Below are 72,089 nucleotides of genomic sequence, written 5' to 3'. Positions count from 1 at the left end.
TTTGTATTATCTATTCCTATTTTTTGTCTGTATCCTAGATATTTATAGGCATCTGTTTTTTCCATCGCTTCTATGGAGTAGCTGTGGTTATCCAATATGTAATCTTCTTGTTTAGCGTGTTTTCCCTTGACTATGCTATTTTTCTTACATTTGTCTGTTCCAAAAGCCACGTTTACATCATTGCTGAATACTTCTGTTATCTTTAGTAATTGGTTGAGTTGTTGATTGGTTGCTGCCAGTAGTTTTAGATCATCCATGTATAGCAAATGTGTGATTTTGTGTGGGTATGTTCCAGTAATATTATATCCATAATTTCTATTAATTAGCATGTTGGATAGTGTGTTCAGAGCAAGTCAGAACCAGAAAGGACTTAATGAGTCTCCTTGGTATATTCCACACTTAATCTGTATTGGCTGTGATGTGATATTATTTGAATATTAAGTGTGGTTTTCCAATTTTTCGTTACTATGTTTAGGAACTGTATCAATTTAGGATCTACTTTGTATATTTCCAATATCTGTAGCGACCATGAGTGGGGTACACTATCAAAAGCTTTTTGGTAATCAATGTATGCATAGTGTAGCGACCTTTGTTTAGTTTTAGCTTGATATGTCACCTCTGTATCTATTATCAGTTGCTCTTTACATCCTCGTGCTCCTTTGCAGCAGCCTTTTTGTTCTTCATTTTTAATTTTGTTCTGTGTTGTATGTGTCATTAATTTCTGTGTAATGACTGAAGTTAATATTTTGTAGATTGTTGGTAGGCATGTTATGGGGCGATACTTTGCTGGGTTTACTGTGTCTGCTTGATCTTTAGTTTTCAGATAAGTTATTCCTTGTGTAAGTGTATCAGGGACTGTGTATGGATCTGCAATGTAATTGCTAAATAATTTAGTTAGATGTGGATGTGTCAAGGGGAACTTCTTTAGCCAGAAATTTGCTATTTCATCATTTCCAGGGGCTTTCCAATTGTGCATAGAATTAATTGCTCGGGTGACTTCATGTTGCAGAATTATCACTTCAGGCATTTGTGGAATCATCTTGTATGTGTCTGTTTCTGCTTGTATCCACCATGGATGTCTGTTATGTTGTACCGGGTTTGACCATATGTTGCTCCAAAAGTGTTCCATGTCTGTTATATTTGGTGGATTGTCTATTTTAATGTGTGTGTTATCTATTGTCTGGTAAAATTTCTTTTGGTTTGTGTTGAATGTTTGGTTTTGTTTCCTTTTATTTTCACTTTTTTTGTATCTTCTAAGTCGTTTGGCCAATGCTTGTAATTTCTGCTTCTTTTCATCTAATTGCTCTATCGCTTCTTGTTGTGAGATTTTACCTAACCTTTTTCGTTTTTTGTCTGATATTTCATTTCTCATAAATTGCGTTAGCTGTCCGATGTCTTTTCTCAGTTTTTCTATTCTGATCTGTAGCCTGTGTTGCCTTGCTGGTTTTGTGGGTTTCTTCTGTGTGTTGGTTGGTTCTGATCTCTGCCTAGTGTGTATATATATATATAGTAGTGAGTGCTCCTACATAAACCAGTAGTTGTATTTCTTCCATAGGTGTATTTTCATTTATTTTGTTGGGTATGATGGTGTTGATAGTTACTATTGTTGTTTCAACTTGTGGGTTATTTGGCGGTCTATGCAAGAATGGTCTAATGTCTGTATTTGTGTCATTGTATTCTATATATGTCAACTGAAATTTTTCTTCTCTATCTAACATGTGTGCCACTTCATGTTCTATTTGTGCTTGTTCTGGTGGCTGTCTTAAACAATCAGAGGAAAACGAAATCTTAATTGATGTGTGTTGTTCTTTGTTTGTTTGCTCTGGGATGTTTGAGTCCATTACTGTATTTTCTTCTTCTGCTGATTGCACATCATTTTGTTCCAGTATTTGTTGTACTTGTTGTTTGATGTTTTCTAATTCTGACTGGGGTATCCTGTTATTTTTGACTATTACACGGATCTGATCAGCTAGTCCATCTGTTAAAAATTTTAATTCTGGGTATCTGGTAATAAATGTTGTGTATACTTGTGATCTGTATCCAGTTGTGTTGGTTCCTAAGTTTGTTGCTTGGTAGTAACAGAACATGAGGTGTCGGTTAACTTCATCTGACCATTTCATCCTTTGCCTTTGTTTTCCTTCTAGAGTGGTTGCAGGAAGCATATCCTGCAAAACACCTCTATTTGGATTTAAATCATTTGTCGTGTGGCTAGCAGTGTCGTTACCATTGTGGACGGGCATAGGGTTCAAGCGTCGTCCCTGACCATGACAGTGCTTGTCCGAGGCTTCATTAGTTCTATCCTGAACCAACTAATCACACTAAAAGGGGGGTTAGCCCTATTAGTGGTTTGTTCTTTTCGTCGCCTTTTACGACTGGCAGAACATACCGGAGGCCTATTCTTTTCCCGGGCCTCCACGGGATTTATTATTATTATTATTATTATCAGTATCATTATCATAATTATTGTTTTTAATATTATTGTTAGTAATATTATTGTGGAGTCGTCTGAAACGCGAGGTCGCATGTTGAAGTTGGTACTCCACGACGGAACCACAAGCTACAGACAATCGCTGCCAAACGTAGAAACGAATGAGAGACGTCGACGAAGACACACCCTCAAGATGTTCCGTACTCTGCCTTACTGCCTCACTCTTTGAGATACCACTTTCATAAATATTCTGAAGGCTGCCCCAACGTAGTTCAGATCGAGGAGAGAGCTAGTGTCGTTAATCAGAACAGTGTATTAAAGCTTTTAGTTTAATGTAAGGTGATATTTCACTGTCATTCAGTGCAAGAACTTTCTGTTAATCACTATATTCTGCAATAGTAGTAAATGTATATTTTCCCTCATATAGAAAGAAAGTCCTCCAAAAGTGTTCTGTATTAAAGTGCTTTACCGGAACTGATCTAATGTTCACTATATGTTGTACCATACATTGGACCTCCTCCAGACGTATAACTACTAACCTGTTGTCTAGTTGTCTAGACTTGTTACGACATATAAAAATTATTATTATCATTATTTCTGTTTTTATGCTGAGACATGACTTTGTAACTAATCGAAACATATAACAACTTTTTAAAAAAATGTTAAAAACGTGACCTCTTATACGAACAGTGAGAGTAGGTCTACAGGAAGTACCAAAGTAAATAAATAAAAAAATAAACATACTGATAAGTGGACCATACAGCTAAATTCTTTGTAAGTATGTCTGGATTTTGTAATCTCTGAAATAACGTCACATACCCTCTCTATAGGTGAAGTTTCGTTTCGTTTTCTATTCCCGTTGTGGATGTTTTATTTTTTTTGTTAGTGTAAATTTTTTAAATATAATAATTATGTTCTTCCGTCAGTGATAAGCACGCTAAACTTGACACATTCATGTGTCGTGCAATTGCTTTAAGAACTATAGTAGCAGCAAATTTTCACAACTTTGGAAACGTCATAATTTACACGGGATAAAATCGAAATATGGTATTACCATTGTCAATATTTCACTCAGAAACATTCTGTCCGCATACTGGGACTTTCAGGGTGTAAATGAGGAGAATGCTGGTTGTTTCTGTCGTTTCCGTCTATTTTTGGAGAAGATCAATCTTACAAAATTGTTAAGGCTTTCGTGGCCACTTGTTGACAAACTCTCTATTGGCTTCTCTCTCTGGTTCTTCGGCCGACGTTCATCTAATGATTTTACTGACGTTTCGCCAGCACGAGTGGCTGGCATTGTCAAAACTTCACCCTCCGTTGCCGGCGGTAAACTGGAGCCGAGCTCGTGGCCGCAGTCTGTATGTACCTGGCGCGCCAACGTCCGAGGGCTTCTCCACGGTCATTTCCGGTGCGGTTCTCCTCTTGCTACCTGCGACGGTCGTTCGCTGCAGTACGGGAAGCCAGGAGCCGTTTACCTTAAGACTTTCCTCTTTCCTGTTGAAACTTTCGCGTGTTTTTGTATTTCTACAGCTTCTCTGAACAAGCGCGTGTGATAGTGCTTCTCTACAGCCAGAACTTCCGTGTCGGCGAATTTTATTACGTGGTCGGTCTCACTCAGTGCGTGCTCTGCCACGGCCGATTTCTCCACCTGTCCCAACCTGCAATGTCGCTTATGCTCTTTGATCCCTGAGGAGCAATGGGTACTCCACAAATTATATTAGAAGTGTAACAGAGCCAAACACTCGGCGAAGTAAGGAATCAGAAAAAGAAATGTCAGGTCGGCCTTTCCGCCAAACATTCCCAGAGTGACGGACAGAATCGGCCGTATATTGCGCAGACATGGAGTAAAGGCGATTTTCACACCGAGAAGGAAGATCAAAGAGTGTCTTAGATCGGCGAAGGAGAAAAGAGACCCACTTGCAATGTTGGGAATATACCGTATACCATACACTTGCGGAAAAGTTTATGTCGTAATGACTGGGCGATCAATTAACACCAGGATCAAAGAGCATAAGCGACATTGCAGGTTGGGGCAGGCGGAGGAACCGGCTGTGGTAGAGCACGCACTGAGTGAGACCGACCACGTAATAAAATTCGCCGACACGGAAGTTCTGGCTGTAGAGAAGCACTATCACACGCGCTTGTTCAGAGATGCTGTAGAAATACAAAAACACGCGCACAGTTTCAACAAGAAAGAGGAAAGCCTTAAGGTAAACGGATCCTGGCTTCCCGTACTGCAGCGAATAACCGTCGCAGGTAGTAAGGGGAGAACCGCACCGGAAATAACCGTGGAGAAGCCCTCGGACGTTGGCGCGCCAGGTAAATATAGTCTGCGGCCGCGAGCTCGGCTCCAGTTCACCACCGGCAATGGAGGGCGAAGCTTTGACAATGCCAGCCACTCGTGCTGGCGGAACGTCAGTAGAATCATTAGTTGAACGTCGGCCGAAGCATGCGCGACAGAAGCCAATAGGCAGTTTGTCAAGATCAGTCTTCCCTTTATTAGCTTCTTATTGGAACATTTTTACCTCTCTGCCTTGCCTTACTGAACTGTCTTGGACTCGCGAACATGTAGGATTTGTTGTTTGCAGCAGGTGCGGCGCATGGGCGCAACTAACTGGTTGGAATGTTTTCTGTAACCAGGAAGCGAGCGCATGCTTCTGATTATCAAGACCCTTCGTTTTCAATCTGCATTATTCTCCACAAGTTGTCTAAAAAGGTGAGAACTGAAAAATAAATTAGTAAATTGTTCTTTGGAGGCGGTCGTGGTTCCACGACTCTCCTCTTGGCCTCGCGCCTTGCATGTTTACTAAATAGCAAAAAGATGGAAAAACACATACACGCAACGCGCGCGCCCGCTCACACACACACACACACACACACACACACATACACAGAGAGAGAGAGATAGAAACAATGTCATTTTAAAAGGGCGAGAAGGACAAGTCCTCTAAAACAGTGAATTGTGCCCACTATATTTGTAGCCGAACTATCATAAAAGAACGATGAACAGCCTACTAATTGCTTTTTTTCATTGGAATTAAGTTCTAAACTCTACGAGACTGATGGGGACCCAGATCCAAGAGAGAAGGTTTTCTGCCGTTCGCGTGTGTTTTATGGGAATATATATCAACGTTGTACCTCCAGTAGGACGATACAGCTCCAGAAAATCTGAATTTCGATGTGTCTCATCAGAAGATGGACGGGAATCTAACGCTTTGCTCTTTTCAATTTGGGACTGCCGCGAAGCCTCCTCATATTTTCCGCTTGGCGGGTAGTTTTTCATGACACGCAACGGGAGCCTTCATCTCCATCGCGCTGCGCCTCCCCCCCACCCCCTTCCCCTGGGAAACCATAAATCTTCCTCAGATTCTCTCCGTCTTGCGGCTGAGGCCTACGCAACACCTCGTCCTGCGGATTCCACCTGTCCCAGTACAGAAACTGAGACCTGCCGTGCCGAGAAAACACGGTGTTCAAGTGCCGCGATTTGCAATAAACGACATATTGTGACTTTCGAATGTAGGCATCGACGTCTGTGACGTACAGGATGTGTACCCTTTCTTCTTGATAGCCCTTGTGCTGTAGCAAAATACTTTTCATTGGCAGGTCACGTTTCCTCTGTTCTCCTTCCCTTATTACATATTACAGATAAGCTTAAATTTTTTTTACAGGCTGTGTTTATTGTGTTATTTAATTGTTTTATATTAATCTTTTTATGTAAAGCATTGCTGTAGATGTACAATGAGTAACCTGCTAGGCGTCGCAGGTGAAGTTGTCTGCTCCCTGCCAAGTAGCCGAAATGGCTTCAAAGAGCAGCGAATGAGAAGCAGCTCGCCATCATAGCTGAGACCGGTGGTTTTGATCGAAAATATCCTTACTATTTACTGTAAGTAGGCTGTTTAGGTTTCTATGTTGGAAACGCCACGTAGCGCTCTGTATGAAAATCACTGACTGTGCTGTGTGCAGTCTGTGGCTGGTTGGACTCATTGTTGGAAAATTCGCTTGTGTAGTGTTGGGCAGTTGGATGTGAACAGCGCGTAGCGTTGGACAGTTGGAGGTGAGCCGCCAGCAGTGGTGGATGTGGAGAGAGAGATGCCAGAGTTTTGAGAGGTTGCTATAAGCGAACGATCTGGACGTGTGTCCCCCAGAAAAAGGAAATCTGTAAAGATGGGGGCCATGAATTGACTTTAGAACTTTATTAAGGTAAATACATTGTTCTCTATCAAAATCTTTCATTTGCTAACTATGCCTATCAGTAGTTAGTCCTTCAGTAGTTAGAATCTTTTATTTAGCAGGCACTATTGGCGCTTGCTGTATTACAGTACTTCGAATAACGAAGATTTTTGTGAAGTAAGTGATTCATGAAAGGTATAGGTTATTGTTAGTCAGGACTATTCTTTTGTAGGTATTATTGAAAGTCAGACTGAGTTGCGCTAAAAAAATACTGTGTGTCAGTTTAGTGATGATCAGAATAAGTAAAGAGAGAAATGTCTGAGTACATTCAGTTTTGCTCAGCTATTTGAAAATCAAATAACGTAAGAGCTTTTTCCAGCACTGTCATTCATAATTTTTCTAAGGGGACGTTTCATTACAAAGGACGAAAAGTGCCATTTTTTCATTTAGTGGTCCAGTAATGGGTTCTGTGTTGATTTAATACACCGAAGTGACAAAAGCACATATACAGATGGCGGTAGTACCGCGTACACAAGATATAGAAGCCAGGGCAATGCATTGACGGATGTGTCATTTTTACTCAGGTGATTCAAGTGGGAAGGTTTGCGACACGGTTATGGCGGCACGATGGGAATTAACAGACATTGAGCACGGATGCACGGGACATTCCATTTTGTAAATCGTTAGGGAATTCAATATTCCAAGATCCACAGTGTCAAGAGTGTGCCGAGAATGCCCACATTTCAGGCAGTAACTCTCGCCACAGACAACGCAGTGGCCGGCAGCCTTCACCTAACGACCGAGGGCAGCGATGTTTATGTAGATTTGTCAGTGCTGACAGCCAAGCAGCACTGCGCGAAATAACCGCATAAATCAATGCGGGATCTACGACGAACGTATCCTTTAGGACAGTGCGGCGAAATTTTGCGTTAATGGGCAATGGCAGCAGACGAGACAAGCGAGTGCCTTTGCTAACAGCACGACTCACCTACATCCCCTCTCCTGGGCTCGTGACCATATCGGTTGGACCCTAGACGAATGGAAAGCTGTGGTTCGGTCAGTTGGTAAGAGCTGGTGGTACGGTTCGAGCGTGTCGCAGACTCCCACGAAACCATGGACCCAAATTGTCAACAGGACACTGTGTAAGCTGGAAGTGGCTCCTTAATGGTTTGGACTGTGTTTACACGGTGCAACTGAAGCGGTCATTGACTGGAAAGGCTATTTTCAGTTATTGGAGACCACTTGCAGCCATTCATGAATTTCATGTTCCCAAATAAAGATGGAATTTTTATGGATGACACAGCGCCATGTCACCAGGCCACAATTGTTCGCGATTGGTTTGAAGAACATTACGGACATTTCGAGCGAATAATCTGGCCACTCAGATCACCGGACATGAATCCCATCGAACATTTATGGGACATAATCCAGAGGTCAGTTCGTGCACAAAATCCTGCAACGGCAACACTTTCGCAATTACAGACGGCTATAGGGGCAGCATAGATCAATATTTCTGCACAGGACTTCCAACGACTTCTGCTGCATTACGCCGAACGAAAGGTCCCACACGATATTAGAAAGTATCAAATGTCTTTTGTCACCTCAGCCTAGCGTGGCTTTTATTGCATTTCAATCGCTGTATCTGGATTATTGTCTGTGAGTAGCTTCCTATAATTAACTGGTTAGAGGAGGATCGATCAGAAGTAAATGGAAATAGCGGTAAGTCAGATATTCATCTGGAGATAACTGATATTCGTGACGTCGTTGCTAATGACTGATGATCTTGTCCATGGATAGTTTTGGGAGTCCATGTTTAGATAATACCGAGATGGGTTAATTTTATTCAGTAACTGAAGTGTGATTGTGGAACGCAGATGATTCTGAAAGGAGGAGGCAATACTGAATATGTCGTTAAATTTTAGGATACCAGAACATAGGCCGATATATAACTCCGATTGTTTGGAAGGTGTAGGTACACTGAGTGCGAGCTGAGGTCTCAAAATTCCACCAAACAGGGAAAGGATACTTTATAAAATTTCACTAATGCTACTGGTGATATTTGATGCAGTATCCTTTCCCTATTTGGAGGAATTTTCAATGGTACTTTTAGTGAATTCCAACCTATTTTTTACGAGTCCTGTGACAGAAGGCATCCTTGAGAGAATTTATGAATATTGTCCGTTAATCGAACAGCATAACATTTTTTCAACGCTATGGGGAGTGTACTTTCTTCAGCAGTAACAGTGAGATTTTAAATAGTCAGCTAGCCAACGCCTGAAGAAGTAAATTTTTTGCTGATGTATTCAACTTTAGTGTAAAAGTGGCGGTGGCACCAGATTTTTATTTTGAGTAGCCGAGATCTATAAGGAGGTTTGGGAATAAAGATTTGGTAATAATAAGATTTTTGACACTTTCATAAAGTTATTGTTTCTGCAAGCTGCATATGAAAAAAGTAAGAAGTCAATAAAAGGCTAAAAAAAAAAAAGATTTAAAAAAGAACAGAAATTGGAAACCAAAAGAAAATTTGAGTTTTGAGTTCCCATTTATTTCTACGTTAAAAGGGAATTACCGATTGAATGGTGAGTAATCACCTAATAAAAATCATCGCAAAAAATACTTCAAGGAAGATTGGATCTAACCTTGAGTTATTAAAGAGTCAGCTTCCGTTGTCGAATTGATAAAGTGTGAAGTGATCTCAAAAATACTGATATTACTTTGAAAGGAAAAGATTATTGATAATTATCATTTTGCTAAATTACTTGAATTTTGAAAGAGAAATTATTCATACCGTTACCCTCAGCACTTAGTGACTGGTTAGCGACCTTTCGTAATATATCTGAATCAGATGTTGTCATGAAGTATCTCTGGTGTTGTCAGGAGTTTGAGAATAGCAGAAGACAGTCAAGTGATGTACCGTTTAAGTATCAGAATCGCAGAGCCGTAAAGCTGAAACTTGTATGAAAGAACATATTTACTGACAGTCTTAATGTAATTACGTGAACAGACCCTAATTATTTCATCAGCGAGTTTATAGCTTTGCAGAGATATTCGAAATGAATCTTGCGCCATTGCACGTAATTAGACTTACATGGGCGTAAGTTTGGTAAATGACGTTTGGTGAAAGCAACGTCTAAAGAAATTATGCCTCAGTTAAAGACTATTTTAGGATACGAATTAGCAAAGGCTGTAACTTATTATTTAACTTTAAATTTTGTCTTGAATTCAAACAAGGGACTGACTTAGCGAAAATAGAGATCTAATAGATTAGACAAGGGTTCCTATACTGGTTTGACGGTTATCAGATGAGTTACTGTTTGTCCTAGACAATTAATCCTTTTAACCTGTTGAACGGTAAAGAGAAAGAATTAAAGTCAGTAACTACTGTAGTACTGACAAGCATACCTAGTATGTTTATCTGCTTATGTTTACAAGTTCTTAAAGCAATTATAATCTTTATACCGTCACTCACACCGTATTTATATCGGTGTACTGCACTGATCAGAAAGTATCAACTGCTTTTATTTTTATTTTTTGGAACTCCTGAGCACCGAATTTTGAAGTCTTATGAGCTATTCTTTACGGAGTCAGTATAGCGACATACACAACAGCTCATTATCTAGATCAAACAACCATGTTTACATGTTGAAGAATGGTTGCCACACTACATTGGGTTGCATTATGGTCTTAGCGTTGTGAGTTCTTTCCTGTTCACGTTGTTTACATGTTACATGATGAGTGTTCGTTTTCACGCGACTTCTAGTTGTATTAGTTGACATGAGTGTTTATTCAGATTGCACACCTGGACCTCTAATGCCTTGATAATACCCCACACAGTGTTCTGGTATATTCCTTGAGATCCACATTCGCAATTAACCATCTAATCACAAAGGTACTAACTGGAAAGTTACACATTGTATGGTATACCATGACACATGTGTTCTGGTGGTTTTTCTGTCGTAAGTCGTACTACCCGTTCTCTTCCCTTGCTTAAGCACTACATGACATATAGAGGAACGCGCCTTTGGTTATTCTATTCTAATCAGTGTCTTTCTAATACACTACGTATGTATCGCAGTACTTTTCTTTAGACTTACTTCATAGCTTATGGTTTGGTATACCACATAACGAAGCGCCTGCTTTACCAGCAGACTTACCACTTTCATGATAACGTCGGTTTTGCCTTTTCCGTATATTTCAATGCTTACTGTTTAGTGGGAATTCGTTACGGTATGTTACATTAGATTCATAATTTGGTTCAGTCTGCCCCGATAGCTGAATGGTCTGCGTGCTATCTGTAATAAAAAAAAAACTGAGTCAAGGAATCAACGATCAACTTGAACGGATGTCTTGTGACGTCCACCCAGACCAAACGCAACGGACTATATCGAACAAAATGAAAAAAAAATTGTCAGCATGACGAGCTGCCGTCCTAAGGGGCCCTGGTTCGATTCCCGAATGGGTCGGAGATTTTCTCCGCTCAGGGACTGGGTGTTTTGTTGTCCTCATCATCATTTCAACCCCATCCAGCGCGCACGTCGCCCAACGTGGCATCGAATGTAATAAGACCAGCACCAAGGCGGCCGGACCTGCACCTTAAGGGGCCTCCCGGCCAATGACGCAAAACGCTCATTTCCATTTCCATAGTTTGGTTCACTAGAAATGTTTTATTATTAAATAAGTTGAATCTTATGAGTTTGTCATCGATAAATTGCACTGATGTATGTTTATATTATCCTTTTATTAGTTATCGCTAGTATATGGAATATGATGATACAGACCGTTATCGGGTTGACCTCTAGTAAGTGGTATATGTTTCACTAGTATATGACAGCATGTAATCAACTGTTTTACAAGCAGTCTGTACTCGTCAGTATATGACTATATTGTTTTACTCAAGTCGTTTCACGGGCATTTCATTAGCATTATATAGTAATTATCTATGCATAAAATGACATATTAACTTCCGTTTAGTAGATTCCTTTTTACGATTATGTGACATATATACTTTGCTCACTAAGTTAATGCAGTGTGTAACTGTTCTTTTATTTCATTTATTAATTTATTTGTAACTCTATGTAATTTCCTGTATTGGTTGGTATTGTTATATTATTACATATTACCGCTGTATATAAGAATTGCACCACCCCCGTTTTTTGGTTATCTATTTCATACTGGTAACATTGTTGTTTGTACACAGGGCCTGAAGATGGTGTAGTAAATCGCCGAAATTAGTAGCGAAATAAAATAAGTTTGGAAATTAGACGGCTGAAAGGTGTTTAATTTGACATCCTCTCACAAATCGGTTACTTCAAGGGCAGCTCAGAGCCAGACGTGCATCCCACTGACCCCAAACCACCGCCCTTTGCGTCTTTCGCTGTGACAAGCGAGAGTTCATTGGAGGACAGGGTTAAGGTCTGTTGTGTTTTCTGATGAAACCCGGTTCTACCTCGGTGCTAGCGATGGCCGTATGTTGGTTAGGAAGCCAGTTGACGGCCTGCAAACAAGTTGTCTACGAGCGAGGCACATTGGACCTTCACCTGGAGTTATGGTCTGGGGTGCGATTTCGTTTGTCAGAAGGAGCATGCTCATGATTATCCCTCGCGTTCTGACTGCAAATCTGTATGTCAGTCTGGTAATTCGTCCTGCTGAGCTGCCATTCATGAACAGCATTATGGGGAATGTTTTCCAACAGGATAACACTCGCTGTTGTCACCCAACATGCTCTACAGAGTGCCTACATGTCCCCTTAGCCTGTTTGATCACCAGTTCCTCACCGGTCGAGCACATATGGGACATCATTGGACGACAACTCCAGCGTCGTCTACAAACAGCGCTAATCGTCTCTGTATTGACCGACAAAGTGTAACAGCCATCGAACTCTATTCAACAAACTGACATCCATTACCTGTGCAAGACAATGCGTGCGTATCTGAGGTCATCAGTCCCCTAGAACTTAGAATTACTTAAACCTAACTAACGTAAGGGCTTCACAAGCATCTATGCCCGCGGAAGTATTCGAACCTACGACCGTAGCGGTCGCGCCGTTCCAGACTGAAGCGCCTAGAACCGCTCGGCCACACCGGCAGGTTCAGCCCACATTTGAAAAGGCTTACCTCGCGTTGTCATTATCCTGTCAATCACTTAAATATGGTACCTAGACAAATGTATTCCCGAAATTTCATTAGTGTACATTAATTATTTTTCGGTGTTGCGATTTTTTTCCCTCAGTGTATTTGTTATTGCAGTGGACTACGATGGAATGAAATAGCTTCTTCCCCATAGAAGCTTCTGATTATACAATGAAGGCTTGCACCACCGGATGTCTCAGCTGTTAGTGAGTTTTCGGGTAGGCTGGTCGTGGTGCATGAACGTTACGTCGGAAGGTGCTCTGGACGTCTTCAGAGGTGCTCCTGATCCCGCTGAGTCTGTCCGCGATCTTGTAACGCGGAAGCTAAATGTAGTGGAAATTCGTACACTGCATAATTTAGTTACTGGAGAAATTAATGCAGAGCTTCGTAACGTCTTTTTATCAGCATTGGAAGTGCTTTACGTCCGGTGTTGGACAGAACAAAGCATTTCAGAATACGAAGAACGCCACCAAGTTCAAAAATTGCTCTAAGCACTATGGGACTTAACATCTGAGGTCATCAGTTCCCTAGACTTACAACTACTTAAACCTAACTAACCTAAGGACATCACACACATCCACGCCCGAGGCAGGATTCGAACCTGCGACCGTAGCAGCAGTGCGGTTCCGGCCTGAAGCGCCTAGAACCGCTCGGTCACAACGGCCGGCCGCCACCAAGTGACACGGTGCAGCGGTAAGGCACTGTACTCGTAAATAGGAGGACGGCGGTAGAAACCTCGGGCCGGCCATTCAAATTTACGTTTTCCGTGACTCCCCAAACCACCTAATGGAAATCCTGGGGTGGTTCCTCTAAATGGGCACTGCCAGTTTCGTCATCCACCCTTCCCCAACGGCACACATCGAAGAAATCCAGATGTAGTTATTTGTAATGTGCTCTTTGTTACAAGACAGACAGTAATTCGTTGGACGCTCAGTGGACAGTGAGCGCAACGTGTGGTGGAGGATGATGCCCGTCCTAACGCCAGCCGGAAATGGTCGCGCGTCTGACGAAGATAATGATGGGCAGAAAATATCCTGAATTCCAAAAAAGGAAACGAATATTTGATTCATGCTCTCACACGCAGTTCTTTAAAATCGAGAGACGTGACTAGGCACTGTTCTTATTCGAAAGTGCATTCCAGAAGATAGGAATGGGTTGATGTGAAAAGAGCCTAAAATGATCTGTTAGGTCACTGAATGCTGGAACAATAACCTCTCACCAAGGGTAGCGAGTGCTCGACCCGCCAGGTTAGCTGAGAGCGCTAATGCGCTGCTTCCTGGACTCGGGTAGGCGCGCTGCCCCGGATCGAATCCGCCCGCCGGATTAAAGACGAGGGCCGGTGTGCCGGCGAGCCTGGATGTGGTTTTTAGGCGGTTTTCCCCATCCCTCTAGGTGAATACCGGGCTGGTCCCCACGTCCCGTCTCAGTTACACGAGTCACAGACATTTGAAACACATCCGCACTTTTCCGTGATTTACACTGGACGCAGACAGATGGGGTACTCTGATTCTGTCCCGGGGGGTACGGGGTGGCGGCAGGAAGGGCATTCGGTCACCCCTTCACATTAACATGCCAAATCCGATTTAACCACGTCAACCCCGTGCAAAATGAGGGACAAAGGCGCAAGCGATAGATAGAAGGGTCGCCAGTGCTCGCCATGATTTCCCACATCGAGCACAGTTTGGTTTCCACAAGTCCCGTGGTTATCGGTGGTAGGACTGATGATATTTTTTGAAAATATCTGGAATCCGATATATCGATATTTAAAAAAAATGATTGTCGTCTCTCGGTATATCAGACAAAAGTACAGACCTGACCTGCCTATAAGAGGATCGGCTGCATATTGTAAATATACTACCGGTTTTAGAATTGTGTATTTAAGTATTGATCTACGTTAGTATTAGATACTTTGTACATCTACAAGCTAGCAGCCTGCCTATCCCCCTTAGAGCAAGAATGGAAAGGAAAACAACGCACGTTCGCGCTTGGCACTTTGCTAAAACTGGTAACTGCATGTAAGAGTCACAATAAAAGATGTCCGATGGGTCCGTCGTTAGGTTTCCTCACATATCGGATTTGTCCGGAACACTTAACGTCGACTTCCCTTTTTTTTCTTTTTTTTTTTTTTTTTTGACCTAGCACTTGTATTATGAAAACTGCGTACTGAAGCTAAGCGTTGCAATTTCTGTTGGCAGTGCCAAGCACCGATTACGTCACCCATTTTCCTTCACAAGTTTCCGCCAACCGCAAAGACCAGTCTTGTCTTTTAGATTTTTTCATCATTTTTAGCAACTGTTTTTGAGGAATGTCGATTTGAAGAAACAGCACTCTAGCTGCGTTAAAAATTGTTTTTTAATGCATCTGGTGTGCTATAAACCTTGTTAATCCATTTACACCGCCACCCACAACTGCAATCGCACTTCTTCTCTGACACATACTTTCTTCATATGCTCAAAAGAGAAAGATCGGACATTTTGAAAGCTCAAAAATAGTTACTCCATCGCACAATGAAAGTAAAATTCCCTTGTACCACAACTTCAAAAGAACAACTTCAAATATTTACCAAAAATTATGAACTAAATATAATATAAAATAAAAATAGCGGCTCTAGATATTGCTGTTCTGATATCGATATATCGGTGGAGGAAATAACGCCTATATAATTCTATATTTATGAAAAATTTCGATATAATGACATATCGATATTTTACCAAGGCCCTAATCGTTGGTAGTGGTGGTGGTATATGTATAGGGCGTTCAGCAGCGATGTCGTCAGCGTCCTTATTAAATTAACTGGAGACGAAAATGAAGTCCCAAAGGGTAAAACGCATATGCTGTATTAAAATGTGTGTATAAGTGTTACACGTCGCCGAATAACCAACTGGACCCGTTTCTACCAAATTTGGTACACTCATCACTTACTGTCTGGAAAGACTCGATGAGGAGTAAAACAGATGGGTGGGGGTGAAAAAGCGGTGTAACCGACGATGCGCGAATACCCATTCTTTAGTCATCCAGTATTTGAGAATGTGAGCACTTACTGACTTACAACAAACTTTACATATAATTTCAAACCTTAACAAACTTTTTCTCGTTGACAGACCCACAAAATGATAAAAGGAGAAAAGTTTATTACTTACTACTTTTATGCTGATCATGTAGCAAAACTGCCAAATGAAGCATGACTTCTTAATGTATTAGTTCTCCACTACTAAATCTATTCGCGACAAACGTCGCTGACAATATTCGCACGTACTACTGAATGTACAAGCAAATTTTTGTCACTGTAGGACACATACGTCAGAAGATGACGTCAAATACCGAGATTACCTCTTTGCTACTAACTCTACTCGCATTTCGCAGACAGTGTCCACACATAATGCTGAATATACCTACAAAAATGTATTATTTCACGACACATAGCTATGACGTCAAATACGGAGATTCGAAAGAAACTGTGTCATCATGTATGATGTTTTAATTTATGCCGCTCAAAGCAGTTAGAAAAATATAGCATTGTACTACACATAGTTCAGGAGATATGTCGTCATAAACATTGAGTAAGTTGGAAACGAAACTACACGGCGAAATTCGCTAGAAAGACAGGAGATATACGTACAAAAATGTATATGAAATATGTTAAATATATGTGAGATGTATCTGGCATGTATGAAGGCGGCAGAACAACTGGTAAAGAGCTCATCCTAAACGGTGGAATGATTTCAACCAAATCTGGTACACACATCAGTTACGATGTGAAAAGAAATATTGTGAGAGTAAGTACCACCAGCCTCCTGTTGAGGTGAGGGTGATATCGTGGTAAGTAAAGGGGGAGGAGGAGAAGATGGGCAGACAGAGGGAAGGAGGAGATTGATACAAATAGCGATCAGGAGGAGATGGACATAGAGAGGGTGAAAAGCAGATGGACGGGAAGACACGAGGGGAAATGGCGAGAGAGGGGGGGGGGGGGGGGGGGCAGGAGGAGACAGGAGGAGATGGACAAAAAGGGGGATGGAGGAAGAGATCGACAAAGGGGAGAGGACCAGACTGACAGAGAGAAGGGGAGGAGCAGACAGACAGAGAAGTAAGAGGAGATGGCCAGAGGGGTTGGAGGAGGATAGGAACTGATAGAAGACTGGAATAAATACGTACCCGGATAATGCCGGGTACTCAGCAAACACGAATGTAATCCTCAGCCACCTGCTACACTCTCTCTCACTCACACACTTCCACACGAAAGACAAAATACGTATATTCCTAGTCACTTTGCGATCCCATTTTAGCATTTTAAAAAACAATAATTGCAGTCTTGGTGAACTGTTTGATACATCAGTATTTCAGTGATTCCATACTGACCTATGAAAATGTGTCACAAAGAGTGTGTAGCTGTAGTTCATAGACTACTGTCTGTTGCTGACAATTCTACAAAATTGTATGGCGAATGTTCTCATAAATGAGGCGCAAGTCGTGCTTATGAGAGAGAGAGAGAGGCTGACTGACCCTCTCTCAAGCCATACAGATAATTTCCGCAAATCGGTTCCACATCGAAAATAGAGACAAAGTGTGTCAGAGAATGTGACCAAACAGAGCAAAAGGACACAACACTATAATTGAGCAAACTGCTGTCTCATGACACGAAACTCATCCTCCAACTCTGAAGGTCTCAATGGCTACGTGTCTGTTGTATGTGTCAGGCATTTAACATCACACGTTCTTAATTTCATCGGCGCCGAGGAAGAGTTGCACACACAACGGTTCGTTCAACGGAAATCCAAATACTGCGCAAGATGAGTCTAGCAGCAAGAAAAGCAAAACTGACAAAGGGAAATTTGTTTACAATCAATATAAATTTAAATGTTAGGGAGTCTTTCCTGAAGGTATCTGTCTGAACTGAACACGGAGGGGAAACGTTGACTATAAACAGCAGACAACAAGAACGGAATTGAAGCTGCTGAAATGTGGTGCTACAGAAGGTTAGATGAGAAGGTCAAATAGCGAATGACCTGGTACTGTGTCGAATTGGGGAAATGGAAATATATGGCACAACCTAACCAAAAGTAGGGACAGTCGATAGGACAAATACTGAGCCAACATCAAGGAATTGTCAGTTTTTTACATAATAGAGGGAAGTGTGGAGCTGGGGTAAGAATCGCACAGTTCAAAAGCGTGAAGGCTGCAGTAGACAGAGATGGAGAGACATGCATGGAATGGGGTAGCCACAACAAATACAGTTTGAGCCTGAGAAATACGCAGTTTGATATATCTGTGATAATCCATTCACTTAAACACATATTTAGAGCCAAAATGGAAAGCTTTACGAAAGGCTAGAAACAGCAACGTTTCGTGTGACATTTATTTTTCTCTTTATTTGATTTCTTGTGCTTTCAGTTTATTCAAAACATCAGCAGACGATTTAAGAAATGGATTATCACTGAGTTTTGGAGACTCAGTATATACAGTTCAGTACTGTGCTAAATTTTTCAGACTACGGAGAGATCACAACCTTAATTGAAAAACACGTTGCCTAGCAGCAATTAAGCGTCATAATTCAGCTATATTTGTAGTATGCATGATTGCTGTTATAGGTGATTTAAAAATGAAGAAACTATTCTGGATATTTCCACTCGTTAATGAGGTAAGGAATTATTTTCTGCTTAAACTCAGTGTACAGGGATACTATTTGCAGAACACACACACACACACACACACACACACACACACACACACACACACACACACTCACGCACGCAAACACATACACATACAGACAGGGTAGTCGGAAATTACCGTTACAAACTTATAGGACATGTAGAGGGTAGTGAGTACATAACATTTTGAATAGGAACCCATGTCCGGAAACGTATCGTTTCCGTTTTACGACGGTTTGAATGCAGATGATTATTTCATCCACACCCATGTGAGGAATGTACTTAGGCGTGACCCAGCACAATTGTTGCAAACAATTTGAAAAGAATACTGACTCGTGCCGTTATTACTTAAGCAGTTGCATTAAAACTTACACCTTATGGTTTACATTAGTCGACAACAAAGAACCCAGCATCTACGGCACCAGCTGCAACGTACCGATGCTCGATGAGGCGACCAACATTGTTACACACATTGTACCTCCAAAGCATGTTCTGGTACACTCTCTCCATCCCACCTGGTGTCTCTTCGGTGTCTTGTGCAGCGGCCAGAACTCGTGCCAGCAGATCTTCCTCTGTCTCTACAGGTGTCTCATAAATTACGCTCTTCATACGAGCCCACAAGAAATAGTCCATAGGGGTTAAATCCGGCGATCGTGGCGACCACGCGGTTGGACCACCACGGCCTATCCATCTTTCACCATACTGTCTGTTGAGATGTCTCCGGACAGCTAGTGAAAAGTGAGGTGGTGCTCCATCATGCTGAAACCACATTTCCTGACGGACATTCAATGGCACAGCTTCCAAGTACGGGTCCATTACGCGTCCCAGGAAGACTTAGTGGGACCCGTGAGCTTGGATGGAAGCAGGTATGGTCCAATCACATGACCGTCCAGAATACCTGCCCACACGCTAATTCCAAACCTGTCTTGAAATCTCTGAACATGCGTGGCATGAGGGTTTTCGTCCGCCCAGACATGGCTATTTCGAGCATTCAGAACACAATCCCTTGTGAACCTACATTCATCTGTGAAGAGAACTCGACGTGGGAACAGGGGCGTGTCGATGCAACGGTGCAGGAACCATGTGCAGAAGGCGACGCGTTGTGGAAAGTCTGCTGGACCCATAGCGTGTACCCTTTGTAAGTGGTACGGATGTAATTGTTGCTCATGCTGGACGTCCAAGACGGTACTGCGCCTAACAGCCATTGCACGCGCAATTGTTCGCCATCTCGTTGACGGGCTATCTTCATTACGACGCAGTACACCTCCTTCAAATTCGGGAGTGCGGCGTCGCCCTAGCGCACCACAGTCCTGCCTCCTCACGGTGAAGGTACCCGTTTCTCGTTGCCGTTGTGTAACTTGGGCAAACAGTTTGTGTGATGGAGTGTAACGGTGTGGAAAACGTTCGTGATACAGCCGACTAGCAGCTCTTCCGTTACCTCCAGCTTCGCCATACACAAGGAGCATGTCTGTGTATTCCGCAAACGTGTACTGCACCATGTTTCCTCTATCGGTGTTGCACAGGTATTGACTCGGTCTCACAGCAAAGTGGACAATAAGTGACATCTGGGGATCGTTTGACGTAGTACACGTCATCGTGACTACCCTGTTGCATTCCAGGACAGAGAACTCTGATATGTTTCTCTTTCCGTAAGCAGACATTGACGAGGTACACATCTGAATTGAAACTGTCGTAGAACGGAAACGATACGATTCCGGACATAGGTTCCTGTTCAAAATTTCTGTACTCACTACCCTCTACATGTCCCAGAAGTTTGTAACGGGAATTTCCGACCACCCTTAAAGTACTTTTTTCTTTTTTTTTTTCTTTTTTTTAATCGGGGCGGGCTGGCAGCAGCATATGCGCTGCTCCTCAGCCGAAAGACATAGAACAAACAATAGAAGACAGTTAAAAATATACAAAGGAGAGAATATGGTGAAAATAGATATAAAAAGGGGGGGAACATCATGGAAGGCAATAGACAAAAAAGGGGCGACTGTAAAATGGAGATAAAAACCGTAAAAAAGTAGCGCCCGCAAAAAACCACACACTGAGACAATTAAAAGAACACAAGGCACAGTATGACCGGAGCATAAAAGTATCGACGGATGGCGTAGCACATAACAACACACTGACAGCGAACCTCAAGGCAGCACACAATTAAAATCACACCTCTTGAAGCACAGGAGAAACAGCACTAAACACAACACTGACGTGGCACACCGACGATGATCAAAACGGAGAATCTGCCAGGCGCAAGGAGATGAGGGAGACGGGAAGAAGGGAAGGAGGGAGGGGCAGGGAGGGGGGAGATGGGCGGGGATGCGCTGAAGAGGGCCAGGGAGGGAGGGATGTGGGAAGGAAAGAGACAAGGATGGGGTGCACGGTCTCGGGGGGGGGGGGGGGGGGAGGGGGGGGGGAAGGACCCTTACAGTATATACATATTGGATGTTCATTTTAATTACAGACGCATCTGATCAGAAAAAGTTATAATTCCAATTTCTTTGTCTTGGAGTGGGAATCCAACGATGCCATGCTCGACCCGCCAGCCCCCTCACCCCGCCACTCCATCCCTTCCCGTGCTTAGGTGGCGGGTGTAACTTTGAAATCTTCAATGGGAACCTGCGTTTTTTTATTAAACATTACGATTTTACGGCAAAATCTACATACGTTTAGTCTGAAGCATTTTCTTCGTTTCGCCACAGATGGCGCTGTAAGTGGAGGAGTTGAAATGGAACACAATCGTAATTTACGACATGTTACTCAATGGTCCTTGAATGTCCAATGGCATGTGACCCCACCTCCATGCTGCGAGAATAAGAAAGACCAGTATTTCATAACCTCTAATTGGAAAACCGATTCGCAAAGCTGTATTCCTCCGACATATCGAGCAGGGGACTACTAGAGCGCCACTGTGGTGGCCCTGTAGAGAACTGCTACGTATCGTAGCAGGCAGTACACAGTGACCAGAGCTCACGTATCGTGCAGGCGTAGAACACATAGCGACTCTAAAACATTACAATACCTGCTCAGTGTTTATTGCCTGCTCAGCTCTCTATCATTTGGAGAAGAGACGCGCAAGTTGAGGATGAATTTTGAAAATACATAAGAAACAATTACGAAGAATGGAGGAGAAGTGTTGAAGCCACTGTTGCTTCGTATGCCGAGCATTTTCCAGAGCAAGCTCGCTCTCGTTCGTTCTTTTACAACGTTGTAAGCGCCTTAATGTCTGATGGCAACGTACAGACCGGCAAAAGGTAACGAAGTAAACATGTTACAGGAGAATCTAATGAAATGGCTGTACTAGCGACAAAGCGCCCGGAAATTACACCGCGATTCCGATATGTCCGAAGATACTATTGTCGCAATACTGCATCGTCGTAAGTATCATCCACACGACGTGTCACTGTCATCAGAAACTTCATGGCGCCGATTTCCATAACCGGGTAGTGTTTTGTGAATGGGCACGTCGACAAATGCAAGCTACCCTCACGTTCCTTGCCGAAGTACTATTTTCCGATGAGTCTACATTCACAAATCAGGGCACCATTACCGGCATAACATGCATTCAAAAAATGGTTCAAATGGGTCTGAGCACTATGGGACTTAACTTCTGAGGTCATCAGTCCCCTAGAACTTAGAACTACTTAAACCTAACTAACCTAAGGACATCACACACATCCATGCCCGAGGCAGGATTCGAACCTGCGACCGTAGCGGTCGCGCGGGTCCAGACTGAAGCGCCTAGAACCGCCATAACATGCCTTAGTGAAGCATAGATAGGGCCCACTAGTTACGGCAAGTTGACCATTGGTCGGTTAATGTGTGGTGTGGCATCATGGGGTACAAACGTATTGGTATTTATCGACGGCACGTTGAATGGACGGAAATATCGAGCGTTTTTGGAACAGAAACTATCGGTACTAATGCAGGATATTGCCCTGCACGTTCGACAACCTATGCGGCTTCAGAATGACGGTTGCCAGCGCATTGTGCAATTGAAACTCAGGAGGTATTAAACGAGTTTACACTGTGTAACGGAACATATTAAAGGCTTTACTTTAATGAAGTATGTGATACCCTCCAAATTCAACCACTTTAACGAGTATTTATGATTATAGAAGAGTTATTGTGTATGTTAACAATGATTGCACAACATGTCTCCATAAACAGTCAACCCATTAAATTATACTGAATAACTGACCCACACAAAAGTTAATATCACTTGATCACTGATACAGCAAATGTCATCATGTAAAAACACTAAGTTTATCTTAAATAATTAATATGAAGTACGAAAAATAGTGGCCAACTTAGGTATTTTGGATCTCCTTAAATAAAAATCACTCAGTGAAACCTATTTGTTCACTAGGAGCGGTTTCACTCAGTATTCACGAAATCAATCCTGTTTTAGACGAAAACCAATGTAATTCTTAATAATTCATGTTAATTACTTATTTATGCAAATTAGAGAAGTCAATTGACAAACTTCTAAAAAATGGCCTTTTAGTAACAAAGAATTATTCTGTCAAGTCAACAAATCTGTCTGTCATTTTCATAACATGTTAAATTATGTCACTCGATGCAAATTAATAACTTATCTGCACAAATTATGATAACAGATGTACATGTGACTTATAAACGATATCTCTTTTTAGTAGTTCTTTGACAATGTTATAAATACAAGCAGCAAGAAGGGTCGAGGAGGCAGTCGGAATGTCACTTTGGTAGAGTGTGTTTGTGTGTTATTGTTTGAGGTGGATAAACAATGCAAAGAACATGCAACGGAAATACTACTTTGTCTTGTGTCATGGTCTTTGGTGGACAGTGGAATTAAGATGGCCACCTGAGTAATAAATATTTGAGGTTTACATATTTGTTGGTTTCGCTCATTCTTTATCATCAAAAGCACATAAAAAACACGGGACCTCATGTTTTTAACCCTAGACAACCAGATTTAGAGCCAGCATCAGCATCGAGACACAGCAGCGATCCAGCAAGCAGCAGCGATTAATACAACGCATTTTAATGGCGCAAACCAAACATCAAGTGCTAACAAGCTCCGTAAACGGGAGTGAAATAGTGCAATTACAGCAATTAGCAATATCAACGACTAGGCGACCATTACAAAAGTGGGGGCTCAGCCGGGATCTTTAAGTGCATCGATGATAATAGTGCAGCGATAAGTTTCGTAAGTGCTTATCATTCCAAAAAAGTTTATTTGTGCAGTGTGGCAACAGTGAAAATATGTCAAAAATAAATAAATAAATAAAGTGTGTTTGTGCGACTACGCCGCTCGGAAGATTAACATCTGGATTATGTCAATGGAATTCATCAATCAAGACTTCAGCTTCGATAAAACCGAATAGAAGTGAAGAAAGCCAACAGGAACACCGATCACGACATAGCTACATATAGCAAGGTATATTGTTCTTGTTGTCATTTAAAATACACTCCTGGAAATTGAAATAAGAACACCGTGAATTCTTTGTCCCAGGAAGGGGAAACTTTATTGACACATTCCTGGGGTCAGATACACCACATGATCACACTGACACAACCACAGGCACATAGACACAGGCAACAGAGCATGCACAATGTCGGCACTAGTACAGTGTATATCCACCTTTCGCAGCAATGCAGGCTGCTATTCTCCCATGGAGACGATCGTAGAGATGCTGGATGTAGTCCTGTGGAACGGCTTGCCATGCCATTTCCACCTGGCGCCTCAGTTGGACCAGCGTTCGTGCTGGACGTGCAGACCGCGTGAGACGACGCTTCATCCAGTCCCAACATGCTCAATGGGGGACAGATCCGGAGATCTTGCTGGCCAGGGTAGTTGACTTACACCTTCTAGAGCACGTTGGGTGGCACGGGATACATGCGGACGTGCATTGTCCTGTTGGAACAGCAAGTTCCCTTGCCGGTCTAGGAATGGTAGAACGGTGGGTTCGATGACGGTTTGGATGTACCGTGCACTATTCAGTGTCCCCTCGACGATCACCAGTGGTGTACGGCCAGTGTAGGAGATCGCTCCTCACACCATGATGCCGGGTGTTGGCCCTGTGTGCCTCGGTCGTATGCAGTCCTGATTGTGGCGCTCACCTGCACGGCGCCAAACACGCATACGACCATCATTGGCACCAAGGCAGAAGCAACTCTCATCGCTGAAGACGACACGTCTCCATTCGTCCCTACATTCACGCCTGCCGCGACACCACTGGAGGCGGGCTGCACGATGTTGGGGCGTGAGCGGAAGACGGCCTAACGGTGTGTGGGACCGTAGCCCAGCTTCATGGAGACGGTTGCGAATGGTCCTCGCCGATACCCCAGGAGCAACAGTGTCCCTAATTTGCTGGGAAGTGGCGGTGCGGTCCCCTACGGCACTGCGTAGGATCCTACGGTCTTGGCGTGCATCCGTGCGTCGCTGCGGTCCGGTCCCAGGTCGACGGGCACGTGCACCTTCCGCCGACCACTGGCGACAACATCGATGTACTGTGGAGACCTCACGCCCCACGTGTTGAGCAATTCGGCGGTACGTCCACCCGGCCTCCCGCATGCCCACTATACGCCCTCGCTCAAAGTCCGTCAACTGCACATACGGTTCACGTCCACGCTGTCGCGGCATGCTACCAGTGTTAAAGACTGCGATGGAGCTCCGTATGCCACGGCAAACTGGCTGACACTGACGGCGGCGGCGCACAAATGCTGCGCAGCTAGCGCCATTCGACGGCCAACACCGCGGTTCCTGGTGTGTCCGCTGTGCCGTGCGTGTGATCATTGCTTGTACAGCCCTCTCGCAGTGTCCGGAGCAAGTATGGTGGGTCTGACACACCGGTGTCAATGTGTTCTTTTTTCCATTTCCAGGAGTGTAATTATTAGTTAACATGTCTCTACCTGAGAGTGATGAGATCATAGGAAATGTAAAAATTGAACCAGGGGATGGTGAACAACTAAACTTAACAGAGTGGCTAGCAGGGTTTGCAACTCAAATAAGCTCGCAACTTAAACAGTCAATTGAACAAGTAAGTTTGGATTTTAAACAATCAAGTGAACAAGTAAGTTTGAAACTCACAGATAGACTTGATAAGTTAAGTTTGGATTTTGATCTATTAAGTACTCATCTCAATGAGAAGTGTGAGGAAATTAAAACTACCCTCAGTAAGGACACTAGAGAACAGTTGATACACTTCAGAAAAGAACTTCAAGTTAAAGTTGAAAGTTTAAATGAAAACATACAAGCTAACACAGACAGCATTGCTGTCATCTACAACAGAGAAGATACTGAAGTTGAAAGATTAGATCAGAGAATAGACAAAACTTCAGAAAACCTTAAACAAGAATACAACCTGTATACCACTAATGTAGATACAAAAGTAGAAAATATACACACTAAATGTACACAATTGGAGGACGCATTGATGTCCAAACAAACGATTTACAATCAAAATACAATGTATGGGCACATCCAAGTGAAATGCTTTCCTGGTGAAAATCTGCACCCTATTGACTTTATTCACCAATGTAAGGATATGTTTGTTGTAGGAATGTCAGATAACATAAAAATTAAGTTAGTAAAACGGTTCCTAGAAGGGGAGGCCCTATCCTGGGCAAATGAGAATAATGATTCTTGGAATACTTTTGAAGAGTTTGAAGCTAAATTTATTTGCAAATTTTGGTCACAATCCATACAAGCCAGATTAAAGTCAGAATTTCTAAATGGACCAGTGTATAGAGGGAAAGTAGGGGGAATGCAAAAATTTTGCAGAGATCAATTGAAAAAACTTGCTCACTTGAATAACTCTTTTGATATTATGACACAAATTGATGTTTTAAAAAGAAGGTTACCAGAGAGACTGCAGTGGGAATTGGTCCATGGACCAGACAATTCAATGGAAGAGTTCCTGAAATTTGTAGATAGATTAGATAGGGCCTTGGAAAGAGAAAATAACCAAAGATTTGGCTCTGACAACAACCAGTATGGGGGGTGGAACAGGAATGTAAATAGAGATTATTATGGGAGGAGAGACTTTGAAAATTCTGGAAATAATGCTCCAAATAGGGGAGATAGGAGATATGAAAATGATTTCAGAAACAATGCACAGGAGGGAGGATGGAGGAGAGATAACAGGAATGATAGAAATAGGTATTGGGGAAGAGAACAAGAAAGAAGGGGGTTTGTTGAAACTAGTGAACAAAACGACAACTACAAACGGACAGACCGAGGGAACCAGCCGGGAAACGGTGGACAGTCCCACTAGATGTCCGTAGTTTTGGGGCTAGACAATATTATGATAGGACAACATATAATCGAAACTGGAAAAGGAGAGGATACAATGTAAAGAGTAAATACCATGAAAATACTGATGTTGTTAGAATGAACAAATTAGAATTTAATAAAAGGTTTTGGGATACTATGAGTAAAAGTGATACAGTTAATAAAAACAGGGTTCAAGCACAGGTAGTTAGTGAAAGTGCAGAAGTTGAAGGTATTGCAGAGTTCCATAGTTGGGCTGAAAAAGATACTGGTGTTAATAAAAAGTCAGACACACCACAAATAGAATCAATTTTGGGGGGTTTATTTGATAAGAAGGGGGATGCCGAAGTGTTTAATGGAGCCAAAGACTCAATTGCTGAGATTCAGATACATAGGGGGGAAACTGAAGATGGGGTTGTTGTGGAGGAGGAGGAGGAAGAAGTAATAGAGGGACATTTAAATAATGATCCTAAATCAAGTGATGTTATTGATGAGAGTGTGGAGGAAGAAATAAAAGTATTTGTAGAATTGAAAAGTGATTATGTAGTAAAGGTAAGTGATGTGACAAACATGGGTAATAATGAGGTTAATTTAAGTGAAATGCAGACTAGGGAATGTGTATCTGAGGACAAGCTATTGCCTATTGGGAACTATGAAACACTAATCTATGAGAATGGTAATAATAATAATAATAATAATAAAGAAAATATAAAGGGATGGAATGTAAATGTGTGTTTTCAAGAAAAAGTGGAAAAGTTTTTAGAAGTTTTGTGGAACAACTATGGAAACTGTGTAAACAAAGATGCCTTTTGGAAAGAATTAGCAAAGGTAAGTGCAACCTTGTATCCTACATGGTGGACAAGAATCCGTAGTGGACTTTATAAAAAATGGGGTGAAAACAGTAGTTTGTTAAGTGACAACACAGTGTTAAGAGGAACAGATGAAAACAAGGGTTTATGTTTAAATGTCAATGCTTTGCAAACAGAGAGGGATGTGTCTAAGTGTAGGAAAGAGACATTAGACTTAGGAACTAAAGAAATTGAAAATGATCTATTGTTTGTAAATACTGAAATAGACAATGATGTTGAGCTAGGTTGTCCATATGTTAAAGTAAACATTTACATTGGTCCATTTGAAATAAAAGAAAGCCCACATCCTAATGCGTATAGACTTATCTTTCCCAGATCAAGAAGGTTATTTGGATTAAGAAACATCACTGAATTGAAACCATATAAACATGATTAAGCACATTTCCCTGTTTGAATACAGTTACTTACCCATTTTCCGTAAAGCATTTTATCAGCAAAGAATTTTACTGGGTGTGTCAAATAGCAACTACCACTCATCCTACAGACCCTGGAAAAGTTCCAGATCTCTGAGGCAATGTTTTTATATTGTCACTATTGAATATTAAATTTGGAGACACCTTCTTTACTTGCAAGGGGCAAGTTTAACCATGCACCCAAAGAGGTGACAAACATTTATTACTTTCTGTTTGTATTGTTGAATATGGGACATACTTGCACCAAATATAAAAGACAATGTAAAAATTGTTGTGCAAGACCCATCATTTTGTTACTATTGTTTTCTTAGGCATAAGATTTGTGTACAATTTTCGACAGCTAATCAGATGTTCACCAAGTTTGATGTTTGTGTTATGTTGTGACCAGTTTAAGTGTCCAATTTTAGTATTAATATGTTCTTGTACTATCTTGACTGTGTCTAAATGGGAGACAAGTTTTTTTAATATTTTCTTTTTTTTAAATGCATATTATATTCATACATGTGACTTCTCTAGTGTTTGTGTTTATATATCATGTCCATACTTATAATTATGTTCTTTGTTTTCATTTCCTTTATGTGGCTCAAAATGAGCAGACAGCTGCAATATTTTTCCTATGGACATCTGAACTGTCCATCTATGTAATATATTTATGTTCCTTCTCTTATCTTGATTATTCTGTGACTCAATGAGAGCTGACTTTGAAATGATTTACATATTTTTTTTTTATATCTTAAGATCGCATGTGATATATTTGTGTCTGTTTTTGATCATTTTCCATGTGGCTCACTGGGAACAAAGATTAACAGTTTTTTTTTTTACTTTCATATATTACTAAATATTTTTATTATGCTGTCATACTGAGGGCCATAACACAAAGTGCATTTGAAACAACACAACTAAAATATTTGCAGGAAACAGTCATTGTATACATACACATTATGCATAGTAAAACAAAACAAAAATTTATTAAAATAGTACTTTTCCAAATTTTAACCATTTGACACATTTGTCCTAGTCGGCTAATATCATTAACATTCTGTAAATGATATTACCCGAGGGGGGTATTGTAACGGAACATATTAAAGGCTTTACTTTAATGAAGTATGTGATACCCTCCAAATTCAACCACTTTAACGAGTATTTATGATTATAGAAGAGTTATTGTGTATGTTAACAATGATTGCACAACATGTCTCCATAAACAGTCAACCCATTAAATTATACTGAATAACTGACCCACACAAAAGTTAATATCACTTGATCACTGATACAGCAAATGTCATCATGTAAAAACACTAAGTTTATCTTAAATAATTAATATGAAGTACGAAAAATAGTGGCCAACTTAGGTATTTTGGATCTCCTTAAATAAAAATCACTCAGTGAAACCTATTTGTTCACTAGGAGCGGTTTCACTCAGTATTCACGAAATCAATCCTGTTTTAGACGAAAACCAATGTAATTCTTAATAATTCATGTTAATTACTTATTTATGCAAATTAGAGAAGTCAATTGACAAACTTCTAAAAAATGGTCTTTTTGTAACAAAGAATTATTCTGTCAAGTCAACAAATCTGTCTGTCATTTTCATAACATGTTAAATTATGTCACTCGATGCAAATTAATAACTTATCTGCACAAATTATGATAACAGATGTACATGTGACTTATAAACGATATCTCTTTTTAGTAGTTCTTTGACAATGTTATAAATACAAGCAGCAAGAAGGGTCGAGGAGGCAGTCGGAATGTCACTTTGGTAGAGTGTGTTTGTGTGTTATTGTTTGAGGTGGATAAACAATGCAAAGAACATGAAATGGAAATACTACTTTGTCTTGTGTCATGGTCTTTGGTGGACAGTGGAATTAAGATGGCCACCTGAGTAATAAATATTTGAGGTTTACATATTTGTCGGTTTCGCTCATTCTTTATCATCAAAAGCACATAAAAAACACGGGACCTCATGTTTTTAACCCTAGACAACCAGATTTAGAGCCAGCATCAGCATCGAGACACAGCAGCGATCCAGCAAGCAGCAGTGATTACTACAACGCATTTTAATGGCGCCAACCAAACATCAAGTGCTAACAAGATCCGTAAACGGGAGTGAAATAGTGCGATTACAGCAATTAGCAATATCAACGACTAGGCGACCATTACAACTGGTCGGTGGATCAGCAGAGGTAGCCTATTAATTAGCCGCTAGGTCACTGGACTTGACGTCGGCGGATTTCTTTCTGTAGGGATATTTAAAAAAAAAAAAAAAAAAAAAAAAAAGAAAATATTTGTAGCAGCAAGTGCCATCAGTTCGTGAAGACACGGTCGATCTCATCAGAAACGCCTGTGCTGACATTCCCGCGGATATGCTTTTGTCCTGCGCACGGTCATTTGAAAAGCGGATCATTACGTGTACTGCAGCTGGCGGCACGACGTTTGAACACTTAATGTGATAGGAAAAGTAGAGTAGCGTTTGCCTCGATCCACGGCCACAGTGGTGCATCGAGTAGTCCCCTTTTCGATATAACGAAGGAATATAACGTTGCGAATGGTGTTTCAAATTAGGAGTTATGAATTACTGGCCTATCCTACTCTTGCAGCTTGGAAGTAGGGTCCCACGTGCAATTGTATACTCGAGAACCATTGAGTAAAGTGCAATTACGATTGTGTACCCACTTCTATTCCTTCGATTACAGCGCCATCTGTGGCGAAACGAGGAAAATGCTTCAGATAAAACGTACGTAGATTTTGATTTAGAATCGTAATGTGTAATAAAAAACGAGGTTTCGCATTGAAGATCTCAAAGTTGCACCCCGCCACCAACGCACGGGGTGGGGTGGGCGTCGAGTGTGGTACCACTGGATGTCCCTCTCCGAAACAAATTCGAATTATAACTTTTTTCACCCGATGTGTAGTTTTCAAGATATTTCAATGTCTTCAGTTAAAATGAACACCATATTTCTGTATATATATGGTGTTCATTTTAGTTGAAGACATATTATATGTCATATAAATAAAGTGGTGGAGTTTAAGACTGAATTAAAGAACGTTCTGTTGAGCAACTCCCATTGAAGACTATCCGCACAAGACTCTTAAATTTAAATGTTTTAGTCCATAATTTTAGCTGGTAGTAATGATTACCATTGTACTACCGTAATGCAGTCGTTTCAAAGTATTGCGCTTAAATTAAGGAGAATGTACATCTGTGACTAATTTCCACATGCCATAGACCACTCTCGGTGGTGTCATAGAAGGCGACTAACGCAACGCAGTGTAAAAAACCACAGTCTTACGAAGCTGCATAAGTGTCTCAGGATCTTAAAAGAAATGTGTTGTTTGTCCCACAGTTCATTTACTATGGTCTTAGAGAGATGAGGTTTAGTAATTATTATGTTTCTGGAAAACATCCCTCCGGGCGCGATAACATCCAAGCAATGTTTTTATGTACTTCAGGGGTAGAATGCAGCTCTCGAAGCATTGTATCAGAATAATCGGTGTTCCAGATTTTAGCTATACTTTGTATAGTCGCAGACACAATACCACCGCCGCTCTCGTTTGCCTTCAAAGTGCCAGGCGCGCGTGTACACAACTTTCAACAATGAGAGAGGAGGACAGGAAGTTGGCAGGAGGGGAAGTGGGACTGACGAAAAACTGTAATTAATCTTCAGTGGCAGGGCCAGTGCCGAGTGACAATAAAAAGACATCGGAAAACCAGACCAGAGCAATCAACGACTGCTTGCAATAACAAGAGCAGAGAATTTTTTTGTACGACAGTCCATTAGGAAGAACTTTTTACTGCTGCATTGTCACATGGGCTCCACAATCGTTTATCATATACGGCAATAATATCATTACCGAGAGGCAGCACGTAATACTGACACGTGGTTTACTTCGTAAGGACAACACCGAACACAAACGAAACCAAACTGCGTCCTGTTGATATTTTCAATGAACGTCCCCGTTTCATCCGAAAACTACATTAACAAGAAGGTGCCAGAATCTCGAACAAATACGGCTAAGAAAAGTGTATATAGATTACGACGATTTCGTCGCCAACCACAAATTGCACCTACTTCGCCACGCTGGATGGTGCCCAGGGAGAGGCATTTGTTCCCCCACTAGGCCAACGGCAACTTGCCGTATCTGAGCCGTCTATAGCATCCTGGCTCCTCCAGAATGAGATTTTCACTCTCTAGCGGAGTGTACGCTGATATGAAACTTCCTGGCAAATTAAAACTGTGTACCGGACCGAGACTCAAACTCGGGACCTTTGCCGTTCGCGGGCAAGTGCTCTACCATCTTTTTTTATTTACCTAACAAAAGAAATAAAACAAAATCATAGCCACCCCTATGGGGCACCGCCACTTGTGTCCCTTCCAAATAAAAATGAACTCTTACCTCTTCAGGCGTCACCTTCCTAACACCCCCCCCCCCCCCTAATCTAAAATGTGAAGAAACTATACTATACGGGACTAACGTGTGTGCGCCAACCCACAAAAACACGATGAAAGGAAGAGGGGGAAGGTTATATTTAGTAGCGTGCGGAAGGTATTTTTTATATTTTTTAATTTTTTTTATTGTTTTATTTATATAGATATCAATGTGCGAACAGTCATAGTTAATCAAGCCTGGAAAACTAAAACAGAATGAACACACCATCGAAGATAGTAAACATAAATAACATGAAAATAAAGCTACCACTTCGTAGTTAGGCTTCCCAGCGACTGCTCCCACTGATAAAGATAGTTCAATGTATGTATGATCGTTTGCAGTTCATTCTGTCCTCATCTACCACTGCATGGAACATACCAACTACACGGCGGGCTGTGAAAGGCACTCCATAGGTATTTTGCGAAGCATTGTCGATATCTGGTATGCCCGTGTACGTCACGATAGAGGTAATGGACCGCATGCCCACGTATCCAGGTGAGGGAGTTGGTCTGAGTCTTGGGGTAAATTGTCTCATCGGGAAACAATAACGTGCTTGCAGATATATGCTCCGGCGTAACCCGCAAGAGATAAGCCAGCATCTGCCGCACTAGGTGCCAAACCGGCTCCGCCTCTCCACAGCTGAGGCGGTGCTCGTACTGTATTACAACCCACACAATTGGGAGATACTGCCATGTGGATATTGTAGAGACGTTCTTGCGTCACCAGCTTCCAATTAACGACTACGTGCCGTTGGGAAACAACATCGGAATCAAGCATGGCATCGTGTACACTCTTCCACACCTCGTGCTACTGTACATCAGGATATTTTAGTTCGACCACGTTTATGGGGCGGCGTTGCAGCATGTCGTGTTATAGGCGTCGACTTGTGGCCATTCGTGGTATCGTGAGCGCTACACTGGAATAACTTTGTTATAAATACAAACGTCCTGTATAAAAGCGGGGCGCTGGGATGTCCTGTAGCGGCACCGGCGCTCTTAGTGAAGCAGGTCGTAGCGCCATCAGAAGCTAACTCGTGAGGCTTGTAGCACAACGGCGCAGCAGACATAAATGTGAGCTAACATAGAGGGCAATGGCCCTGTCATGGACGTTAACTACACCGAGACCACCTTTTTCTTTGATGAGGGTAAGAGGTTGTAACCACCCCACAAAAATCATAATAAAGATGAAAATGAACCATGAACCAAGTCTAACCTCCCCTCGGAAATAAGAATTAAATGAATTTTAAATATTGTAACCTCGGAACAAAATTGGCTCCCATTTATAATCTCTGTGCAGAAATGAATTCACATTTAATGTTCCCACAAAATTCTTTTCTCATTTAATATTAAGTTCGAAACAGAAAAATTCCTAAACCCAAAAATAATAAAAAAGGAAAATTCAGTAACCTGGTAAATTTTATGACGATAGCAGCGCTGCGCCACGGCCCTGTATTCTGAATAAAAAAAGCAAAAATTCTTACCTCAATAAAAACTGCGAATATATCTGCTCTTACCTAAAAAATTTTCGGCACAGCTCAGTGCAATACTGGCCTATGCTTTGTGACTCGTGAAAGGAATTAATTATTCATTGGATAAAATCTTTAAATTGAAATGAATGCTTTTTTTTTAAAAAATTACTTTATATTATAAAAATTATTATTGGGGCATTTTTTTGAAAGAAATTGGATGACAGTTAACATACATTATTAGATATGCGCAAGGCTGCTTCTTTACCTTCTACAATAATACCCATCCTCCAGAGTCCCGACCAGAGCACACTGCCGACACGCGCCGACACGCGCAGACTACTGCCGACTCACGCAGACTACTGTCGACTACTGCCGACTAGCGACAACTAACTACATACTGCTCTCTGGTCAGAGACTCTCCTAAGTCTTGCCTATTGCAGGCAGCGCATACATCGCATACCTCTTACATAACCCTCCACTGGGGGGGGGGGGGGGGGGCAAAAAGTTGGCAGCGATGGTGAGTCAATTGGACTTGCCATGAGCAATAAATTTTTCTTAATTAACTAAGTTTACAATAACAGAATATATACATATATATAAGTGCAGAACATGAAATAAAATATAGTGCACATGCACTGAGTACAGAACATATCAAGCAATGACAAAATGTATACACAATGAGTACAAAACATATTAACAAATGGCAAAAGTGCACACGCACTGTAGTACAGAACAAATCAGGAAATCACAAAATGTATAGGCAATGAGTACAAATCATATTAACAAATAACATAAAGTCCACACGCAGTGTAGTTCAGAATATATCAGCAAATCACAAAATGTATACGCAATGAATACAAATCATATTAACAAATGACATAAAGTGCACACGCACTTTTGTTTTTTTTTTTTACTAATTTACAAGAACTAGGATAGGAAAGGGAAGGATACATCATGGTTGAAGCACATGAGGTTACACGCAGCTGCTCTCAAAGTCCATATCTTTCTACAGAAGCACAACACCAAGTGAGACAATCTGAATTTCTTTTCCTTGAAGTATTAATCAGTGTAGCCGCGACACTGAAATGTCGTAGTAATATTCCATGTTATCATTTTGGTAGTACATTAGGTACACCAAACAGTGGGACCATAATAACATCTCCATCGCTCAAGGTGGTGGACAGCATGTCGTGTCAACACCACGTTCTTGTAAGGTACACCAACGTAGAATTAGTGCAAAAACCAAATGTAGTGCTCCATGAGCATGACGATAGACAGGACAAACGGATCTTGCAGTAATTTCTGGTAATTAGGTCAGAAGGTGAAGGACATTAAGTCTTATGCCAGTCATCATTGATAATTACTAGTCTATCAACTGAGTTGATTAATCAGTGGCACTCATCGCCCATTTACTGAACATTTCTGTACCATGTATGAAGTATTACAGAATAATGTTCATAAGTTACCTGTTTACAGAGAACATTGGCACTCATTGACCACCGAGCGAGGTGGCGCAGTGGTTAGCACACTGGACTCGCATTCGGGAGGACGACGGTTCAATCCCGTCTCCGGCCATCTTGATTTAGGTTTTCCGTGATTTCCCTAAATCGTTTCAGGCAAATGCCGGGATGGTACCTTTGAAAGGGCACGGCCGATTTCCTTCCCAATCCTTCCCTAACCCGAGCTTGCGCTCCGTCTCTAATGACCTCGTTGTCGATGGGACGTTAAACACTAACCACCACCACCACTCATTGACCAGTTACAAACCATCAGAAGTCATCAATCAAAACGGGAGCTAATGAGTGTAGCATCAAGCTACTAGTATTCATATATATAAGTGACATAATACAAATTTAAAATATAAGAAACAGTGGCATTCATTGGCCAGCAAGTATTGAGTATTACAAAACATTTTTCATCATTAAAGTGACATATGACACATTTAAAAATAATTATTGGCACTCAGTGGCCAGTTACAAACCATCAGAAGTCATCACTCAAAACAGGAGCTAATGAGTGTAGCATCAAGCTACTGGTATTCATTTATATAGCATGAAAGTGATATAATACAAATTTAAAATATAAGAAACAGTGCCATTCGTTGGCCAGCAAGTACTGAGTATTACAAAACATTTTTCATCATATTATTGACATATTACATATTTAAAAATGTAACATACTGTAGCTATTACTCAAAGTCTGTGATTAGAAAACATCATTCAGTATTACTCATAACTCTTTTAAACTGGTAGTATTATTTGGGACTGGTAATACATTTTTTTTGTGCTAGCAATGCATTGCGTTGGGATCGATAATTAATTGCTGGGGCATAATAAAATTTGCATTTGACTTATTGCTGCAAATGAAGATGTGTAATATCATTCATCATGAGTCAGCCGTAGCAAGGTTGTGAAACAAATAGAGTATATGTGATCACATTCATGCATGACACAGGTTTAATGACCAACTGCTTATAGCACATTAATTTCATGAATAATTTCTCCTGCAAAAAATACAAAATGGATTATTAAACTGAAAGAAGAAACGCATATTATGCTGAAAAGTAGTGAACTTCGAATTAACAGGTAATGAAATGTGTATTAAATATATATGTTCTCTAGCTGTCCTTTCCAAAACCTTCAGTCATCATACCATGCGACATAAGACATACTGTCAAACCGAACTGCAACAAATACCTAAATAACTACATAGCATTTCTTAACTAACAGTAAATATATAAACTTCATCATTATTTCCATCTGCAAAGAAAAACTTCATTATCCATATCATCATAACTCCATTATTATCATCACCTGTAAAGAAAAACTTCATTATCCATATTAGAATATTCTGCATCACTATTCATCGTCATTCATTATCATCTGCAAAAAAGTATCTTCATTATTCATTATACAACTATTCATAGTATAAAGTTCCTTATTTCTAGCATATTTCATCATTAAAACTAAGATGTGTAGTTCTGTCTGACAGTCTGCATCAATCGCCTCGTATTCTGAAAGAAAAAATTAGTTAAGACTGCTATTATACGATGTGTATAGTATATTCTTGTTAATGTTTGTTAATTCTGATCAATTTACTCTTCGTGACGAGGTATTGTATCTTCTTTCGTTCATTCCGAAGGTGAAATTCCCATAATTTATTTCTTTTACACGTTATTTCTTTCTGAAAGTGATGAACAATGATTAATGTCTTGCATTTAAATCATATACCCATTAAATAAAAGCTGGTTTCTAGTGATATAATTAAGCATACAGCATAGCATGACACAAAACGTAATATGTCAAAAAACATAGACAGTGTTCAGGTGCAAAAATATACACAGAGTATCACAATGTAGCAGCAAAAAATGTAAAATAGTCACGATGTTGAGATATCATAAGGCAAAATGTCAAAGTCAATTGGTGTTTGTTACATCTTAAATATTTCATAGTGCATACAAACAAAACAGTAAAACAATCATACATACATGAAAAATGGAAAATGTGCACGCTCTAATGTGTAACAACAAGAAATGCCTCTCTTTGTTCAGCTTTTATGTTGTGTAGTTGATAGAGGCGAGAGTTGAAGACTTTAATGGAGAAAGAATTTGATAAAATTAATATGTCACTAGATAGAATCGCATAATTGGTCATAAAATATGTAAGTTTATCTGGAAAAATGTGCACGGTCTGATGTGTAACGACAAGAAAAGCGACCTGCTAACCTTACCTTACCGGGCACTTGCCAAGAAAAAATATGATAATCATCGGTAAGTAGTCACATAAATATAATTGCATAAGTGGTCATAAAAAGTGTAAGTTCATCTGGAAAAATGTGCACGGTCTGATGTGTAACGAGAAGAAAAGCGACCTGCTAACCTTACCTTGCAGGCACTTGCCAAGAAAAAATATGATAATCATCAGTAAGTAGTCACATAAATATAATTGCATCATTGGTCACATAAAAATCAGGAAATGGCATTACAGTGTGATAAATCATAAAGTATATTCAGTTAATAAAGGGTTTAATATTGGAGACATGGTGATTGCCTTTACTTTTTCTGGTTCTCAAAGTTTCGATGTGTACTGCGTTGGGGTGAGGAATGCTGCGAATTCGATATAGACCTGCATATAGAAGCTCAAATTTACTACATCTACTTTTTCCTCTATTAGATAAATAATGTGTGCGTACTAATATCTTCTGTCCAATGTGAAAGTCACGGCGTGTACAAACCTGTTTTTGCTGTCTTCTCCGGCGCAGTGCGGCACGTTTGATGTTGTTCAGCGCAATGTCAATTATTTCATGGTGTCGTAGTCGACGAGATGTAGGAAAGGTTACTAATTCTTTAATTTTGTTAGGTGGTTCAACATTTTTCAGTATAACAGTCGGAGATAGCATAGTAGATTCATTTGGTATGGAATTAATTACATCCTGGAATGAGAGTATGTGTGTGTCCCAATCAATATGCTTTTTATGGCAGTATATTCTACACAGTTTACCAATTTCTTTCATTAATCGTTCACAAGGGTTCGAAGAAGCACGGTACCTGGATATATAGATCAGGGAAATGTTTCTAGCTCGTAACATACGTGTCCATATAGCAGATCGAAACTGTGATCCATTGTCGGAAATTACTTTCAATACATGCCCTACATTGAATATAAAATGTTTTACAAATGCTTTGGAAACAGTTTTAGCAGTAGCTTTGCGTAACGGAGTGAAGGTAACAAATTTTGAAGTGAGTTCAACAGCGACAAAGATGTAGCAAAAACCTCTATTAGTTCTGGGAATCGGACCAAAAATGTCTACAGCGGCCATGTGTCTCAATTTAACAGGTACAATGGGATGTAATGTAGGAATATGTGAAATCGTATCTGACTTTTAGCTTTCTGGCAGATTTTACATGACGCTAAAACTCGTCGAATACGTTTCTCCATGTTGGTAAAATAACAATTCTGTCTCAGTATAAGAAAACATTTTTTGGCTCCGTAATGTGCGTAACTTAAATGAGTATACCAAATTAATTTGTTAACAAGCTCGTCAGGAATGCATAATAACCAATTGTTGCTGTCAGGATGAGAGCGGCGACACAGAATATTATTGCGTACAGTGTAATGGTTTGTAATGGTTTCTAATGGTAACATTATTCCTATCTTGCCAAAGGTGTTTAACTTCTTTCCATACGTTGTCTTTACTCTGCTCTTGTGCTATGCCTAGTAATGACGACGAAATGAAATTTTCAAATGCAACTTGTTGAATGTACATGACGCTGAAATTTGCTTTGCAGAAGTTGGTTGCGATGTCTTGCTGATTGTTGCTGAGAGAACGGGATAGTGCGTCTGCTACAATATTTTGTGTACCGGGAATGTGAACAATTGTAAAATTAAATTCTTGTAAATAAAGTTTCTATCTACTTACTTAGTCTGTCGTGTGTAAATTTAGCGGAAAGTAAAAACTGTATCGCTCTATGGTCTGTATAAACGGTCGTATGTCTTCCATAAAGAAAATGCCGAAATCTCGTAAATGCCCATACAACACATAATGTTTCAAGTTCTGTAACAGAATAATTGCATTCAGCAGGTGACAGAATGTGACTCGCAAAGGCGATGTTTTTAATTACTGTACAACCATCTTCTTCAATTTCCTGAAAAATGTGTACGCCTAAAGCGGTGTTAGAACTGTCGGTGGCAATGGAAAAATTTCTAGTAAGCTCCGGGTGTGATAAAAGTGGTGCATTCAACAAAACATGTTTCAGGTTCATAAATTCAGAATGTGCTTGCTTATCCCAGGACCAAATAGTGTTTTTACCTGCCAATTGACATAATCTAGGGGTGTCTAAAGCAGAGTAATGAATAAATTTACGAAAAAAGTTAATTAAACCCAAAAAACTGCGTAGTTGTTTCTTCCTCGTAGGAACAGTAATGTCACGTAAAGCTTGAAGTTTTTCCGGGTCAGGCGCAATGCCCTCTGCTGAAATTACATGTCCAAGAAATCTTATAGAAGTTTTGCCAAAGTGCGATTTACTGAGATTAACTGTGGGTCCCTGTGCACGAAAAGTTCGTAACAGTTGTTCAAGAATCAGATTGTCTTCAGACCAGTTAGCTTCTGCAATAAGAATGTCGTCTACATACGTTGTGATTCTGTCTTTAAGTTCTCTCGGAAGTATTGTATTCAAACCGCGAATAATTGCTGCTGAAGAAATAGTTAAACCGAACGGTAATTTACAAATTTGATAACAGTCACCAAAACAAAGAAAAGCCGTGTACTTTCTGCAGTCCGGATGGAGTTGAATTTGCCAAAATCCCGATTTCAAATCTAATGTGGAATAAATAGCAGTACCATGAAATTTCTGTAGAAGTTCTTCTAGTGTCTGTGGGCGATCCGTTTCATTAATAATAATGTCGTTGATGAGACGCGAATCAAGTACGAGGCGAAGTGAACCATCCTTTTTCTTAACAATATGGAGCGGGTTTATGTACGGACTAACTGCCGGTTCAATAATTCATTGGTCAAGCATAGCTTGCAATTCTTTCTTAACTTGTTCTTTGTGAACATACGGAATGGGATAATGTTTGGCTTTAAATGTGTCGTGCTGTTTAACTTGAAATTCATACATAAAACCGGAAACAGTACCAGGCACGTTGTCAAAAACTGGAGCTTGCTGTAAAAGAATTTTGCGTAGTTGCATGCGTTCGTCGTCTGTATTTGCACTGCTCTGTTTAGCTTTATCAGAAATCATCTGTATAACGTCATAGTCGGCTTCGTCTAGAGTATCATAGTTGTGTACGTACGTATCTGTGAACAATGTGGAACCACAGTCCATGCTACGTGATGCGGAAATGACCTCTGTACGATTAATTGTTTGTTCTTCTGCAGATAAAGAGTGCTGAAATTCTAAAGCCAGTTGTACATTTTCATCCTTTAACATTAAATGGGAGTTTTGAAAGTCAATAATTGCGTCGTGTTGTACCAGAAAATTCGTACCTAAAATAACGTCTGTCGTCAATAAGGGAACATTCCAAAAATTTGAGTGAAATGTATGACCTGCAATACAAAATGATAAATGTGTCTGTAATTTAACATCTACTCCTTTACCAGATACTGCTCCTTTTACTTTCGTTTTGCCTAATGGTAACGTAGGATAGGTATTCTTTTTATTACATTCGTTGAAAGTTTCCTCATTTATGACTGACATAGGAGATCCAGAATCGATTACTGCTGAAAATTTGGATGATCCAATTTTTACTTCGATGACAGGGTGTGAAATGGTTTTCTTGAATAACTGGTCTTTCCTGCAAAAGAGTGTCTCGGATGTCGTCAAAACTAATAACATTTTCGTGAACAAGATTCTGCGTATCTGAAGTATTGCTTACGTTGCTGGAAGATGCAACCTATACTTTATCTGGTCAAATTCTTTCTGACGTGCTGTTATTTGCGGGAGGATGCTGTGGCATTTCCACTATTTGTACTGTTCTGGTATTTCGTCCTGACGTGTTACGTTCGGGATTATATCGACTGTCTGGTTCATTCATGATAATTTGTTGTTACGGATGATTTTGTTGTTGGTTAGACCGACTGTTATTAAACGTACGCTGAAAATTCTGCTCATTACTTTTACGTCTGTCATGATAGTCATTTCTATACGGTGCATTGCGATAGGAATTGAAATGGTGTGTTTTCTGTACGTACTGATTCCCTTGTTGCTGTGCGTTACTATTTGTTGGGGCCGACGCTATACGCGTACGCGGCGAAACATTAAAGCTTGGTTGACCTTGCAGACTGCATTGTTGGTTAGGTATGCTAACCGGCTGGCTTTCATGCTGTTGCGGTGAAAAACGTCTATTGTTACCAAAATGTGGTTCCTGTTGCTGATAATTTTGTCGATACTGATAATTAAAATTTTGTCTGGTATTAAAGTTCTCGTGGTTGTCATTTCTAGAGCGTCTAATGAAAACTGTCACTTTCGGTAAAACTTGTCTTATCGGGTTTTCTTTACTAATTCTTAACCCTAGATAGATAGATAGTTGAAGAGCTGTTTTGATAGATATAAAGGATAGTAGAAGAGATGGCAGCAGTGCAGAAAACTAAAGATGAAATAGCACTACTACGGCTCGGGGCCCTGTGCACGCTACGGTACATATTTGTTGAAGCGTAATGAATCCCCTGAGGTCAATTACGCGCTGCAAATAAATTTCAGCTTCTGCGTTACAGGCAATGCCGGTGAAAATTCAGAAGCAAATTGTTGTATCCAGTCCAATTCTGCATTACACGCCAAGCTGATGAAAATACAAAAGCAAATTGTCGTATCCAGTCCAAAGCGTGTACCTGTGCTCTGTCATTTTTAAATACCTTAGATTTTTTTAGAGATAAAAATTGCTTGTAATCAACGTTATCGTCTCTGTATGTCTGAACGGGTTCAGGATTGTATGAGAATCTATTTGTCTGTGAGTGTTCGGAATCTAACTCACGTACTCTCTGTAAATTACATAAATTATGCTGGCTGTGTGAGTGTGACAAATGTTCGGAATGTGTCGTATGCTGTGACGTGTTATTGACTGAAACATTTTTCATCTCTGTCACTTCTTGACAATTTTCTACGTAATGTATTATTGGACGAATCTATCTCACTGATCGTCTGCTGTAAATTTTGGAACTCAGGTGTTTGATTAAACGAAATCGGTGAAGTATCGTCTGATTTGCTGTCATTATTACTTTCAATAACATCAATACGACTGGCCAATTCATCATATTGTTCAGTCAGTATTTTTACCTGAGCATTGTTTTTAGTGTCACAAGCATTAATTTGTTTTTGTATTTTACGTGCGGTTTCGTTCAATTTTTTAATGTCTGCTTTGATGACATCGGAATCCTGTATTAATTCTAAGTGTTCAAGTCTGTCGGTCACTGTCTGAAAGTCTACTGTACGTGTATCTGTTTTTAATTTAAGATCGGAAATTTCATCACGCAATTCGGTATTCAACTGTTTGATGGTATTAATTTCGTCTGATACTGTAGCAATATTGTTGTCTACGTATGTTTTTGCTTTCGTAAACAATTTACGCTTATCGTCCTGTCTCTGTGCAGTAATTGTTTCCATGACTTGCCGCTTTACTTTATTCTGTTCCTGTATAAATTTACGGTAGCGCGTCACTGTTTTGTAGGTGGTGATTAAAGCGTTCGTCAATTTGGCTGTTCTGTTTATCAAATTTCGCGTATACTTTTGCATCCAGTGTGCGCGAAAGTTCTGCTGACATTAATTTAAACTCGTCGCGTAACTGTGTTGTGTTTTCAGAGCATTGTTTAACGACTGCACTAATTTCGTGTCTAAGTGATTCTGTTGTGGCTGCTTGTGTATTACTAAATTCTTGTGCAACAGATCTAATTTCTTCACTACTTTTACTAGCACAAGCCTTAATTTCTTCACGTAATTGTTCTTTAGTATCATGACATTGCGCGGCAACGGCTGCAATCTGTTCACTAAGTTGTTTGTTCTGTTCATTTAGGTGGTCGTGTTTTTCATTCAACTGTTTGAAATTTTCGTTAAGTTGTTTGTTCGATTCATTAAGTCGTTTGAAATTGTCGTCTTGTTTTTCATTAATTTCATTAATTTGTTGTTTGAGATTTTCATTATTTTCATTAATTTGTTGTTTGAGATTTTCACTAAGTTGTTTGTGATTGTTGTCTTGTCTTTCATTCAACTGTTTGGAATTGTTGTCAAGTTTTTCATTGAATTGTAGCAATAATGCTACAACTTGATTCAAGTTAAAATTACCGACTCTATTCTCTGTACTATGTGATGGTGTATGTGCACTTGTCACGCTTTGTGTAACCATTAGGTCATTCTCCGATTCACAAAAAGATTTACCAATCGGATGTGCACTGTTGGTCACTACACCGGAATCAAATAAATCTGACGTGTTTTGTCAATATTGTTCACCTTCGTTAGAAACAATTATCTGTTCACTACGTAAATTTCGCAAATTAGGCGTGTCAAACTGGGCATCGTTCATTGTATCAGAACGTGCCGCGTCATCCATTGTCATTAAATTAACAGAGGACACAATTAAATTTGTTTGCTCATCATTAGCATTAAAATCATTACTAGTGGTCGGTACGCACTGATTGTCTGTAAATGGAGGACTATCATTAAGACACTGAGTGTCGCAAGTATTATCGGTCAAATTATTAGAGTCGGCTATTTCACTCATTGCACATCGCGATATACTGTTAACAGTTTTTCGCGGCATTTTCACTAATCAAAATTAAGCACAAATGAAACAAGGACAATGCAAAAATGTAACAAACACAATTACAACAGAGAGCAACAAATTGCCGATGATCTGTGAAAGCAAGAGTGACAAATTAGTAAATGCGTCGCGCCAGATGCAAACTACGTTTCAGTAAATAAGAGCAGATACGTATATGACTACTTCTCAGATGATTCTCAAAGAAATACGATCCTGGCCGGATGTCGCCAAGTGTAACCTCCCCACAAAAATCATAATAAAGATGAAAATGAACCATGAACCAAGTCTAACCTCCCCTCGGAAATAAGAATAAATGAATTTTAAATATTGTAACCTTGGAACAAAATTGGCTCTCATGTATAATCTCTGTGCAGAAATGCATTCACATTTAATGTTCCCACAAAATTCTTTTCTCATTTAATGTTAAGTTCGAAACAGAAAAATTCCTAAACCCAAAAATAATAAAAAAGGAAAATTCAGTAACCTGGTAAATTTTATGACGACAGCAGCGCTGCGCCGCGGCCCTGTGAATAAAAAAAGCAAAAATTCTTACCTCAATAAAAACTGCGAATATATCTGCTCTTACCTAAAAAATTTTCGGCACAGCTCCGTGCAATGCTCGCCTATGCTTTGTGACTCGTGGATGGAATTAATTATTCATTGGATAAAATCTTTAAATTGAAATGAATGCTTTTTTTAAAAAAAATTACTTTATATTATAAAAATTATTATTGGGGCATTTTTTTGAAAGAAATTGGATGACAGTTAACATACATTACTAGATATGCGCAAGGCTGCTTCTTTACCATCTACAATAATACCCATCCTCCAGAGTCCCGACCAGAGCACACTGCCGACACGCGCAGACTACTGCCGACTCACGCAGACTACTGTCGACTACTGCCGACTAGCGACAACTAACTACGTACTATTCTCTGGTCAGAGACTCTCCTAAGTCTTGCCTGTTGCAGGCAGCGCATACATCGCATACCTCTTACAAAGTACGTATTTGATCTTCAGTAACATACCAGCGCTGACGAAGTACCCCAACGCTGCCATAATGCTACGCACCAAGGAGTTCAGAATGGGTAGCGTTTGGCCGACATGCGGTATGTGGGACGCAAGGTATAAATTGACATAATGCGCCCGCTGAACGATGTTGAGGGATCGCAAGCCCTTATTTGCAACTCCGGCCCGAATTTGGTTAAGAAGGCGTCGATAACTGAGCGTCGTCGTGCGTCGCATGTCGTTCATGAAATCTAAGTTCAAGCAGCGGAGAGTATCACTGAAGCGTAAGGGGGCAATGTGTTCCTGCGGTAGCCCAATCCCGATGCTCGAGGCGACGGACTTGTCAACGTTGATTTGGCTACCAGAAGCTGTGGCGTAGGTTGCAATCCAGTCCAAAACCACCGCCATATCGTCAGCTCCACGTATGGTGATCATCAAATCATCCACATATGCGGTGCAGCGATAGATGGAGCCGCCAAACTGTATCCCAGTGAGCCTGTCTCGCGGACCATACAACAAAGGTTCTAACTCGAATGCAAATAGCAATGTACATAATGGACATCCCTGTCGTACTGGTCGGCGGATCGGCATGGGTGCCGTCATTCTTCCATTAACAAGAACTCGAGAAGTAGCACCAGGTAGAAGGCGTGTCAACACTGTGATAAAGGGGTCGGGGTTTTACATGGGCCTTTGAAACAATGAATGATTTGCCAAATAAATACTTCAATAAATCCCACTGTATTTTAATAATAGACATACTCATTGTATGACATGATTTCTCGGTTGTAAATTGATTTGGATGTAGAGGGCAACATGGAGGTACGCAATTACTCTTTCAGCCCATTTGGATTTTTATCAGATCTGCGCCTATGTCATAAACTCCAAGCAGAAGTATGGAATTATGCCTCAGCAGTCTCATCGTGTATTGTGAAATATTACAGTGTCTTCGTTAGGAGAGAGGGCGATTATTCTTGCTCCTTGTCCCAAGAAAATTTAGCGTTTCCCTGTCTGTTTGATGGCTGCAGTGTTGGTTCGGCTGCGTTGTCTACCTTTCAATACAAATTTAAATTTATTAATATAATTATACGGAGATTCTATTCTAAACATTTGTTAACTTCATAAGGGTGACGTAGCCACTGAGAAGGTGATATAAATACCACAACAGTCTCTCATAGCAAAAATTTGTTTATTCGGTTACTGGTTTCAATCATTATGATTATCTTCAGGTTGATTTAAAATGGAAGAATGTCATATTTATGAAAATATGTACGTAATAGTAGGCTATCGGCTATTACAAGCGCTATCTTAACATACATTGTCTGGAAGGTTATCAAACATACCTGTCTTCATGAAGTTAACAGCGAAAGCAAATAAAATATCCAGGCGTAATTGTCATCGTCACATAGAGTAAAATCATGATAAAATGGTAAACACTCATGACCTGCAATATCGGGTCGTTACTGGAGTACAGCTACGGTGCACACAACTGAGGGGGCGTGGCCGCTAGATGTCGCTGGCCTAAGGTAGTTTGCAACGGCGTGATACAAAGCCATAAATATCGTCTTTAGTAGCCTGCATAAAGCCAAAATGCACTATTATAAGGAGCTACAGTTAAAAAATTGGCCCAGAGAGAAATATTAGTTTAAATTATAAAATGTAGCTGCCAATAAGTGCCCGTGAAATATGCAGTACAATAAAGTTAATAATAAAAAATTGGTGTTCGGTGCAAATTCACTCCGTTTCTTAACAAGTTTAGTCATTATACCACAGGCCGTTACAGGTCCTATACACTGATGGAGTTCTGTTTCCCCCCTGCCCTGCGCTGCCCAAGTTTCCTTGTCTTGGTTTTGGCGGGCCAGCTATGCCCGCAGCGTTTTTATCGTGTTATTTGTGAGGCTTATACGTCACAGACAGCTAGTATGAACCAGCTTTTATCATTTTAAAATCATGTCGTTACGCTACCTTTGTTTAAGCTTTATTAATTGTATTTATGATTCTGTCCATATGCATTATGTCTTGCCCCTAAACCGCCCCCGGTTTCTAAGATCCCTTTTTGGTATTTCTGCTGTGCCTGTGATTTGTTTATCTTTTGACATGTTATTGTCAATTAACTTCATTATACAGCACATTACATAGACACCTTTTATAATTTAAATCAATATTTTATTTTGGACACTTCCAGAAAGTGCATCTTAATGTATCTAATTTAATTATATGCAGTATGTTAAAGATCATGTTTCTAACCTTGTATTAAGCGATTGCAAACTGCGTTAATGCAGCGATATCCAACAGCTACTGCCCTTCAGCTGTTTGCCCCATAGTTGTAAGCATAATACGCCAGTGATGACCCGACACTAAAGGGCCATGAGTGTTTACCATTTTATCTTTATTTTATCCTACGTGATGATGCCACTTATTACTATATTCTGTTAACTTCATGAATACAGGTATGGTTGTTAACCTTCCAGACTATGCATATTACAGTACTTCTTTTAATAATTGATAGCCTACTTGCATTTTTCTTAAATATGCATATTTTTTTTCTTTTTAGATCAATCTGAAAGTTATTATGAAGATTGAAACCTGTAATTGAATAAATAAATATTTGTCATCAGAGACTATTGTGGTATTTACAGAATTTCTTAACTTAGACCTGAAATTTCTCCGCCAACAACAGAACTTTTGTTCACTATACTTCAACTACTGTGGGGCTACGCCGTGTAAATAAAAGTAGATACTGATTCACACATGGTATCATTCCATCCGCTGAATTTTGGTATGTGGTCAAATCTCTTCAATCATTTCGTCGGGTTCTGTTTACCGTTTCCCTAAGAACTGATACATGTGTAATATGCAATGCGTTGATAAGAAGTCTTTGTGCTGGGATGATCTCGGGGACGTCATAGAGCCAGTATTCGTGCCCAGAGTCGTGAATTCGATGTGCTTTTCGTTCCGTTACTGAAGCCTCAGATATGTCACGAACATACGAAGATCGAGTCATATAACAGGACTGTGAAAGAAAACAAACAACATTGAAAGTTGTATGGTAAACATAACATAGAGTGCAAATAGAATTGAATTATCTCTTGCCCCTTTTATTCATGCGTAGAGTGGGCTTTTACAGATATCTACAAGGTTATAATAACAAAGGAACAAGAGACCCTTCGAATGTCGTCAGTGTGTGCGAATCCAACTTCGAAGCTTCACGTGACAAGCCAGCTACTGTAACCGTTGCAACGTTTTTAAGTAACGAACGAGGATTAAAGTTTAACGTCCCGTCAACATTTATGCACCGTTCGTGACAAGAGAAACGTACGGTGGGTGTCCAACGATTTTCCACCGTTCTCAGTGGGTACAGTACTTCAGTAACTTCCCAGGAAAGACTGGAGGGGTGTTCGTGTTTACGCAGTCGCCTCTGAACGGTGACAGAGAGAGTAGAAAGCATACCCCGAGCCAAGGCGAGACTGGGACTTCTTTTCGATCTACGTGGCGAACACAAACCCCTTACAGTATGGGGCAAGGGGAATTTGTGGACCCAAGGTAAGTAAATGATAATAAAGAGACACGAAACAAACACGGCTATCATATCACACCCTGGCATGAACAGTGACTCAACTCAAAAAACTCTAGTCTCCGCCTGCTTAACTGTCGGCTGTCAGCCGTGTTGTGAAGCGGACGTGCGCGGAGCCCTGTGCGGCGCTCCGCAAGCGGGCCGTTGTTTACACGCGCGGATAGTGGAATTGCAGTGTAAACGGATCACCTCGAACGATGATGGCGCTTTCTTATAGAAAGGCAACGATTAGATTAACGTTCCAAGACCAGTCTGCAAGACCTAAGGCATACGAAGTAGGGCGTTTCCTGCGCGAAGTAATGCACATCGATCCACAGGAACTTCTCGTTATACACCATTCGATCGTCTCCAGCACAGTTTACCTAAAATTTGTCGATGAAGCAGCGTGCGAAGGCTCATTCGCCGTTCCACCGAGGGATATCGTTTCCACCACTCGGACGGCAACGTGGGTGTAGTGACTGTCGACCATGCAGGACTCGGCGTTCAGAACATGCGAATCTTCGAGCTGCCGTTTGAAGTTCCGGCCACACTTATCGTGAACGCGCTGCGGCCTTACGGGGAAGTACTAAATCACGTGGAAGAAAAGTGACATACATTCGAGACGTATCCTGTTGTGAATGGAGTGCGTCAGGTGCGAATCGAACTGCGCAAACACATCCAGTAGTAGGTGACCGTTGGTGGCTGTCGAGCGATCATCATTTTGACGGTCAACCGCGGAATTGTTCACGTTGTGGGCAGGAAGGGCATGTACGCTCTGAATGCCTGCAGAGACGCCTCCTCCAGATACCACGTGCAGACACGACCGACCAACCGACAAAGCTGGTTATTACACACGTTGAGGCGGCGAGGAACATGACGGATGCGAACGTTGTTCAGTTCCAGTTACCGACTACCGTGGGACCTGTCTCCGAGCCTACGACGACGCAGCCCTGATCGGGACCGTCGCCGTGCCCGGCAGCACCGACCACGTCTGCACCCCAGCCGTGTGAGGCAGGAGAGCACCAGCAGATCGATTCGAGCTCGGACACGGAGAAGCGGGAGGTGCCTACAGTTTGTCGTGATCCACAGGACGCGCACACGCGTTCCCGCAAGCAGTAGTCGCCCAAGCGACGAAAGAAGTGGACGCTGTCCGCAGGAAATACTTCGCGAAATGGTGACACGTTGTAGGAGGATGAGGAAAATCCATCTGCGGCCCGTCTGTGGACCCCATTCCAACGGTTCCTGATTCGCTGCTGGAAACGTCCGCCCAAGGACAAAGCCACATTGATGATCCTCAACTCACCGACGATCCCCCTGGAGATTTTGCAGCTAAGACACCAGATGAACATGCGTCGCCTAACGTACCACGCCTCCAGCTTAGTGATTGAGCGTCCAAGATGGAAATGAAAAGAATGATATCAGACTCGAGCGACAACCTGATGCCCGCGGCCGGCGAATCGTCGAACGGACGTCTTGCCTCTGCCGGTCAGTAATAACTATGGTGCGGGTGCAGGGACGGTTGGACGGGCGACGTGAAGCTTACTGGCTTAAACGACTGCAGAATACGTCATCGTACTATCCAGTGACCCAGGTGTATCGGATAGGTACAGTCAATCTGAACGGCATTAATTCCGCGATCAAAACCCAGCTGTTCAAGGACATGATTCGAGTGGGGGACATTGATATCGTGTTTCTTCAAGAGGTACAGCCTGATCTGTGCTTGGATGTTTATGCATACGCGTCTTTACGTCAACCCAAGTTCCGGCGGTGGTGGTGGTACGGCCATACTATTACGCGATGGCATCAGTATTTGCCATCAGCGAGAGGCATTGCGCTCACCATCGGCGCCGTCCGTCTTATGAATCTGTATGCCCCGTCTGGTATTGCGAAACGTCGAGACCGAACACACTATTACTCCACTGAGGTAGCTTCATTGTTCAAAGGCGCTACAGAGCACTTCGTGGTGGGCGGGTGCTTTACAGCGTCTTACGCCCTAAAGATCAGATCCCTCACCATGTCCCATGTCCAGTCCTTCAAGCTATGGCTTTGCGTGAAACACGGACACTCATCCTCAGTGACTGGCGTGGATATACACACTTCACCAGCCACTCGGCCAGCAGGTTGGACAGGATTTACATCTCCCGAGGTCTTCGGGCAGCGACTGTCGGTGCCGAGCTGTGGCCCACTGCATTCACCGACCACCCGGCCTTCATCTGCGCCGCGACTCTACCACGACAACAGAAAAGCAATAGTAGAGGTCCGTCAACATTCTCCGGGAAGAGGGTTGCCGTGTAGCCCTCACTACTACCTGGCACAGATGTGAGCGACGACGTCATACCTACGATTCCACTATACGATGGTGGACACACTGTGCTAAACCAGCTCTTCGCCGCATGCTCATGGCATATGGACGAGACAGGACCCTTTGGTTCCGGTCGACCTCTGAGATTTACTACACGGTCTTGCGAGAACTACCGGTTCCCGTGAGATCACCGAAGTTAAGCGCTGTCGGGCGTGGCCGGTACTTGGACGGGTGACCATCCGGGCCTCCGTGTGCTGTTGCCAATTTTCTGGGTGCACTCAGCCTCATGATGCCAACTGAGGAGCTACTCGACCGAATAGTAGCGGCTCCAGTCAAAGAAAACCATCATAACGACCTGGAGAGCGATGTGCTGACCACACGCCTCTCCTATCCGCATCCTCAGCTGAGAATGACACGGCGGTCGGATGGTCCCGATGGGCCACTTGTGGCCTGAAGACGGAGTACTTTTAGTGCTTGCGAGAACTAGCGTCGCAACAACCTTCGCCAGAGCGCCTAATGGCCGTCCCCCGGACACAGGCACGGCTTCTGCAGATCACGGCTGACAGATTGGACGGTACTCGGGTTCGAGCGACACTGCAAGATTCCACCCCAGAGGAACGTGCTTCTCTTTATCACATCGTCAAAGAATGGAGACATCGTAAGAGACGACTCATTAATGCAGTTATTTCGGCGGACGGGCAACGTGCAGACACACACAACGCCATCTCCGGTGCTCTTACAGATTATTACCGCACTCTCCATCTAGCAGATCAACGGCGTGACAATGACGTTGAGGACGACCGGAAATGCATGATCACTGGCTTTCTGGCCGAGAGTGGAAGTATTTCCGAAACGGCTAAGTCTGTAAACAGTTACCGTGCCGCCGCGGTTAAAGTATACCGTGCATGGCAAAATGGTGCCGTCCAAAACCGGCGCCGAGGCAACTGTGATGCACTACGGGCCATAGATGGCAGGAGTCACTGACTGCTGCGAAGACGTGTTACGGGAGAATACGTGTGCGACTGTTGAGCAACGGACCACCCAAATAAACCAAGGGTCTACCAGCAACGCCTCCTTAACGCCTATTCAGCGAACGTTGCTGCATATGGGCCTCCGCAGCAAGTGCCTGGTTCATGCTCCCATGCCGACTGCTGTTCGTCAGCGACGAAGGCTGGAAATTGTAGGCCAATACCACAACAGATGTCCCGTGGAGTCTGAAAGCAAACACCCTGCAACAATCGTCAGAAGTGCCCTAGCCAGAGGAGGGAGTGTTATGATCTAGAGAACGTTTTCGTGGCAGTCCGTGGCTGACCTTGTCATTCTGGACCGACGAGTCAAGTATGTATCAGTCCTTGGGGATCATGTCTAAAGCTACATGCAGTTTGGTTTCCCTCGGCACTATGGCATATACCAGCAAGACAGTCCAACGCTTCATCAAGGTCGCAGAGTCCTTGCCTGGTTCAAAGAGCACCAGGATGAGTTTACCGTAAGCCCCTGGCCACCAAACTCCGCGGATTAAAACCCAGTCGAGAATCTCTGGGACCACATCGATCGGACTGTACGTGCCATGGATCCTCAGTCGAGAAACCTAACACAGCTGGCCACGACACTGCAGTCGGAATGTCTCCATACCTCTGTCGGTAACTTTCAGAAGCTGTCGACTCTCTTACTGCACCTCTCGAAGCGATCCGCGCCGCAAATGGTGGTTATTCAGGCTATTGACTGGGCAGTGTATGAAGACAGCGTTTCAAAACCCACTCGCCAGTCAGTCCACATTCAGGTTTTCCATGTTTTCCCTCAGCCTGCTTAAGGTGAATGCTAGGACGGTCCCTTCGAAAGGCCACGACGGATTTCATACCCCATCCGAACTTGTGCACCGTCTCTAACGACTTTGTCGTCGACAGGACGCTAAACTCCGATCTTGTTTCCTAATCTTCTTTTCTCTGAAAACCTTCCTCCACACTGCAGAATGGGCGGAGTATAACGGCCTGCAGTATCTTCTGACGTGAACGCGGTGAGAATATTTTGCACCAGATAATATTTACCGTGTGCTGCCGCAGCAAACCTCCTCATCGTAAGTTAATCCAGATGAATAAGAAAATAAGCCCGTAATGTTCGAATACAGCCATAGTAGCATGCTGCTTGAGACAGTCACGTCGATTAAATATCTAGGCGTCGCAAAGCGATATGAAATGGAAAGAGCATGTAAGGACTGTAGGAGGAAAGGCGAATGATGGACTTCGGTTTATTGGGAGAATTTTAGGAAAGACTGCTTCACCCGCAAAGGAAACTAGGATACTAGTGCGACCTGTTCTTGAATACTGATCATGTGCTTGGGATCCGTAGGTCAGATTAAAGAAAGACATCGAAACAATTCAGAAGCGGGCTGCTAAAGGTGTTATCGGTAGGTTCGAACAACACTGAACTGCTGACGGAGATTCTTCGGAAACTCAAATGGGAATACCTGGAGTGAAGAGGACCTTCTTTTCGAGGGACACTATTGAGAAAATTTAGACAACCAACAACTGAAGCTGACTTCAGAACGACCCTACTGCTGCCACTATGTACACTCCTGGAAATGGAAAACAGAACACATTGACACCGGTGTGTCAGACCCACCATACTTGCTCCGGACACTGCGAGAGGGATGTACAAGCAATGATCACACGCACGGCACAGCGGACACACCAGGAACCGCGGTGTTGGCCGTCGAATGGCGCTAGCTGCGCAGCATTTGTGCACCGCCGCCGTCAGTGTCAGCCAGTTTGCCGTGGCATACGGAGCTCCATCGCAGTCTTTAACACTGGTAGCATGCCGCGACAGCGTGGACGTGAACCGTATGTGCAGTTGACGGACTTTGAGCGAGGGCGTATAGTGGGCATGCGGGAGGCCGGGTGGACGTACCGCCGAATTGCTCAACACGTGGGGCGTGAGGTCTCCACAGTACATCGATGTTGTCGCCAGTGGTCGGCGGAAGGTGCACGTGCCCGTCGACCTGGGACCGGACCGCAGCGACGCACGGATGCACGCCAAGACCGTAGGATCCTACGCAGTGCCGTAGGGGACCGCACCGCCACTTCCCAGCAAATTAGGGACACTGTTGCTCCTGGGGTATCGGCGAGGACCATTCGCAACCGTCTCCATGAAGCTGGGCTACGGTCCCGCACACCGTTAGGCCGTCTTCCGCTCACGCCCCAACATCGTGCAGCCCGCCTCCAGTGGTGTCGCGACAGGCGTGAATGGAGGGACGAATGGAGACGTGTCGTCTTCAGCGATGAGAGTCGCTTCTGCCTTGGTGCCAATGATGGTCGTATGCGCGTTTGGCGCCGTGCAGGTGAGCGCCACAATCAGGACTGCATACGACCGAGGCACACAGGGCCAACACCCGGCATCATGGTGTGGGGAGCGATCTCCTACACTGGCCGTACACCACTGGTGATCGTCGAGGGGACGCTGAATAGTGCACGGTACATCCAAACCGTCATCGAACCCATCGTTCTACCATTCCTAGACCGGCAAGGGAACTTGCTGTTCCAACAGGACAATGCACGTCCGCATGTATCCCGTGCCACCCAACGTGCTCTAGAAGGTGTAAGTCAACTACCCTGGCCAGCAAGATCTCCGGATCTGTCCCCCATTGAGCATGTTTGGGACTGGATGAAGCGTCGTCTCACGCGGTCTGCACGTCCAGCACGAACGCTGGTCCAACTGAGGCGCCAGGTGGAAATGGCATGGCAAGCCGTTCCACAGGACTACATCCAGCATCTCTACGATCGTCTCCATGGGAGAATAGCAGCCTGCATTGCTGCGAAAGGTGGATATACACTGTACTAGTGCCGACATTGTGCATGCTCTGTTGCCTGTGTCTATGTGCCTGTGGTTCTGTCAGTGTGATCATGTGATGTATCTGACCCCAGGAATGTTTCAATAAAGTTTCCCCTTCCTGGGACAATGAATTCACGGTGTTCTTATTTCAATTTCCAGGAGTGTATTTCGCGTAATGACCAGGAAGATAAGAGAAACGCATATAGACAGCCGTTTTTCCTTCTCTCTATTTGCGAGTCGAACAGGAAAGGAAATGATTAGTAGTGGTACCGGGTACGCTCCCCAACGCACTCTACAGTGGCTCGCGGAATATGTATGTAGACGTAAATGTAGGTGCAGATGAGGAACAACCGGAAGGAAACAAGCGAGTCATCTGTTCGTAGTTTTCCGTGTCGGATGTATTATTATTCATTTATGGTTGTGAACGAAACGAGTCTGTGGCAACAACCGAATGAAAACAGTCGAATCACTCGGTAGTAATTTTACGTATATGTTGGATTATTGTTTATTCACTACTTTCAAGTGAAAGCAGTTTCATGGTAGCAACCGAACGAGAACAATCAATACAGTAGTTTTGAGTACTGAATCAGTTATTAATTCTTTCTTTTCAAGTCAAACCACCCTGCTGTCCGTGAAGATTCTACCGGTCAGGCTGAGCGTGGTTTTTGCACGTTTTCCTGTACTCATCTAGGCGAATACTGGGCTGATTAACCATCCAAAGAATATTAAAAGCGATGGCGAAATATTTTTTTCGAAATATACTTCCAAAAAGAAAATTTTAATGGGATAAGAAAGAAGAATGGTAATTGACAGAAAACGTCGCATCAGTCCGCCTTATTTTCCTTTAATTTTGTAGAGTCTTTGAGTTCTCCAACTTCAGGGTAGTTACAACGTTAACTGCCTGCGCCAGCTATTTCGGTAGTATTTTCTTTAATGTCGCTTGCCTTCTGCAGTGAACATTTTTACGCAGAAGGAATAAGTTAAGGAGACACTCCTCTGCAGACGTCAGTTGTGCCACCTACAGACCCGACTCAATATTGACAAACCTCTGTTGGTCCATCACGGCCAGAGGACATTGACTGGTAAGTATTTTTCAATGTCAATAAACTTCACTAACAGCATTATGTTTTAAGGTAGTCTATTTTATTCCCAGTTGCCGAAACTGGTTGCTTTCGGAATGAAATAAAATATCTTAAAATACACGGCTGTTGGTGAAGTTTATTGACACAGAAAAATTGACTAATCTGTCTGCTTCAGGATGCTTCCTGTGATTCAATAATTGCGAGGTAATAAGAATCTCAAGAAAAGTCACGGAGATTTTCATAAGAACTTTCTCTCGGATTTTGAACTTACTGGTATTGCATGGCTCAACACAAGTTACCTGTTCATGTGATAGGGAAAGTGCATCAACGGTTTTTCTTTTTTTCCCTGACCCTTACCCCGTATCTTTCGCGCGATCGGCATATTATTAGATCTGGCAATGTTAGTGGTACAGTGTGGCTGGGTGCGCTGCCTGCTTTAGTGTGTCCAACCTTCTGACCCAGCCGCTGGCCAAACGAGCAGCAATAGGGAAGTAACAGATTTTGAGATGTTTTACGAGCTCTTAACAAGGAACAAATTAAATAGTTTCATCTGTCTGCTTTGGTAGTTTAGTTTTTGAATTTCTGCGAGTAAATTGAATATTTAAATAGACACAATCCTTGGGCCTTCCGTTTCTATTGGAAACTAAACTAATCAGGTGCGAATTATTTATTCTCATCTGTGTACTTTGGTGGTTTAGTTGTTAAATCTCTGCATGATAGTCTAATTCATTACACACAGTTCTTGCGTTTTCGTCAGTGTCTACAGGAGAGTTTCGCAATGTGTATCAGTAGTTGTTTGTAGTGTAGTTTTCCACGATCTTTAGTACTGAAAGGAACTGTGATTACTGTGTGTGGATGCGAGCACAGTTGGTGAAACTTCACTATCGGCTCCAGGCTGTGTTGGCTTCGGTTGACAGCTTGAGGCTGCAGTGGATGTGCATCATCTTTGTGGACCGGCCGTCTGCAACCAATGGACGTCCAGCACAACCCATGAGTCTTCCGATCGGCCCATGCCAGTTGCCAATCAGTCACTGCTCCCATTGAGGTTTACCACTCATCTGTGGTCTAATGGGAGGTCGCCTTAGTGCCTGGCAGGCGGAAAAAGACTTCCCAGGATGCCGAACATAAGGTATCGCCAGTTACTTTGACAAACAGTTTCCAGGTGCTGTCTATGGCTGACATTGTCCCTCAGCCAGATGCAGTCAATTGTCCTGTTTCAGAGGAAACCTCTCAGCCTAGATCTGGGCAATTACAGAGGGTGGGATTATTGGTAGCTCGGAACTCCAATGTTAGGCGCGTTATGGCGTTCCTTAGGGACAAGGCTGCCAAGGACGGAAAGAAAGCCAGGGTGCACACTGTGTACATACCGGATGGAGTCAATACAGACATGGAATTGGTCCTTCAGAGTGCTATAAAGAGCACAGGGTGCAGCCAACTGCAAGTGGTGGCTCACTTCGGTACCAAGGATGTGTGTCGCTCTGGATAGGAAAAGACTCTTTCTGGTTTCGAGCGGCTGTCAGAAGTGATAAAGGCTGCCAGACTTTCTTGGGAAAAGAAAGCAGAGTGCACCGTTAGCTATATAGTCGACAGAACCGATTGCGGACCTCCGGTACAAAGCCCAGTGGATGGTTTGAATCAGAGACTCATACGGTTTTGTAGATTCCTTTACTTGCATTATAGGGTATTGGATTTCCGGGTTCCGCAAAATATGTCAAGAGTCCAACACACGCAGGAGGCGGTTACAAGGGTAGCAGGGGCTATGTAGCGTGGACTGGGGCTATTTTGTAAGTTAGAGGGTCTCGAGGAACACAAAAAAGGGCTTCAGTCTCAACACAGGTTAAACACAACAAGAATGTAGATCTAGGAACCATCGGCAGTTGTAAACTGTCATAGCTGTGTTTGGAAAGTACCGAAACTCCAAGCACCAATAGAAAGCACTGACAATAAAATCGTTATAGGTACGGAAAGATGCTTAAAGCCGGTGAAAATTTCAGCCGAAATGTTTGCGACGGGCCTAAAAGTGTTCAGAGAGAACAGACCAAATACAGTAATCGGTGGCGTGTTTGTTGCTGTTAGATGTACTTTATCTTGTAGTGAAGTTGAAGTAGATAGTTTCTGTGAGTTGGTGTGGGTAGAGGTCAGTCTTGGCAACCGGAATAAAATAATAATAGGATTATTTTACCGACCTCCCAATTCAAATGATACAGTTGCTGAAAGGTTCAATGGAAACTTGAGTCTGATTTCAAACACGTACCCAATATATACAATTACAGTTGGTGGTGACTTTAATTTACCCTCGATATGTTGGTGAAAATACGTGTTTCAACTCGGAGTCCCGCATAGAACATCATCCGAAATTGTACTAAACACATTCTCTAAAAATTGCTTCGAGCAGTATGTTCAAATGGTTCAAATGGCTCTGAGCACTATGGGACTTAACTGCTGTGGTCATCAGTCCCCTAGAACTTAGAACTACTTAAACCTAACTAACCTAAGGACATCACACACTTCCATGCCCGAGGCAGGATTCGAACCTGCGACCGTAGCGGTCACGCGGTCCCAGACTGCAGCGCCGAGAACCGCGCGGCCACTCCGCCGGCGAGCAGTATGTTCATGAGCCCACTCGAATAGTAAACCACTGTGCAAACACACTTGATCGCGTAGCAAAAATTAATCCAGAGCTAACAACGAGCATCAAAACGGATACAGTGATCAGTGAACACAGGGTTGCCGTAGCAAGACTGAATACCCAAATCCTCGAAAAATAAACGAAAAATATATCTATTAGAAAAAGTAGAACAAAATTTGCTTGATGTCTTCCTGAAAGACAGTCTCCACTCATTCCAGATTAACAAAGCAAGTATAGATCAGATGTGGCTTGATTTCAAAGAATCGACAGCAATGGAGAGATTTATACCGAATAATTTAACAAATGACGGAGCTGATCCCCCATGGTATACAAAACAGGTCAGAACGCTGTTGCAGAAACAATGAAAAAGCATGCTAGATTCAAACGAACATAACAACTCCAACATCGCGCGATCTTTTATAGAAGCTCGAAAGCTAGAGCGGACTTCAGTGCGAGATGCTTGAAATAGTTTCCACAACGAATCCTTGTCTCGAAACTTGGCAGAAAATACATACACTACGTGATCAAAAGTATCCGGACACCTGGCTGAAAATGACTTACAAGTGAGTGGCGCCCTTCATCGGTAATGCTGGAATTCGATATGGTGTTGGCCCAACCTAAGCCTTGAAAATAGCTTCCACTCTGGCAGGCATACGTTCAATCAGGTGCTGGAACGGTAGCCCATTCTCCACGGAGTGCTGCACTGACGAGAGGTATCGATGTTGGTCGGTGAGGCCTGGCACGAAGTCGGCGTTCCAAAACATTCCAAAGGTGTTCTATAGGATTCATGTCAGGACTCTGTGCAGGCCAGCTCATTGTCGTATAAGACTGTGCGTTATAAACAGGTGCTCGATCGTGCTGAAAGATGCAATCGCCATCCCGGAATTGCTCTTCAACAGTGGGAAGCAAGAAAATGCTTAAAACATCAGTCTTTTTCTTCGGACATTTGTGGTAAGGTCTTATGGGACCAAACTGCTGAGGTCATCGGTCCCTAAGCTTACATATTACTTAAACTAACTTACGCTAAGGACACACACCCATGCCCTAGGGAGGGACTCGAACCTCCGGCGGAGGAGCCGCGCGAACCGTTACACGGTGGCCAAGACCTCTCTCTCGGCTACCCCGCGCGGCTTAAAACATCAGTGTAGGCCTGTGCTGCGATAATGCCACGCAAAACAACAAGCGATGCAAGCCCTCTCCATGAAAAACACGACCACACCATAACACCACCGCCTCCGAATTTTACTATTGCCACTACACACGTGGGCAGATGACGTTCACCGGGCATTCGCCGTACCCACACACTGCCATCAGATCGCCACATTGTGTACCATGATTCGTCACTCCACACAACGTTTTTCGACTCTTCAATCGTCCAATGTTTGCGCTTCTTACACTGAGCGAGGCTTATGAAAAGCCACTCGACCATCAAAGCTCACCTCCCGCCTAACTATCGTAGTACTTGCAGTGGATGCTGCTAGTTTGGAATTTCTGTGAGATGGTCTGGATAGATGTCTACCTACTGCACATTACGACCGTCTTCAACTGTCGGCGGTCTCTGACAGTCAACAGACGAGGTCGGCATGTAAGCTTTTTGTGGCTGTACGTGTTCCATCACGATTCCACTTCACTATCACATCGGAAACAATGGACCTAGGGATGTTTAGGAGTGTGGAAATCTCGTCTACATATGTATGACACAAGTGACACCCAATCACCTGACGACGTTCGAAGTCCATGAGTTCCGCGGAGCGCCCCATTCTGCTCTCTAACGATGTCTAATGACTACTGAGGTCGGTGACATGGGGTACCTGGCAGTAGGTGGCAGCACCAATGCACCTGACATGAAAAACGTATGTTTTGTCAGCGTACTTTTGATCACATAGTGTAGAAATTCTGGTGGTATATAAAGTATGCTAGCGGCAAATAAACAATCAATGCATTTTCTGCGCGACAGCAAAGGAAATACTATCGATCACAGCTACAGCAAAGTTACTAAATACAGCCGTTCGAGATTGGTTCACCAAAGAAGACGAAGTAAATATTCCAGAATTCGAATCAAGAAGAGCCGCCAACGTGATTAACTTAGAAGTAGATACCATCAGAGTAGTGAAGCAACTTAAATCAATAAAAGGAAGTCTTCCAGTCCAGATTGTTTACCAGTTAGATTCTTTTCAGAGTATTCTGATGCAAAAGCTCCGTACTTCATCATATAAAACCGCTAGCTCGGCGAAAAATCGGTACGCAAACACTAAAAAGTTGCGCAGATCACACCAGTATTTAGCAAACACAATAGGAGTAATTCAATAAATTACAGGCCCATATCAATAACGTCCCCACAAGAACCATGGTCCTTGCCGTTTGTGGGGAGGCTTGCGTGCCTCAGCGATACAGATAGCCGTACCGTAGGTGCAACCACAACGGAGTGGTATCTGTTGAGAAGCCAGACAAACGTGTGGTTCCTGAAGAGGGGCAGCAGCCTTTTCAGTAGTTGCAGGGCAACAATCTGGATGATTGACTGATCTGGCCTTGTAATATCAACCAATACGGCCTTGCCGTGCTGGTACTGCGAACGGCTGAAAGCAAGGGGTAACTACAGCCGTAATTTTTCCCGCGGACATGCAGCTTTACTGTATGGTTAAATGGTGATGGCACCCTCTTGCGTAAAATATTGCGGAGGTAAAGCAGTACTCCATTCGGATCTCCGGGCGATGACTACTCAGGAGGACGTCATTATCAGCAGAAAGAAAATTGGCGTTCTACGGATGGGAGCGTGGCATATCAGATCACTTAATCGGGCAGGAAAGTTAGAAAATTTGAAAAGGGAAATGGGTAGGTTAAAGTTAGATACAGTGGGAATTAGTGAAGCTCGGTGGCAGGAGGAACAAGACTTCTGGTCAGGTGAATACAGGGGTCATAAAAACAAACTCAAATAAAATAATGCAGGAGTAGGTTTAATAATGAATAAAAAATAGTACAGTGAACGCGTTAGTGTATCCAATATACAGGGTGTTACAAAAAGGTACGGCCAAACTTTCAGGAAACATTCCTCACACACAAAGAAAGAAAATATGTTTTGTGGACATGTGTCCGGAAACGCTTACTTTCCATGTTAGAGCTCATTTTATTATTTCTCTTCAAATCACATTAATCATGGAATGGAAACACACAGCAACAGAACGTACCAGCGTGACTTCAAACACTTTGTTACAGGAAATGCTCAAAATGTCCTCCGTTAGCGAGGATACATGCATCCACCCCCCCGTCGCATGGAATCCCTGATGCGCTGATGCTGCCCTGGAGAATGGCGTATTGTATCACAGCCGTCCACAATACGTGCACGAAGAGTCTCTACATTTGGTACCGGGGTTGCATAGACAAGAGCTTTCAAATGCCCCCAAAAATGAAAGTCAAGAGGATTGAGGTCAGGAGAGCGTGAAGGCCATGGAATTGGTCCGCCTCTACCAATCCATCGGTCACCGAATCTGCTGTTGAGAAGCGTACGAACACTTCGACTGAAATGTGCAGGAGCATTTGCACTGAAATGAGGATTGACACATTGTTGGGTGAACCATTCGCAGAAGTGTACCCGTGGAGGCCAATCAGCTGCTGATAGTGCCTGCACACGATGTACATGGCACGGAAACAACTGGTTCTCCCGTAGCACTCTCCATACAGTGACGTAGTCACCATTACCTTGTACAGCAGCAACTTCTCTGACGCTGACATTAGGGTTATCGTCAACTGCACGAAGAATTGCCTCGTCCATTGCAGGTGTCCTCGTCGTTCTAGGTCTTCCCCAGTCGCGAGTCATAGCCTGGAATGTTCCGTGCTCCCTAAGACGCCGATCAATTGCTTCCAACGTCTTCCTGCCGGGACACCTTCGTTCTGGAAATCTGTCTCGATACAAACGTACCGCGCCACTGCTATTGCCCCGTGCTAATCCATACATAAAATGGGCATCTGCCAACTCCGCATTTGTAAACATTGCACTGACTGCAAAACCACGTTCGTGATGAACACTAACCTGTTGATGCTACGTACTGATGTGCTTGATGCTAGTACTGTAGAACAATGAGTCGCATGTGAACACAAGCACAGAAGTCAACATTACCTTCCTTCAATTGGGCCAACTGGCGGTGAATCGAGGAAGTACAGTACATACTGACGAAACTAAAATGATCTCTAACATGGAAATTAAGCGTTTCCGGACACATGTCCATATAACATGTTTTCTTTATTTATGTGTGAGGAACGTTTCCTGAAAGTTTGGCCATACCTGTTTGTAACACCCTGTAGATACGAAGTCCTCGCCTACCACAGTAGTACACGTTTGTATGCCAACTAGCTTCGCATATGATGAATATATTGAAGAAATGTATGATGCGATAAAAGAAATTATTCAGATAGTTAATGGAGACGAAAATTTAGTAATCACGGGAGACTGGAATTCGATAGTAGGAAAATGAGATCGACAGGAAGCGCAAAATGGCTAAGCAGGGGTGGCTAGAGGACAAAAGTAAGGATGTGGAAGCGTGTATCACCAGGGGTAAGATAAATACTGCCTACAGGAAAATTAAAGACACCTTTGGACAATACCAAGGGCTCAGATGAAAAAACAGTTCTAACCAAAGAAGAGAAAGTAGAAAGATGGAAGAAGTATATAGAGGGACTATACAAGGGCGATGTACTGGAGGACAATATTATGAGAATGGAAGAGGACATAGATCAAGATGAAATGGGAGAACTGGTGCAACGTGACGAGTTTGACAGAGCACTGAAAAACCTGAGTCGAAAGAAGGCCCAAGGAGTAGACAACATTCCATTACAACTATTGATAGCCTTGGAAGAGCTAGCCCTGACTTAACTCTATCATCTGGTGAGTAAGATGTATTAGACTTCAAGGAGAATATAATAATTCCAATCCCAAAGAAAGCGGGTGTTAACAGGTGTGAAAATTAGCGAACTATCAGTGTAATAATTCACTGTTGCAAAATACTGACACGAATTCTTTACAGACGAATGGAAAAACTGGTAGAAGCCGACCTCGGGGAACATCAGTTTGGATTCCGTAGAAATGGTGGAACAGGCGAGGCGAGGCGGACCCCACGACCTATCTTATAAAATAGGTTAAAGACAGGCACAACTACGGTTCTAGCAATTGCGGGCTTAGAGAAAGGTTTTGACAATGTTGACTGAAACTCTCTTTCAAATTCTGAAGGTGACAGGGGTAAAATACAGGGAGCGAAAGGCTACTTACAATTTGTATAGAAACCAGATGGCAGTTATGAGAGTCGATGGGCACGAAAGGGAATCAGTGGTTGAGAAGACAGTGAGACACGGTTGCAGCCTATCTCCGCTATTGTTTAATCTGTATATTGAGCAAGTGGTAAAGGAAACAAAAGAAAAATTTGGAGTAGGAACTAAAATCCATGGAGAAGAAATAAAAACTTTGAGGTTTGGCGACGACATTGTAATTCTGTCAGAGACAGCAAAGGACTTAGAAGAGCAACTGAACGGATTGGACAGTGTCTTGAAAGGAGGATATAAGATGAACACCAACAAACGCAAAACGAGGATAATGGAGTGTAGTGGAACTAAATGAGGTGATGCTGAGAGAATTAGATTAGGAAATGAAACGCTTAAAGTAGTAAATGAGTTATGATATTTGGAAAGTAAAATAACTGATGACTGTCGACATAGGGAGGATATAAAGTGTAGACTGGCTAAGGCAAGGAAAGCGTTAGTGAAGAACAGAAATTTGTTAACATCGAGTATGGATTTAAGTGTCATTAAGTCTTTTCTGAAAGTTTTTGTGTGGAATGTAGCCATGTATGGAAGTGAAACATGGACGATAACTAGTTTAGACAAGAAGAGAATAGAAGCTTTCTAAATGGTGCTATAGAAGAATGCTGAAAATTAGATGGATAAATCACATAACTAATGCGAAGGTACCGAATAGAAATGGGGAGAAGAGAAATCTGTAGCACAAATTGACTAGAAGAAGGGATCGGTTGGTTGAACACGTTCTGAGGCATAGAGGGATCACCAATTTAGTATTGAATGGAAGCTTGGAGGGTAAAAATCGTAGAGGGAGACCAAGAGATGAATACACTAACAAGGGAACCTCCCCATCGCACCCCCCTCAGATTTGGTTATAAGTTGGCACAGTGGATAGGCCTTGAAAAACTGAACACAGATCAATCGAGAAAACAGGAAGAAGTTGTGTGGAAGTATGAAAAAATAAGCAAAATATACAAACTGAATAGTCCATGTGCAAGATATGCAACATCATGGCTAATGTGAACGCAGGAGCGCCGTGGTCCCGTGGTTAGCGTGAGCAGCTGCGGAACGAGAGGTCCTTGGTTCAAGTCTTCCCTCGAGTGAAAAGTTTACTTTTTTTTTAAGTTTTGATCTGTCCGTTCGTTCATTGACGTCTCTGTTCACTGTAATAAGTTTAACGTCTGTGTTTTGCGATCGCACCGCAAAACCGTGCGATTAGTAGACAAAAGGAGGGGCCTCTTCGATGGGAACCTAAAACATTTGTTCGCAAGGTCATAGGTCAACCGATTCCTCCACAGGAAAACACGTCTGATATATTTTATACGACAATGGTGACGGCATGTGCGTCACATGACAGCAATATATTGTCGGCCCACCTAACTTGTACACTTGGCGAATGGGTAAAAAGATTCTTCTACCTTGCCCGATTTAGGTTTTCTTGTGCATGTGATAATCACTCCCAAAAAAGTAATGAAAACATAAGAGTTTGTCACATAAACTGCAACAAATGAATGCAACAGTTTCACAGTCGCACAGTTTTCCCTGTGCTCTGTCAGAACATATGTTTTTAACGTTTTCAAATTTTTCCGTGTGTAGACCATCAAATCCTGCATATGTCCAAGGAAATCTGAACGTGTCCTGGAATATTGGAGAGCGAATTTGATTATGTGTGAATGCCTGAACTTTGATAATTGTCTGAAAATAAAAAATTAAACTTTTCACTCGAGGGAAGACTTGAATCACGGACCTCTCGTTCCGCAGCTGCTCACGCTATCCACGGGGCCGCGGAGCTCCTGTGTTCATGCTAGCCATGATGTTGCCTATCTTGCGCATGGACTACTCAGTTTGTATATTTTGCTTATTTTTTCATAGTTCCACATAACTTCTTCCTGTTATCTCGATTGATCTGTGTTCAGTTTTTGAAGGCCTATCCACTGTGCCAACTTATAACTAAAACTGAGGGGGGTGCGATGGGGAGGTTCCCTTGTAAGCATATTCAGAGGGATGTAGGTTGCAATAGTTATTCGGAGATGAAGAAGATTGCAGGATGGAGAGGTGCATCAAACCAGTCTCGGGAACGAGGACCACAGCAACAAAATCATTAACGTCTATATGCAGCAGGCTTTTGCATCATATACTGTGTTCGAACATTGCGAATTATGTCGAAGAGAACCGTCTATCAACATACAGTCAAAATGGATTTAGGAAGCGTCGTTCTTGTGAATCATGAATAGTTCTTTGCCGGCTGGTGTGACCGAGCGGTTCTACTCGCTTCAGTCTGGAACCGCGCGACCACTACGGTCGCAGGTTCGAATCCTCCCTCGGGCATGAATGTGTGTGATGTCCTTAGGGTAGTTACGTTTAAGTAGTTCTGAGTTCTACGGGACTGATGACCTCTGATGTTAAGTCCCATAGTGCTCAGAGCCATTTGAACCATTTGGAACTAGTTCTTTACTCACAAGAAGTGTTGAGTGCTGTCCACAAGTGATTTCAAATTGATTCCGTATTTCTAGACTTCCAGAAGGCTTCCGACATCATTCCTCACAAGAGGCTTGTAATGAAATGGCGAGCTTGTGGAATGTTATCTCAGTTCTGCGTTTGGGTTCGTGATTTACTGTCAGAGAGGTCACAGTTTGTAGTAACTGACGGAAAGTCATTGAGTAAAACAGAAGTGTTTTCTGACGTTCCACAGGGTAGTATTACAGGCTCTCTGCTGTTCTTTGTCTATCTAAACGATTTAGGAGACAATCTGAGCAGCCGTCTTAGCTTGTCTGCAGATGACGCTATTGTTTATCGTGTAGTAAAGTCATCAGAAGATCAAAACAATTTCCAAAACGATTTAGAAAAGATATTTGTATGGTGAGAAAATTGACCCTAAATAAGGAAAAGTGTGAGGTCATCGACATGAGTGCTAAAAGGATACGTTAAATTTAGTTTTCACGATAAATCCGTCAAATCAAAAGGCCGTAAATTCAACTAAATACATAGAAATTACAGTTACGAACAACTTAAATTCGAAAGAACACATCTAAAATGTTGTGGGAGACGATCCAAAGAGTGCGATCTATTGGTAGAGCGCTTAGAAGTTGCAGTAGAGGTATCAAAGAGACTGCCTACACTCCGTTTGTCCGCCCTCTTTCGGAGTGCTGCTGAGCACTGTGAAGTTTGAAGAAGAGCAGCATGCTTCGTGTTATTGAAAAATAGGGGAGAGAGTGTCAGTGACGTGATACAGGATTTGGAGTGGACATCGTTAAAACAAAGTTATTTCTCGTTGTGGTGAGATCTTCTCACGAAATTTCAATCACCAACTTTCTCCTTCGAATGCGAAAATATTTTGTTGACGCTTACCTACTTAGGAAGAAACGATCATCATAACAAAATAAGCGTAAGTCAGAGCCCGCACGGAAAGAAATAGATGTTTCTTTTTCCCGCGAGCTTCTCGAGTGTGGAATAATAGAGAATTATTGTGAAGATGGTTCGACGAACGTTCTGCTGGGCACTTACATATAATTTGCAGAGTACCCACGTAGATGTAGACGGTCTGCGAGACTTCGGCCGTTCACTTACGTAATAAAATGAAACACCTCCAGCCGTCATTTTGATGTTATTTTATTATATTGCAACCAGTTTAGGTCACTCAGTACATCATTTTCGGGCCTGGATCAATAAACAGTAATGATAGCGTCACCAAAGTACCAGTCATGCAAATGCAAAAACCGATTACAAAGAGAATAAAAATCAATGACAACGCTATAGAAGCGAATTTACAGCAACCATTTGATAAATACCAACGGTACCTCCTTTGTCACCTACCTTAAGCAGAATTGTGTTAGTATACCATAACCGATTTCCATTCTATATTGTGCAACTGAACGATTTATTAGTAAAATCATCTGTTAGGTATTCCATGATAAAAATTGTTTAGTTAGATGATACACTCAACTGAAAAATGTTAAAATTTTCAAATGTGTGTGAATTCCTAAGGGACCAAACTGCTGAGGTCATCGGTCCCTAGACTTACACTACTTACCCTTACTTATGCTAAGAACAACACACACACCCATGCCCGAGGGAGGACTCGAACCTCCGGTGGGAGGTGCCGCAAAAACTGAAAAATCCTGAAGTAACCCACTAATCTACAGTTGTCAATACTATTTATGGATGCAGGACTGAAGATGAAGATGATGTACTGAATTACTGAAACTGCTTGGAACATAATAAAATAACATCAAAACGACGGCTGCAGGTGTTTTGCTCTTCCTGTCGCTACCCTACCCCCTCTCTTCCCATTCTGGGTCAGGCTTTGTGTAGCCTAACCGTCTGTGTCTAGTGTTATCCCATGTGAAAGTTTGCGAATCGTGTACAGCTTGGTACTCATAGTTAATGCATTCGACATTGATATTCAACATAATCAAAAATTTATTTCACATTTCCTTATAGAAGACTAGTTAAAATGTTTTTTAATCTCATCCGGGGTTCTTCGCCAGTTGAGAGTATCTCAACAAGGGGTCCTCCAGTGATGCGGCGCTCCTAGGTCCCAGACAGAACCTGTGTGTCGGCCACTCAACAGCGACACGATATCGCGCCAGCCAACTCTTATTGGGATGCCGAAGTGCGTGCCACGCCTGCCGTATCGACCGGCTTCGTTCGGGGATTCCCCATTTCCGGGGGTCAGCGCTGTTCTTTCCCGTAGTCTGTTGTGTGGAATGCCGCCCCAGGCGCAACTGAGCTTCAGCGCCGCATTCCATCCCAGCACCCAGACTCGTATTCCTTCGCTCTCGCCTGACTCCACAGGCATTAAAGCAGAAATTCTTGGTTATCCATCTTCTTTGTCTGTTGGGCCCTAACTGATCGTCAATACATGGAAGACTTTCCACATTACCCTCCCACTCCCCCAATAAAAAATTAGTAATAGTTATGAGAGATTACGATATTTATCATTTAGCAAATTTGTCCAATACCCAAAAATTCTTACCATTTCTTTTCATTATACTTTAGGTTACTGTAAGAATATCATGGTGGTGGTGGTGGTACAGGTGCTCACGTGTTCTGCAAATTCAGTATTCACCATCCTATAGGTTTTCCGCCATCCTTTTCAGAGCTGTGTGTGACGCATTATCTTGTGTTAACTTTTATCTTCTTCCTCTAGTCCTCTTCCTAGTCACTATTCCTTCAACTGGCTCGCTTATTATGTAGTCTTTCCTCTTCCTTGCCAGTTTATTTACCTCCTTTTAATTAATAGCAGTATTTGCTCTTTCCCCGCTCACCCTTTGTAACGCAACTTCATTCCTTAATTTAACTGTCCGTCTCAAATCCTCGATCACTCTCCGCTGTCATCTCCGTATCTCAAAAGCACCTAAGCATTTTTCCTCTCTCCGCCGCACTGTCCATGTTTCGTCACTGTACAGGGCAACATTTCATTCAAATCTCTTCACTAATCTTCTCGTCAACTGGACTACAGAAGGAATCCTCTTTCTTAGCAATAGCGATCCTTGTTTTATTTTTTAAGTACATGCCATGTTACCAGTTATTTCGCATCCTAAGCACCTTTAGTTAATACCTTGTTACATTAACTAATTAAAAAAATTCACTTTGATCTTCCTTGATTGCCTTGTATAAATCATTGCTTTATCTTTCTCCGCATTAAACTTCATTCCATACTCCTAACAGGCGGTGTTCGTTTCTTTTAACATATTACTAATTATCTTTTCATTTCAATTTAATATTATCATGTCATCAGTAAATCTTATACTTTTGTTTATCTTTCTTCCTACTTTCGTACCATTCTTTCGTTGGAACCACTGTCTAACTAAATCATCTAAATTAACAGACTAGGTGAAAGATTGTCTACTCTCATTCCAAATTTTAATTCCTTCTGTCTTCTCACCTTATATTCTTTTTTTACTCTTTTTGTGCTTTGTAAAATGCCTATTAGTCCCTTTCTTTCCAGTTCAATCCGGTCTTCGTCATGACCTAAAGTGTAACCGCCTGACCTCTGCCAGTGACTTATTTCCTAGTCAACAGAAGCTGCACAAACTTCGCTATCTTTTCTAGGTTATTTCCCCAACTGTTCGTAGCAGTCCAGCTGCGTCCCTCATACATCAGTCTGTTCTGAAGCCAAATTGTTCTTCATCCAATTCTCCCTCAACTTCATATTACAATCGTCTACTCTTTATTGTAAATAGAATTTTTGCCGAACGAGGTATCAGACATATTGTTCTATATTCCATATTTTTAATAACATTTTCTTTCTTTGATTTGGCACCTTTATTGTGTTAGAATAATCCAATAGTTGTTACTGCTGGCTGATGAGTTGTGTATTTGGATTCTTTTTCCCTGCAGTTTTTACCTAACAAGCTTTCCTTATTTTGGTCTTTTAATCCTTCCACATTAAATTTTTTATTTATGTTTCTTCAGCCGAATAATTATTTCTCCCATCAATTCACAGATATCTGCTCCTGGGAGTGTATAAGCATTTTTCAAACTAATTCTAAATTATTTCTATGTTAAAATATTGTCAGCCTGGTAAATGTTTGAGTCAGTTCAAGTAGTCCAGGCATACTTCCTTCGTCAAACTGACTATTGGCTTCTGTCTCAGGTACTGCACCCGACTTCTGTTTCATGATTTTTCTGAAATTTTCTCCAGCGTGAGTGGCTGGCATTGTCAAAGGTTCACCCTCCATTGCTAGTGGTGGACTGTAGTAGAGCTCGCGGCTACAGCTTATACACTACTGGCCATTAAAATTGCTACACCACGAAGATGACGTGCTACAGACGCGAAATTTAACCGACAGGAAGAAGACAATGTGATATGCAAATGATTAGCTTTTCAGAGCATTCACACAAGTTTGGCGCCGGTGGCGACACCTACAAGTGCTGACATGAGGGAAGTTTCCAACCGATTTCTCATACACAACCAGCAGTTGACCGGCGTTGCCTGGTGAAACCTTGTTGTGATGCCTCGTGTAAGGAGGAGAGTTGCGTACCATCACGTTTCCGACTTTGATAAAGGTCGGATTGTATCCTATCGCGACATTGCTGCTCGCGTTGACCGAAATCCTATGACTGTTAGCAGAATATGGAATCGGTGGGTTCAGGAGGGTAATACGGAAGGCCGGGCTGGATCCCAAGGGCCTCGTATCACTAGCAGTCGATATCACAGGCATCTTATCCGCACGACTGTAACGAATCGTGCAGCCACGTCTCGATCTCTTAGTCAACAGAAGGGGACGTTTGCACGACAACAACCATCTGCACGAACAGTTCGATGACGTTTGCAGCAGACCATGGCTGCGGTTACCCTTGACGCTCCATCACACACAGGAGCGCCTGCGATGGTGTACTCAACGACGAACTTGGGTGCACGGATGGCAAAACGTCATTTTTTCGGATAAATCCAGGTTCTGTTTACAGCATCATGATGGTCGCATCCGTGTTTGGCGACATCGCGGTGAACGCACATTGGAAGCGTGTATTCGCCATCGCCATACTGGCGTATCACGCGACATGATGGTATGGGGTGCCATTGGTTACACGTCTCGGTCACCTCTTGTTTGCATTGACGGCACTTGAACAGTGGACGTTACATTTCAGATGTGTTACGACCCGTGGCTCTACCCTTCATTCGATCCCTGCGAAATCCTACATTTCAGCGGGATAATGCACGACCGCATGTTGCAGGTCCTGTACGGGCCTTTCTGGATACAGTGTTCGATTGCTGCCCTGGCCAGCACATTCTCCAGATCTCTCACCAATTGAAAACATCTGCTCAGTAGTGGGCGAGCAACTGGCTCGTCACAATACGCTAGTCACTACTCTTGAAGAACTGTGGTATCGTGCTGAAGCTGCATGGGCAGCTTTACCTGTACACGCCATCCAAGCTCTGTTTGACTCAATGCCCAGGCGTATCAAGGCCGTTATTACGGACAGAGGTGGTTATTCTGGGTACTGATTTCTCAGGATCTCTGCGCCCAAATTGCGTGAAAATGTAATCACATGTCAGTTCTAGTATAATATATTTGTCCAATGATTACCCGTTTATCATCTGCATTTATTCTTGGTGTAGCAATTTTAATGGCCAGTAGTGTATGTACCTGGCGCGCCAGTGTCTAAGGGCTTTCCCCTGGTCAATTCCGGTGCGGTTCACCTCTTGCTACCTGCAATGGCCATTCACTGCAGCATGGGAATCCATGATCCTTTCACCTTGAGGCTTTGTTCTTTCCTGTTAAAAGTATTCTCATGTTTTTTATTTCTACAGCTTCTCTGAACAAGCGTGTGTGATAGCTCTTCCCTAGAGCCAGAACTTCCGTGTCGGCGAATTTTACTACGTCTTCGGCCTCATAATGTGCGTT

This window comes from Schistocerca americana, chromosome 4, assembly GCF_021461395.2.
Source record: "Schistocerca americana isolate TAMUIC-IGC-003095 chromosome 4, iqSchAmer2.1, whole genome shotgun sequence".
Lineage (NCBI taxonomy): Eukaryota > Metazoa > Arthropoda > Insecta > Orthoptera > Acrididae > Schistocerca > Schistocerca americana.
Note: the sequence above shows the minus strand (reverse complement) of the source record.